The sequence below is a fragment of the Heterocephalus glaber genome, unplaced genomic scaffold (assembly GCF_053883595.1).
Source record: "Heterocephalus glaber isolate CG9 unplaced genomic scaffold, H.glaber_assembly_v1.0 deba00001523, whole genome shotgun sequence".
In the NCBI taxonomy this organism is placed as follows: Eukaryota; Metazoa; Chordata; class Mammalia; order Rodentia; family Bathyergidae; genus Heterocephalus; species Heterocephalus glaber.
Window position 1 is genome coordinate 11,884,959 of NW_028258327.1, and position 72,089 is coordinate 11,957,047.

The 72,089-nt window shown below is 33.3% G+C and overlaps 1 protein-coding gene across 2 annotated transcripts; it reads right to left on the reverse strand.

Annotated features, from left to right (window-relative positions):
* Positions 1 to 12,181: 12,181 nt before the first annotated feature.
* Positions 12,182 to 49,781, reverse strand: Manea (mannosidase endo-alpha). Of its 2 annotated transcripts, none has more exons than XM_004862509.3 (5): positions 49,591 to 49,781; positions 42,385 to 42,966; positions 26,176 to 26,285; positions 16,028 to 16,104; positions 12,182 to 15,256 (listed from the first exon to the last, which is right to left on the reverse strand). In XM_004862509.3, exons 2-5 carry the CDS (start codon positions 42,926 to 42,928, stop codon positions 14,599 to 14,601), a joined length of 1,389 nt encoding a protein of 462 aa, XP_004862566.1. In that variant the 5' UTR covers positions 42,929 to 42,966; positions 49,591 to 49,781; the 3' UTR covers positions 12,182 to 14,598. The 2 variants fall into 2 exon arrangements, with proteins under 2 accessions (XP_004862566.1, XP_021098328.1); XM_021242669.2 differs by lacking the exon at positions 49,591 to 49,781 and adding an exon at positions 49,388 to 49,504.
* Between the last annotated feature and the right edge of the window lie 22,308 nt (positions 49,782 to 72,089).

Genomic DNA, 72,089 nt, shown 5'->3' on the forward strand with positions numbered 1-72,089 from the left:
AATTTCACATTAAATAACAGTACTTCAATCTTAGATCCAGGAAAAACATGAGTTTTGTTCTGGAACCCACATATATTTTAACAAGTACCAATTGAAAGTTGTTCAATAAACAGCAAAATAGGCAGCTCATATTTCTCTCAATGAGTCTTGAGTGTTCCTCTCTCCAGAGCCTGCAGCTGACTCTGTTTCAGATGGTCCCAAGTCAAGAGCAGAAATCATGTGAGTGACCTCTCACATGTTCTCTTAACATGTTTTCTTAACACGTTTTCTTTAATGCAAATGATTTCTGAGTCACTTGTGGATAAAGCTAAATGATTTAATAAACAGGGGGAAGTTCTCACAAGACTGTTAGCTAATGTTATTAACCAAAAGAAAAAAAAAGTGTAGTTAAAAAAACCGATTCCCTTTGAAAGGTTTAATCAAATTGGAAAGTCATTTTCTATTTCTTAAGTATACTTAGATTAAATTTACATGCTCATATCCTTAAGCAAGTTCCTTTTACGAAAACAAATTATCAGGCCTAAATTTGTTCCTTCAGTTTCTACAAGCTTCTGGAATATTATCAAAAGCTACCTTGAGGCTCTAATGACTTAATCATATTTTTTATTTGTTTTCACTAATCATACAGATTTTTAGCACTGAACCTCAGCTTGACTTTTACCTAATAATAGTCTATTTGCATGTTTTATGTGTTATTATATCATTATTCTCTTTGCTATAATTAAAGTTAGCACTTCATTAAAAATCCTATTTTGTAAATTGTATAGCATGACAGTAAATGTTCTCTGAAGCTAATATTAACCTATTTGAATTCCTTAATACTTAAGTATATCGTTTATGTGTATGTGTCTGTGTTCCCCAAATACTGAGATAGTAAGTTTAGAAAATTTTGTATTTTTTAATTTCTTAGCATGAAGTTGAAGTTTACTCTAGTTCTATAATTACTGCACATTTTAACAGATGATTTAACTTGGTTAAATGTAGATTGTGACATGTATCTGAAGGAACATTTTTTGCATCAAAACCTGTCATGTTAAATCACCTCTACCATTTGTGATTTGTGTGGGCTCTGACTAATCCAACTAGTAATGAGTCATCTTTCTGCAACAGAAATAGAACTTACTATTACTTTGCTAAATGGTAACACTAAAATTGATTAAGCCAATCATAGTAATTTTGATAGATTCAAGAACTCTAGTATAGAAACCTCATTTTCCAAAACACAAAACTTGTCCTCTCTCAATTCTAAATCTACCTTTCCTACCTTTGAAGGAAATATCCTAACAGTATTTATGACAACATATGATTCATTTGCAAAAGACCTAACTCCTATCTGGCAATCTGATCATGAATAATTCTCTTTTATTCTTTGGCATTGAGTTCATGTTCTGAGTTTTGATGAGATTATACAGAGTCTTGTATTATTTTAAAATTCTGAGATTTCAAGAGTAGAAATTTCAATGTTACAAGGCCTATGTTGAAATTTCAGTTATTCTGAATAACTCTGTCAATGGGCCAATTAATCTTCCTAAGGTTAGATTTCTCATCCATGGAATGGAAGAGAGAGAGAAAGAAAAGAGTATGTGATTTTCAAAACTTTTCTGCATATAAAATTAAAGGATTATATTTAGATTCACATTTAGCCGCAACAAAATAAAGAATAAAATAAAATGATGGCATGTTGCGTATATACATTATAGTCTGCTATTTTCTTAAATCCTACTAATAGACACCAAAAGAATCTTCACAAGACAGAAAACAACAAGAGCAAAAAGAATGGGACAACATACAATAACAACAAAATTTGAAGTTTGAAAACAGAAGCAAAGGAAGCAACTAACAATACATTTACAAAAACTGGACCCTAAGCAGACAGTGACTAAAGCAAAGAAATCATATTTACAGCATGGTCACTTCACAAAGTTCCAGAGTTTACCATATTAGTTATTCTAAGAAATAGGGCTCAAGGTAGGACTGCACTAGTCTGACTGAAAATCTCTCTGAGGTTTAGGTACACTTCCATATCCCCTACTTACTCCTGCAGCTGAGTAAAGGCTGTCGACCTTTTGACAGTGATTAAGGTTCTAAGTTTTGGATTTTGTCAAACTAAGATTTTCTACACTAAGGGAAAGCAAGCCATGCTGAATTTGGAATCCATAAGAAAAAAGAAGTATTGGATGCATACTGATTCCTGAGTCACTAAACTTTTTCTCACTGAACAGAAAGAATGCTAACAACCAGGCAGGAAATTGAATGGATCTTCAATTACTACAAGGATAACCTGATTCTTAAGAAGTGCATTTAAAATGAAAAGCAAAGGCCAAAACAAACACTAAAAACAGAGTAAAACAGAGTATCTTAAAGGAAGCTGCCTTGATACAATGAGAAAAAAACTTACAAACTTACTAGTTTCAATATTTTCAAAGAGATAATAACATATTAAAAAGTAGAGAAAGCTAATAAAAAAGATTTAGAAGGAAAACAAATTCTTAAAAATTAAAAATTACACTGAAGAAAACAAAATCTCAATGGAAGAATAAATTAAATTTCAGAGTACATATGAAAATTTAGGGGAAAGGGCTAAGAGATCACAGAGTTAAGGAATATGAAAAACTAGCAAAATTTCAAGACCTAAATAATATTTTCATAGAGAAAATAAAGAAAACAAAATCAACAGTATAAAGGAAACAAAAATAAAGAGAAAAAATCAAAAATAAATCAAGAAACAATTATAGAATTAAGGATATGTAATTTCCTTTTGAAATGGATCATAGAAAGTGTAGTTCAGTGAATGGAATGACTACATGACATTTGATTGTGAGATTTCAAAACCCTAAATTTAAAGAAACTATTACAAGCTTCTAAAAGAATAAAGCTCAAACAGCAGTAACAACAAAATACACAAAAACAAAATCAAAATAAATTTCACAGAAGAGTTAATATAGAATTGGACATTCCAGTAGTAACATTGGAAGCTAGAAAAAAAACAGTATTTTTGAAGTTCTCTTGAAAAACAAACAAACAAGAAAGATCTCCAATTAAGAAATGCATGTTGAGCCAAAATTTCAATCAATAGGTAGGACACATAAATGAACGAAAGCATGGAGAATGAGAGCTAAAGTAATTTCCATAATAAAAATCAACTAATAATGCCTAGACTGATAAAATTAGCAAATAGCACTACAGAAGTGGAAGTAGATTCAAAGAGAATATGGTAGAAGAGTGAAAAGTGGTTGTTCATAGTATATAGTAAATTGGGTGGGAAGGGAATGAAGATTTTATATGAGAATCTGTGTAGAACTACTTGATTCTTTAAATCATCCCACACTTGCCTTTATATTTAAAAGAGCAAAAGTACAACTAAATTTAAAAAAAAGGAAGATGACAATGTTACCAAAAAAATGTTAGAAAGATGAGCATGAAATGTACAGATAGAGGAATGCAAAAGAAAGGTAAAAGGAAGAGAATAAATGGGAAGGAATGGATAGTAAAAAAAAGAGGAGTAAAAGAGGATAGGGAGGAAGACCAGAGTTCTTCTCTGAGTTATTAATATACTAAACTGGGCCAGCTTTCAATCAACCAATGGCCCAGAACGAAAATTTTTATTCTTGAAAAGTTTCAAAAGTTAGTTCATGTTTTTCTTTAATATGAATAAACCAATAAAATAATTAGGAAAGTAAACTTCAGGCTTAAGGAATATTCAAAGAAATTTCTTGAACTTTTGTTGAAATCCTTTTTCTGTTTCTGTTGTTTGAGTAATAGCTTTAATTTTCTGCTCAATTTTGCTAGCAAAATCCTGTGTGTAGGGATATATATATGCTGAATTGTTTCTTTACTTGATTTGGGATTGATAGGAATGCCTCAGACAACCTTCGTATCTCTCTTGAAGTCCTCTGAAAGATTTGCAGGGGTAATGCCTGATCGACACCTACATTTCTTTTGGAGGAATCCCTGATTTACTCCTTGCCATTTGCAGAACTGTATGGTAAAGTTGAAGTCAGCAAGGACTGTTACAGATCTCTCTGGGACAGCTGCACAGTAATTAGAGAGCAAAGAGAAATGGAGAATGACTCATTCCATGGTCTGGAACGATAGCAGGAAGCATGTTTTTGTGCTCATGAAAAGAATCCATGTCTGCAGGGTGCAAAGCAAATCACTCTCCTTTTCTTTATTCAAACAGCCCTGTGTTTGAGCTTATTCCTTGTGGCATTATTGTGGTATTCATAAGAGGGCAGGACTCAGGTCCAACTTATTACTTTTGATCCTTCCTTCAACACTAGGTCCCTGAGCAAAGTACACATTTCCTCAGGCCAAATTGCTCATATCCCTGCCTGTTTTTTCAATAGTTATTTTCTGTGTGGTTACATCAGGTCTACAAGACCCTAGGTAGAGCAGATGGCTCTGTTTTGTGAAGTCCATTTGAAGGTAGTAGAAGCAGTAGACATTTCTTCTAACATAGTTTGTGGAAAAGGAAATCAATATGCTTTCTGTGTTAGTTTCCCTGACACTGTTTCTTCATTAGTATGCAGGAGAGTAATTATTCTTCCTTAAAACACTGATTTTAATTGATGAAGTTTTTACTACATATTTTTTAGGTGCAGAAATATTTAACCATATAGCTTGGCCCTGATATATCTTCTTGCTCCAACACTTTCTTACTATACAGAGGTGGAAAAGTTTGTCACACTTGAATGGAGAATCCTTCATAAACTGCAAGTGCTAGTTTGTGAAAACTGACATTTGAGAAGACACACTGTGTTTCCATGGCAACCACTTGCAGTTATAAGAACAACTCTGGGCCAGACTTTAATCTCAAGTGCAAGAAATACAGAACTCCACTTTCTAAATGAAGAAGAATGAGGTAATGAAAGAAATGCAAATTGGAAGGTACAGAGTGATTGTCTTCCTCAAATTTAAAGCTTTTTCTAAAGTTATGCATTTTTATGCACCAGTATATAGTTTATAAATAGCATTTTCAATTTTGATTTTGTCACAAGTCCAGGCACACTGAAAAGAAAACATTTTTAATGAAGCTCTCACCTTCATTTTTAAAGAGAATCTGAGAAAGCCACTTAAAAGCAGTAATATTACAAAGAGAATTTTTGTGTTTATAATGGGTTGTGAAAATTTGTACAAGACTCATTGTCATGAAAGAGTAACACCATTTCTAGGCACTAAATAACAAACTGGTTATATGTGAACAAGTTACTATGAAAACAGTAGGTATGTGAGAACAAAGGCACAGGATGAGTGACTAGGATTCTTGTTTAATATAATTCTAAAAATGAAAAGCAATGAAATAAAAAGTAAAAGCTTTGTGGTAGCTCAAAAACATGCATTGGCAAGTTGGCATATTTTTAAAAAGTTGGAAGTCAGAGGTGGTATTACCAGCTAGGACAAAGAAAAATTCTTTTAAAAAGTTTCAAAAGACTTTTAAAATGTTTTCACCATCAGGGCAAAAGCTAACTACAGGATTCCTGATTAAGTAATGAATTTTACAGAAGTTCGTATCCAATTAATTTTCCTCAGCGAAAGTCCAGGAGCACAAAAGGATCAATTGATGTATTTTCTTAAATTGTCTGGATATATACTGCTATGATAGTTTGCTTAGTAAAATGAGGGGTGTTATTTTAAATGAATCATGACAGGAAGAAATAGAATGGAAGGAAAGCTTCTTACTTTCTTGAAGAAAAAAAAATACACAACTATCAGAGATGTGATAAGATCATCCAAACAGTAGTTAGGAATACATTGACACTTAGATGATGGATCTAATACATTATAGCAAATTCTTCATCAAATTAGAAAGATTTAAATGGAAAACTGTTTTCTATGCTGATATCTTGATGTTTCTATTTTGATAATTTGCTTCTCTGCTCATGCTTCACCTAGCTCCCATAAATTTATCACATTGTTATACAACAGTGAGAAATCAAAGGAAGGACCCAGGAGCTAAGTTTCCAAAATGCAAGGTAGACTCCAAAAACTTGGCTATATAACATCGTGTTTTGGTGAAAAAGGCCTTAAAGAAAAGAGAAGCCATGCAAGAAAATAGAATACAAAGTGCTGCTGCTTTACATTGTATATTTGGAGAAGAAACTCTAAGGTTTTTTGGGCGGAGACCTAAAAAAAATGAAGAAGCAGTGAGATTTGCAAATATCTTGGGGAAGGACATTTTGAGAACATAGAAACAGCAAGGACAAAGATCAAATGCACACTTGCACAGAGTGCTCTAAGAATATCAAGGTCTGTGGAGCTGAGGTGGATAAGGAAAAACAGGACAGAAGCATGGGATAAATTTGTGTGGGCCTAATTGTCTACTGTGACTACCTAGGACACTATTCTTAGTGTTGAGTGGAGTCATTAGTCTTAAGAAGTGAAAGACCATGATGTGAGTTAACATTTTATAAAGAAATACACAGCTACTGATAGGCGGATAGATTTTAACTGTCCCCAAAATACCAACAAATTGAAAAGCTTATACTAAGTATCTAGGGGATGTTGGCTAGAACCAAAGTAGTCTTCATTGGTGTAGTCACAAAGGTTTATACTGGGAACACATTTTGAAGGTAAACTAAAAGACTTCGAACAGAGATGGAAATGGGATGTGAAATAAAGAGGAGTATCAAGATTGATTCCAAGGATTTACACATAAGAAACAAAATATACTGATGCCACTTCCTGGGAAAGAAAATGTTTATGGGATGGAGAAATGAACAGTTCAATTTTTAAAATTAAATTTGAGCTACCATTTAAAATTCTAAGTGCAGATTAGATAAATGAACCCAGATTGCAGAAGAAAAGAGCTACTGATATAGTGTTGAAACCTAGATGAATGTACATGATTGTTAAAGCTACAGAATTAAGCAGTCTTCTAAGAATGTGGAGCCAGAACAGGTGTAGAACAGGACCCTAGAGCAATGCAACTTCCAGTAGATAAGAAAGACAAAAGATGCAGCAAGGGAGACTGAAGAGCAGTCTGTGTTGGAAGGAAAACTAAAAGGTGGAGATGTCACTAAACTAAGGAAAATGCTTTAAAGAGGAGGAAATGATCAATTGGGCCCCTGCTGAGAATATGAATATGATGTAGACTGAGAAATACCTTTTGAATTTGGCAATCTGGAGGTCCTAAGAAGGAAAGAAAGTCTAACTGGAGCCAAAAGACAAGAGCAGGAGACTGGTGCAACCACTGTGGAAATCAGTATGGAGATACCTCAAAGAACTAGGACTGGAAGTCCCATTTGACCCAGCTATTCCCCTGCTGGGTATCTTTCCCCAAAGAATTAAAAGAATCATACCACAGTGATATATGTGCACCCATGTTCATAGCAGCACAATTTGGAATAGCTAAAACTTGGAAACAGCCCAAATGCCCATGAACTGGAGACTGGATCAAGAAAATGTGGGGTTTTTTTTAATAAAATGGAGTACTACTTAGCCATCAAAAATGAGAAATTAGAGACATTTATTGCTAAATGGATGCACATTGAGGTAATACTCTTAAGTGAAATAAATAGGACACACATGTGTAAATGCCAAAAAAAAAAGAAAGTTCCAAATTATAATGAATAACATTTTATTTTTTGCAAATCTGGATTTTGAACTAGGTATTGGCAATCATGAACGTTCATATAGAGAAGATTTACTTTTGTTTTGCATTCACAAGGCTTGCTGATAAATGACAAACTGTTCTTTAGTCTCATGACAAACTGTTTCTTATCCTTGTGATAATTTAAAATTATGCTGAAAATTATATTTTATTCTCTATAGAAACAAGGGCAGGAGGATGGGTCTACTGGAGATTATGATGCTGACTTAAGTTCCTGTAATACTATTTCGAAGAGCTTTTCCCCATATAAATATATTGGAGTAAATGTTCAAATACCTAACCATACTTCCCCAAATATCAGTTTATTCTGGTTTTAAACTCCCAAATAGCAATCTTCAGTAGAAAATGTTGATACAGATAGTGGTTTGTAATGTTCATTCTCCCTAGAGGCAATACTTTTTCTTTCCCTTCATTCTTCCCTTCCTCTCTTCTTCCCTATTTTTCTGTCACTGTATTTCTTCATGAGCTCTCATAAATGATGTGGGTTCATCATGATCACAGAGAAGCACACTGATTTAAAAATACAGCACTGTAGTGGGTTGAATAGTAGTCCAATAAGATGTGTTGATGCCAATTCCTTGAACCTGGAGAAAGGGGCTGCAGATGTCCTTAAATTCAAGGTGTTGAGACAAGGATGATTATGTGGGCCCTAAATTCAATGGAAAGCTTTGTTACAAGAGACATACAGACGATATGCACACAGTCAAAAGAGCAGGCAGCAAGGTGACCACAGGGCCAGAGATTGGAAGGATACAGCCAAGAAACACCAAGGAATGCTAAGACCACTACAAGCTGAGAAAGAACTGGCACTCCACTGGAGCTTCTGGGGAATTGTGACCTTTGGGTTTAGACTTACAGCCTGGAGAACTGTGAAAGAATGTATTTCTCCTCCTAAATCTGAAAACATAATTCTGTAATTTGGTGTCTTATCTCTTGGGAATGTTGGAGTCCAACAACCTTAATTCAAGTTCAAGCTTTACTTCTTCCAAGACCTTTCGAAAACTCTCCTCAAAAAAGGTATAACAGTATGTACCTAATAGGGGCTGTTGAAAAGATAACATGAGTTAATGCATATAGATTACTTAGATATTCCAAATAACCTGCCATGTGACATGAGTAAGAGTTTTCCATAATGAGCATTTCTGTACTTGTGAACAGCTCCATACAGCCTGTACAAGTTGCCTTTGTAACAAAACACCACAAAATGAGTGGCTTAAAAACATATTCATTTTTTATCTTATGTTTTTTTTCTTTGCTTCCATTCTTATATCCTTATCAGGCAGAAATAAATGGAATAATATTTAGAAATGGGGAAATTTGAACTGAAAAAAATAGTATATGTTTGTGTGGAAGGAAAATGAGATAATTATATGAAAGAGTTGATAAAATTGGGTCAATAATTGAGCTGAAAAAAAAGACAAGAGCAGGAGAAGTAAATAAGATAGCATAATCAATTCTTTTATTTTTTTTTTTTGAGTGCTAAGACTTCATTCAGTTTATGTTGAACACTGCCCATGTGAGAAGTGAATACCTTTCACCTACACCATGCATAATAACAGAAATTGCAGTGGCACAAGCCAGTAATCCCAGCACGCTGCAAGACTGTGGCAGGAACATCTTCAATTTGAGCCCTGCCATGCAACCTAAAGATGCTGACTCCCTTTTTTTTTGAAGGGTGGAGTTTGAGACAGGACCTATGTAGTCCAGGTTGGCCTCAAACTCATGGCGATCCTCCTGCCTCAGCCTCCTGAGTGCTGGGATTACAGACTATCATGCCTAGCCCTTAAATTTTTAATAAAGGGCTGGGGATGCACCTCAGTGTGAAGGTCCCAATTCTGGTACTGCAAAGGGGAGAAAGAAAAACCACGCAGCCCACTCTCACTGCAGTCTAGTGTAACCTGTGGCCACTCCACTCGAGGCTTGGGAAGGAGCAGGCAAGCTCAGGGCCGTGGGTACCTCAGCCTGAGCAGGGGCTGCTGACGCCCAGCTAGAGGCGAGGGCCGTGTCCTGGTGGGCAGTGATCTCTGAAGGACTGAGGGAGGGCACTGTGGCTGGAGCCCTGCGCAGTAGGCCAAGGCCAGGCCAAGAAAGGCCTTAAAGGTCATGCATACTTTCTAGCCATGAGCTCTACCACTAAATTATACCCCAGGTCATCCTTTATTTTGAGACAGGCTCTCTCTAAATTGCCCAGGCTGCCCGTGAACTTGCAATCTTCCTGCATCAGCCTCTCAAGTTGCTTGGAACACAGCCATGAACCATCACATCTGGCTGCATATGGTATTTTTAAAGTCAGGACATAAGACCTTATATCAAATTAACATGGTAATACAATGGTTTGATAATGATTTTTGGTAAAATTGATTGAAAAATACTTCTAAGCATAGTTACATGGAAAAACAAGTGTAGTTGAGTAGCTGATGGTGCCCACTTTGTATTGTTTACAATGATTTTGCTTAACTTTCTAAACTAGTCTTTTCAAAAGCAAAACACACACACACACACACACACACACACACACACCAAGGCATAGTATACCATTAGTTGTATGCACCATTGCATACCACAACTGCATGCAGTATTATCATTGTTTTATGTTGTAAAATATTTATTTTACTGTCTCAAGTTTGTTAGCATTTATTATGAAATAGATTGTATTAGTGTCTCCAGTTTACAAATAGAGGAAGAAAGCAGTTAAGTAACATGTGCAAGTTTATGCCTGAAAATTAAAACCTTGTCAGCTCTTTCCAGTATACTTTCCAGGAAAAGTAGTGTGAAAAAATGCCAAAAATGCCAATCACACTGAGAAATTCTCCTCCTTTCACTGACAGTTGGAATAGAAGAGCAGTGGCAGCACTCAGTCCCTTGATTTGACAAAGGATGAATGAGTTCTCTATAAAGTAATTAAACCAAAGTAGTACCTGAATTCTTAAGGATAAAAACATTACATTAAGCTCACAAAAACATTTAGTCTCTAAGTGGCTATGTAACAAAGTAGTATTTCATTTACTTTGTAGTACATTTAAAAAACTTGCTTTGAGCCATAAAAATGATTTTGCTTTGGCTAAATCAAGTTTTCATTTTGAAATGGTAAATATTTATATGAATAGGTGAAATTTTGCTGTTGTTAGATATTATTTTTCTATGTGATGCGAGAATGTTTGACTGTAATTCAAAATCTCCCACTTTTCTTACTTGTATTCAGTATTATACAGGAAGCCCCAACTGGAACAGTCAGGGAAGAGAAAGAAATGAAGAGCATCCAGACAGAGAAGAGGAAGTCAAACTGTCATTGTTTGCAGATGACATGGTCTTATATACAGAAAACTCCAAAAAGACTACCAAGAAACTTTTAGAATAAATTCAGCAAAATTTTAAGATAAAATATTGATGTACAAAAATTAGCATTTCTACATGCCAATAGCAAATTATCTAAAAAAAAAATCAAGAAAGGAATCTGATTTACAACAGCTATAAAATTTTGACCCATATTTTTAAGAACCTGTTTTGTAGTTATCATAAAGTTTAGGAGGACTCATGTTAAATTGAATGACTGTGATCAGTTTTTAAAGTGCATGGTTATGAACTTGGTAGGTTCTCTAGTGGCTTGTGACTGTTATTTTCAGAGATTAGTTTTCTAATAGATGTCAGAGCTAATATATGATACCAATAGCAGAAAAAAAGGTGGAAACATCACCCAAATCAGTTTAAAAAACTAAATTTTGTGTGCATCTAATTTATGCATAAAAATTCACAAATTTTAAAAGTATATAAATTAAAGATACCTACTTTGTAAATGAATATTTCCCTACAGAAAATACAGAAAGAATGCTGACTACTGCCTTTCATCAATAAGAAATTAAAATGTTTCATAAAGTGAAGATTTTAATATCTAAGATACAGTATTTTATGTATGCTTTTGTTAGATGAAAATTATTCGATTTAACATGTCATTTTAAGAATTCATCTTAATGTACAACAAAACAAGTTAAGATATAACTCAGACAAGTATAACAGTGGCAGTTCTTGATAACACTGGTCCTTAAAAGGAAAAATATTTGGCTTATATAATAAAAACAATTAGACGGATTAAACAAAAATGAGTAACTTATAAAAGAATCCATTATAATTCTTGTGTTGGATGCTATACCATGTGTGTTTTCAGTTTATTGAATTCACACATAAAGATTTTAAAAATAACTCAATTATTTGTTCTTTATTTACTTTGATCATTACTATCTAAACTATCAGAAATCAAAAGGTAGAGGCAGCTGTTTTGAATACTTGAGATTCTAAAAGCTTTCTTCTTTAAGAACAAAGTTATTTAAAAATTTTCCTAATATAGCCATCCTTTGGTATCTGTGGAAGATTGGTTCCTGGAGTAAGTGGGTAATAAAATCTGCAAATGCTCAAGTTCTTTATATAAATTGGCATAATACCTGCATATAATCTTTGCACATCCTCCTGTATATGTTAAAATCAACTCTGAATTATTTTTAACACCTAATACAATGTAAATACTGTACCAACAGCTGTTTTACTGTACTGTTTAAGGAATAATGACACGAAAACCAGTTTGTATATGTCCACTATAGATTTAATTTTTTCCCCTGAATATTTGCAATTGGCAACTGGTTGAATCTGTAGACTATGGATGTAAACTGGTTACTGTAATTACTTTATTCAAAAAGGCAAAAAATATATAAACTACTAAGCCATTATGAAAAGATATTCCAATCATTTTTGCTTTGAGAATAACTTTTTACAATGAATACAGAATCTGTGTCATTTTATTCTGAAATTTGACTGCTACTAACCGGTTAGGGTAAAGAGTTGGAGAATCAGGACAGAACAGAGGTAAGATATGATATAGTGCATTATCTATGTCTTCGGCAGGAACAAGAAAAAGGTGGCATCCCTTCTGAGAACTTCATCTTTTTATATACTTTCCCTTAATCTCAGTATCATTTCACAAAATTCATTTTGTTATGGCAGTTTGAAATATACAAGATAAGCAATGACGAAAATCCCCTGTAAACATTTCTCCAACAAAACTTAATAAAATATGTTATGTTATAAAATATTAGTAAGTATACATTTAAAATTTATTTTAAAATAACATACAGTGGCTAACTCGATATAAAAAAATTCACAGGTTATAACTGTATATTTGTCCCTATGAAGATGCTCGGTTATTTATCGAAGTATCATTATACTGATTTATCCTTGTAACTTTCTCCAGAAAATTTTCAATGGTCTGATCATTCTCTGAGAAATAGAAAATTCTTAAATTATAAGTAACTTTGTTAAACATGCTTCTTTTTTTTTAAACATGATATTTTACTTCAAAATCACTATTTAAAAATAAATTTTATCACCTGGTAGGCAATTTTATAATAAATCTCAGTGCTAATTTGTTTGTGAATGTCTATACTCAGACGATTTATATATACTGCTTGTTAGCATTACCCTATTGCTTCTCATAATAGAATTAAATATCTAAGAATATTTATGTAAAAGGATGTATTAGATGCTTTTTAGTGTACTTATGGTTACAAACATAACTATAATAATAGAGTTCCTTTTATTTTTAGTTTTGAACATGTTTTCATCAGCTTGAACCACTGGTGGTACATGCATGACTCTTTCATTGGGCAACTGTACCCCTAGTGGTAGATGTGGTACATTCATGCATGGGACGGTCATGTATGTACCACTGGTGGTTCAAACCACTCAGCAGAAAGACAGATGAATTATGGTCCTGTCATTAATGTGTTATTAAAGAGACTAACTTTCAGCACACAAATGATCCATTTGCCACAATATGATAGTTATTTATCACAAATATTTTAACCTGATGGATACCATAAAATGTATTACATTTTAAAATGGAGATATCATTATATAACTGGGAATATGTATCATTACATATAGGAATTTAAACTAGTGTCTTCTCAGAAATTACTTTAAATATAAACAAGTTTTTGTTTCCATGTCGGTAATATCTGAAATGGTAAGCGCACGTTCTTTGATATTTTTGGTAAAATATAAAATGTTAAAAGACAACCTAGTGATAGAATTAATATTCTTATTTCTTAGCTAATAATGTCTGGTGAATATTAAATTTTAAGACATGAATTACAGAAAAGTTAGAGATTGACAAGGTATCCTGAAAATAATAATATCTAGGGCATCATATATTCATGATAATTGTGAAGCACTTTCCTAATAATTGAAATACAATCACTTTCATAAAAGTGCTTTCTATAGTTCTAAAATCTGATATACTGTACAGCATAGTAGAGCAGAAACACTAAACATGCCAAACATTTAGCATGCGATAGTTAACCAAAAATCTTCAAATGATGGTACAGACTGTAGTCTTCCTGACACAGTAAGGCTTAAATGTATATAACTTAAAATACATAAAAGACTATTATTTAAAGTGGTTTTAGATTCATGCAAATCTGAGAAAAAGTGATTATATTTTTGAGAATTTTATCACAATAGGAGTTATCTAGACTCTTTACTAATATAATAAAGGAAATAATCACTGAAAAAATTAGAAACAAAATCTGTACACCATCTTTTTTAGGTCTTATTTGTCTTTGTTAGATGTACCAAATATACATACAGCCCTATATATGTGGGCCTAGGATACAAACAAGAATTAGCTGTGTGATAGCTACTTTATATAACACAGGCATTTATCCACTGTGAACTGAAAATTAAATTTTCACTCTAGCAGATTTTTGATTTCAGTCAGAAAGGTAGCAAATTATGCCATGAAGAATGTTATTTACACAACTTTTCTCTACAATATTTTCTCAGTGCAATATTTACTATCTTTAAAAAAGTTAAATAAAAACCCTTTAATAAAGATAATAATAGTAGATATTGATTTTGACAGTACTGTTCCATAACTCAAAACAAAAGGAATGTATTTCTTGAAATTAGGTGATTTTGATAATTACTAACCTTTAATCAGTCCCTTAAGAAATGGGCATCTGATCATCTAATACATAAGCTGTTCTTTCCTTACTAAATTTTTCAGACCACTTACGAGTAAGTTCTAGATAAAGATTTGGTTTATGAGGCCGATAATCTAAGTACACTGTATTACTTGTTCTTTTGGGAACAGCTTTCTCAATCTGGGTTCCTTCATGCCATTCATTAAAAGAGGTGATAGAGATTAAACCTGGGTGGGTCTGAAGAGCAGCACCCATACCGACTTCATAATACTTTCCATTGATTCGGTTCCGAGTGTTTTGAGTGTTCCAAGGCCGGATGCTGGTGTCTATGTATCCCGGACCCACACTTGGGATAAACATTAGGTTGTACTTATCACAAAAGAGTTTTAGATTAGCCCAGTTCTGATGTGAGGAGCCATAAGTAAAGCCATTTGTGGCAAAATACGTGTAAATACCATCAAAACCACTTTGAAGAATATCATTTTTATGTTTTTCTTCTACTAGAAGTGCAATAAATAAACCATCATAAGGGGAATTTCGAACACTGTGAGACCCTGAAGTAGTTAACAGGTTGGCCCATTTTTCAGGCTTTGTGATATAGGAATCATATACATAAAACATAGGAAGAGATTTCCCAGTTCTTGTCTTGTACCTGTAAAAGGCTGGATGATTTCCGTATCTAGAATATAAACATATGTAAAAGTGAAATGAATATTCACAACTTAACTGTCACAGCAAAAATTTTGCATATTGAAAATTAAACTAATCAGTGCAGTTTAAGAACATCATTCCCCTTCTTCAGGAAGTTAGTCATATAATATAATAATTAAAAATGCACTTTAATTTTCCACATTATAAAATGAGTTACTGGACATATTACCAAATAAGAAATTAATTATCTCATATTCAGTTTTACAAATGTTGATTGTCATAAAAAGCCCATAAATACATGAATACATAAACTTTATTTGTATAACATGTTCCTTTATTGCTGATAAGTATGACATCTGTCAGAGATTATCAGTAAATTCCTTTAACAAAATGAAAATATATTAATAAATTCTTTCTTTTAATCATATTAGATATAAATAGTATAAAAGTCATTCATATTTTATAATGTTTTCTAAAAAAGCAAAATTATTTTCATATTTTAGAAATAACAATTTAAAATATCAATAACTGAAATCATAAATGGCCTTATAAACATGTAAAACTAAAAACACAAATCTTTACTCATGCAGAAAGTGAACTGTAAAGAATTTCAGAAATAGTCCTCAAAATAATTATGATTCATTCCAAAAAAATTTAAACTTATTAAAAATGTCAGCGCATAAGCCATTGAAATTTCTCAAATATAATTTAAATATACTATCTATATTGCATGCATTCTATATAGCAATAATTATCACTAGGTCACATAACAACAATTATAAATACAGAAGAAACTCACCTGTCAATAATGTATTTGACATTCTGATACATGTTTTGATCATCTCGATTACTATAGGGTTCTATGTGAAAAGTGACCTAAATAAAGAAAAAAATCGATGAGAAAAAAAATTATCTCTGAGGTAAAAATAAAAATGAGTATATTCCATATATTTAATAGTGATTGATTTAGTAAGCAATGAACATTTGTTGAACATAGAAATAATAGAAAATTCTTAATAATAACATTTACTGAAGATTTCTTCTGCTAAATAAAATGTGAAAAATTTTAAATTTATTACTTCAGTTAATCTTCACAATTCCATAAGGTAGTTACTGTTACTATCTCCATTTTCTAAAAGAGGCAATTAAAAATTCAGGTAGGTTTAGTAATTTGCTGAGGGGTACCTAGTTTTGCAGGCAATATACACAATGTGACTCTAGAGCTCAAATGTTCAACCATTGTGAAAAGCTTTCTTCTATGAGTTTATTCTTCACAAGGATATATATTGTATACAGTTATACTCTATATAAGATATACAGGGTGTCTTAATTGTGTTCTAGTTCCTGAGACACAATTTCCAAAACATGCAATTTAAAGGAGAGATTTACTTTTGGCTCATGTTTTCAGATGTTTCAGTCCTTAAAGTGGCATGGTGGAGGAAAATTGTTCACCTCATGGCAGAGAGTGAAGGGAGGAGCCAAGGAGAGATATACAACCTTCCAGGCCAGATCACTAGTAACCCATCTTTCCCAGCCAGGCCTCACCTCCTAACATCACATTTAGGTATACTCATCAGTGCACCAATTCACCAATGAGTGTAATGCCTGCATCATCCAATTACCTTTCAAAAGCCCTACTTCTGAGTGTAGGATGCTCTAGGGGACATCTAGATATAAACTATAACATATACATATATATATGTGTGTGTATGTGTGTGTGTGTGTGTGTGTGTGTGTGTATATATATATATATCAGAAATTTTAAAAAACAGGCATAGTCCAAAATAATGAAAATACTTTTTTCAGGTGTGTGAATTTACATTTCAGTGGAATGAATAACATATTTAAGTGATAAATTATTTTATAACAGTAAACAGTACTTTATTAAAAATCTACGTTTAACCTGTATTATCATTCAAACCACTTTTAACAAATTATTCACAAATATCCAACAGTACTAGAAAGAACAACTTACAGGGATGATCCTCCTGGCTTTGCCTCCCAAGTGTTGGGATTATAGGCATGTGCCACCAGGCCCTAATTCTTAAATTATGATATGATTTGTATGTCTCTATCATAACAGTAGAAAGCAGTAACTAAAACTTTTTAAAATACTGTATGTAAGGGCCAGGGATTTAGCTCACCGGCACAGCACCTGCCTGGCAAGCCCAAGGTCCTGAGTTTGATCACCAGTACCAAAATCAATAAAAAAAAAAGAGGAGACAAGTTGCTCAGAAATAAAGATATTTATAAAAAAACACTATGTACAAATTTAATTTTTTTACGTAAAAATAGCTGTTATACATAAATCAAGGCAAACTATGGCTAACAAAACTACTTTATGTACCAACTTTAACTAGTAATGCAGACAGTACAGATGATACCTTTAAGTGACAATCGATTTAAGATTTTTAAAACAAAGAATATAAGAATTTTCACTTTCATTTCTACTTTTGCTCACTTACAAATAGCAATTGAAAATCTTTACATCAAATAAACATATTTGTACTGTTTTAATTTTAGGCATCAGGACTTATAAAGTACTTACGGAACTAGAGACTTCTATCTTATTGCAGTATAAAACTAAATTATCTAATGCATTTTGTATTAATCAGTGGTGTTAGTTTTCACACAATTAATTTTAAAGTCAAAGTATTTGGTAAAAACATTCTTTTTCTTTTTTTGGTAAAATAAGAGCACAGTAACATTGCAAAAAGAGTCGGGCCAGTAAAAAAACTAAGCTCAAATTTAATTTTTTAGTACATAATGATTCCTCAGTATCCAAGGGGAGGTTATTCACAGGACCTCCATGGACACCAAAATCTGCGGACACTCATATCCTTTATATAAATGATATAGCATTTGCATATAAGCTACATACATTTTCCTATATATCCTAAATGATCTCTAGATTACTTACAATAAAAAATATAATGTAAATACTACATCAATACTTGCTGTACTACATTGTTTAGGTAATAATAAAATGAAGAAAGGCTTTGCATGTTCTGTATAGACACAATTTTTCTCCTAAATGTTTTCCATCCACAGTTGAATCTACACATGCAGAATTCATAGATATGGAAATCAAACTATGTTGTTAATATTATTAAAGTAGTCAAATCTTTCAGTAACTTTGCTATTTGCTTAACTTCAATCCAAAGAAAACTGGCAATTGCATAGGTATTTTCAAATTCTTAGTAATGTTATTACTATGATTTGAATGAGCATCTCTCCAAGGCTCATGTCTTAAATGCTTGGTCTGCATAGTGGCACTACTGGGAGGTGACAGGAACCTTCAGGAGGTGAGGGTTAGAAGAAGGTCCTTAGGTCATTGGGAGGCTGCCCTCACAAGGCATTATGGAGCTCAAGCTTCCAATCTATTATTGAGTTGTGGTACAGTTTGTTCTACTATATGCTTCTGTCATGGTGTGCAGCCCTTGCCAAGGCCCAAGACAACAGGGCTACCCAATCTTAGGCTGCAATTTCCAGAATGATGAGGTAAATAATCTCTTCTCTACCCTGCGTCCAAAATGAACTTTCCAAAGTAAAAACCTGGTCATGATTTTCTCCTTCTCCAAAATCACCATTCCTTACTTTCATCCCAGCATATCCTTCATTTCCTACTATAAAAATGTGTTGTCATTTTTTACTCCTATGTAGTGTCATAATACAGTACTTTTTACTTTTTCTGTGATTTGTGTTCATCTCTGACCTCCAGTGGTTTGCAAATTCCCTTAATGACAGTGATAGTATCTTATTCTTCTTAATGTAACCTATATCTGGAGCATCTTAACATTAACCATATCTAAAGCAGTATCTGGCATGCTGAAGGTACTAAATGAATGGATGCATACATAATAAATGGATGAATGATTTCTATGCAAAAATAGACAACAGTGAAATTCTAGGTCTGTAATTTACACTTCTTTTAGGCAATATTCACCAAGGTTTCATTGCAAATTCACACTATTCATTTAAAAATAAGAAAAGAAGAAAAAAATAATAGATAATATGTTTCAAAAAGAGTTGAGAATCATTTTAAAAAGAACCACAGACATATTGTATCAAAGATTCACATTGTTAAAAAAATTGCATAAGGCTGAAAAGGAGATATGATAGCATGAGAATCATACGCAAATAAATACTGGATGCTTATAAACCAATAGTATGTGATACATGACTTATACATAAAATAGAAAAAATGTCTACTTTAAAATATTACATTTATTAAAATACATAATAACCATCAAGTGAGGGTTTTTTTCCCTCTACAATCCTAAATAAAAGGAAAGAATTGAAACTTCAAAATGATTTTCTTTTATTAGATGTTTGATTTAATTTGGTCAGGTTTTGGTGCTATGATGCTGAATAACAAACAAATTCACAATTCCTATGGCTTTCAAAGACAAACATTTTCATGCACATGAAATCTGTGGATTAACTTTGATGGCTCTGCTCTAGGATGTGGCTCAGGTCCAAATCAGTTCCTCACTTCTATCATTTTGAGTTCCGGACATAATGGAGCTTCCTCTTCTCATGTAAGAAATTGGCGCAATCATGCAGGTGCATGATATGCACTAAGTTTCATTAGCCAAAACAGGCCACGGACCAAAAGCCAACATCAATGTAGTGGGTAATATATTCCTTCTTTCCATGAAGAAGAACATTTGCTAAAAACTGAAAGAATCTATCAAATATCTCTATGATGTTACATTCAAAGGACTTGTTTCATTGCTGTGGTCTTAATAGTGTAGGATACTGGATATAATAAGTGGAAAGAATTCAGCTCTGATTTTTATACTCCATACAAAATCAGCCTGCTGCATGACATTTACAATGGCTACAGTCCTTGTACCAACAAATACGCAGACAAAAAAAAGCACAGATAATCAGACTCTGAAAAATCATGATTTATTTTTTTATTTTTATTTTTTTCATTTATACTTTCCAAAATACCCTTAGTACAGTCGCTAAACATAATATAGAACAAGTAACTAAAGCATGACATATTTTGGCTTTTCTTATTTGATCATAATTTAAAAAACACTCACCTAAAATGACTCTTGGTTGAAGTTCATAAATCAAAATTGCAATTATGAAGTGTTTAGTGACTAATGCTATTTAAGACATTATGCAATCAAAACTAATGAGCTATAACAAAAGCTTAATTGTGAAACAAATTCATGGCCTTAAAACTCTCCATTTCTAAACAAAAAAGAATGAAAATAAAACCTTTTCACCTTACAAAAAGAAACATACCCACGTAAAGTATGAGAAACATTCTAATAAAGAAGAAAATGAAAGGACCTGAGTTCAATCCCCAGTACCAAAAAAAAAAAAAAAGAAAATGAAATCACTACAGTACAACTGTCAATTTGTACTGTTAATTTTGACATTATCAACTTTAAAATAAAATACTGAAAGACTATTTTGGGGAAAGTGGGTAAGAAAATAAATATTAATCAAATTGGGGGAAAGACAGAGATTATTTCCTTGCTTTGAAGATTAGCAAGAAAAAAGGAGATGTTACTAATGAAACCATTTATAATTAATGTTTTAGATATATGGTCAGTTATGTGATTGGAGGTCCCAATTTATCAGCACAGAAGTCATTAATCTTTTCTTATCATTTTGCCTTAGCAGCTTAAACAATTCCAGTATGGTATTATATCACTAATTAAACATATTACTACTGTACAGTAATACCTTGGTTCACGAATGCTTTTATGTGCAATTTGGTTCACAAACAAAAGCATTCAGCAAAATTTTGTTTCTGTTCCCATTGGGTGACAAACACAACCCCAGCCATCTTCCCTACACAATCACAAATGGAGCCATCTTCCCCAAAATTGTGACACAGTAAGTTTGCAAATGAGGTACCACTGCATGTTTTAATATTAGTAAGCAGAAGGAAAATTTTCCATTCTTCATAAAAGATGTATTACTCCTTATAGAATTGTTTTCTTAAATTGTTGTTCCACAAAAATAACTCAACAGAAACCACAGCAAAATTCAATACATAAAACCATCACATGGATTGTCATTTTACAAATGAAAGGGCATCCCAATAAGATAAAGAAATAATATCAGATTCCAAAGCTACCCAGGTAGAGACATGCTAAAGTGTGACGGTTCTGGTTTGAATGTGATTTCTTGAAAATGTCTCAATGTGAGAATGGTGAGACCTTTAAAAGTAGAGTTTAGTGGTAGGTCATTAAGTCTTGATGGCAGTACAGCCGTTGAAAAGAACTGAGGTAGTTATGAGAACCTTTGGTTAGCTTCCATATGAGGGCTATCAGAGGAGCCAAGTTTGATTCTTCCTGTCCTGCCTGGCTTCCTGTCTGGCAACTAGATTTCTTTTTCACACAAGCTCCCAACAAAGACTAGGGTCAGGCAGAAGTCAGAGCCATGCCCTTGAACCTCCAGAACTATGACCCAAATCAATCTATTTTCTTCATAAAGTTATCTAGCTTCAAGTATTTCATTATGGTTTAAAAAAAAACTAATAAAGGGTATATTTTTCTTTGGAAGAGACAAGGCCAAGAAATTATTCTAAAAATTGTGGAACACATTATCAAGTTCCAAATTTTTCTGATCACTAGACATAAAATCTAATTGAGGATGTTAGCAAGAGAGATTAAGAAGGCAGTAGCATTTCCATAGACAACTGGTGGCTGAGTTCATTTCCTTACACACAGAAGCTTTAAGTAGGCTAAAAATCAACCCATTTTTCACACATAAGAACATTTTCACTTTACCTTTAAAAATCTCTTCTGCCCTCCCATCTCTCAGGGTTACTATAAAACCTGGACAGAACAGTGGCTATTGGATTTATTTTGTGGAAGATAAACAGATCTCTTATTCAGTTTCAGACCTGGTGCCAGGTACCAGGAGGCTTGGTTATCTGCGGATTTCAAATGTCAATGAAAACTCACTGAATGGCACTGAGGGATATGACAAGTGACAGCTCTTGGCAGGTCAGCTAATTTCAGAGATGCTGCATTAAGAGTTTCGTGATCATAAAAGAAATGAGTCAGCTACACAGAAAGCAATAATATAATAGCCTTGCCTTTTTAACCCTCCTTGGAGTTTCATTTCTATTCCTTAATAACTACTGAATATTCAAGCTGCAAAAAGATTATGTACATACACCAAACTCCCCATGATGAATGTTGTTATTATGTACTGCAAACATATACTAATAAAACAAAAATTTGAAAAAAAGAAAACTAAGATAAATTTTCATTTTTATTTGAAATGAATATTTCAACAGCAATTCACCTCTTACAGAGTTTAATTTCGAGTACTGCAAAAACCAAACTATCCTTCATTAGGAAGTTATATAGCAAATAAGAGTAGTACTAATTGTGAGAACTCAGAGTAAATGGTCTCTAATTAAAAGACACTACAGTTCACATTTTCATTAAGACTTATAAACACATTGCATTGAAAAATAAGAATAAACTTGAAGATACATGAGCAAACTGAAAACAAGAGTGATTAAATATGAAATCTGATTGTCCATCCATAAGAAACAAGAGTAGATAATGCACAAATAAAACAAAATAAAAATCAGTATCATGAGGACAAGATCATGAATACACTTTCATTTTACACTTTTATACCTGATTTTAAATGATTCTTGAATTATCTTTTAGATTTCAATATGAAGTGTCTTGTTTTTGGACTCTATTATGTTTCACTGATTTCTTTCTGCATAGAGGCTAATCCCATACACTAACTTCGGCTATTTTATAGCACATTTCATTGTCTGGAAAAACAAACTTTCCCTTTATTAACAGATTTTAAAAACTTATCCCAATATATTTATAAGCTTCAAGATTAGTTTGCCAAATTTGGTATTTAAAATCTCACTAAAATTTTAAGTGGGATTACATTAAATTTATAAGTTATATTAAATAAAGGAATTATAAATGTTTGAGAGAATGGCCATTTCTGCAATTAAGTTTCTCTATTCATGCAAGTATTTCATTTTCTCAAGTAAAACACAAAGGATTTCTCTGTGCATCTACTGATTTCATTTTCAATGTACTTTTCCTCATTTTTTTCTGTTATTTTAGGCATCTTACTGAATTGTATATATTTTTTTATTCCAGCCACTTTACTGAACTCATAATTCCTAACAGGTTTTATAAAATTTTCATGGTTTTTGTATTTGTCATTTGGAAAGAAAGATCATTTTCTATAAAACATTTTTACATATTTTTAGTCAAATCATTTTGAGTCTCCATAACAATACTAAATAATACTGATGACAGACGGCATTCTTTTATTGTTCTTAGTCAAAAGAATACGATACTGTTGTTTTCTCCAAGAGTATGTTGGATCATACAAGCTATTAAAGTATTTCTTTTATCACATTAAAGTTCATCAAGTTAAAGAACTTTGCTTAAGAGTTTTATTAGTAATTAGTTCTTATTTGCTCAAATTTACAGTACCTATTAAGATAATCATGCTTTATTTTCTATAAACAGTCAACAAAGATTTACCTACTTAGCAATTTCCTAGTGCTTATTCCATGCCAGACACTAATCTTAGTTATTTGCATATAGTACCTTATGTAATCTTTATAACCACCTTATAAGGTAGATTCTGTTACCATTTCCATTTAGGAGAAGCAGGAACTGAAGCAGAAGAATTACATATAAATCCAGAAAGAGGTGAAGCCAGGTTTGAATATAGGCAATTCAGATTTATATTTCTTACTCTTGGAACCATTCTTAGAGCATTACTAATAAACACTTCTTATCCACGTTTCCTTTAAGAATTCTGCGTCTATTTTCATTAGTGAGATGACTCTGTAAGTCTCTTACTTGTGCTATTATTTAGTTCTGAATAAGGATGATCTTGTCATTATAGAACTAATTAGAAAGTTTTCTGTTATTGCATCTCCAAGATATCCATCCTCCCCAAGCCCATCTCCTGGTCTTCTCAATCGATGCATTTCTCTCCCAGATGAACCAACAGATCAGGGCAGAAGTGACAATATGTCACTTCCAAGATTAGGTTAAAAAAGAAAAAGTCTGAAAACTCTATAATGGATTTTCTTTTCCTCAGATCATTCAAATTGCTCTGAGCAAGCCAGCTACGAAGTCTTAAGGAGACTCAGGTATCACTGAGGAGAGGTTCACATGGCGAAGAATTTAAATTCCTAGTCCATCATCTGCTTACTACATAAAAAGCCTTAGAAGTAGATTCTCTAGTCTCAAATGACTGCAGCACCAGCTAGCGGCTCCTCTGATACCTCCTTGAGAGACCTGAAACCAGACTTAGCTATTTAAGACACTTCCAGATCCTTCCTGACCCTTCCAAATTGTGTGCAATAACAAATGTTTTTGTTTGAAGCTGTGAAGTTCTGGGGTGATGTTAGGAATCAATTTCTACTGAATACACTTTCCAACATCAATATTTCAATATCACAAGAATCAACTGTTTTGCTAAAGTTGATGATGCATAAATCTGGTACTTCAGAAAAGAAATTTGTTCAAATATCTTTCAAATTTGTCCAGGAAAATTAGTCAATTCAGATTATTTGAACCTGTTTCTGCACATAAAGAACTTTTTGAGGTATTTTCCTAGAAAACTACCCATTTCTTTTAAATTTTAAAAATACCAATATAAAATTTCAATCTCTTTTCTAGGTATATTCTCTTAATTTTTGACAATATTATTTTTTTCCATTTTTTTATATTTAGTTTTACCAGTGGTTTGCATACTATTTTCTAAAAAAGTAGAAGAAAGCATAGATTTATGCAGGCTAGAGTTAGAAGGTATGTATGTATATATATGTATGTATACACAGTATTTATTTGATACTGGGTCTTACTATCTTGTCCAGGCTGGCTTTCAATTTGTAATTCTCCTCTCTCAGCCTCCAGGGTAAATGGGATTATAGGCATGTGCAATTGAACCTAGTTTCAATTAGTTTTATACTTCATACTTATCAGTTCCTTTATCTTTATGATTCATATCCCGTTGGTATCAATAATACAATAATCTCAGTGCTATTTATTTTTGTATCATTTTTAAGTCTTCTCTAAAAGAAGTGTTATTTCTAATTGTTGTAATTTAAGTTCTGAACAGTTTTATACTTTTTAAATAGTTTTGCCTTTATGACTTTCAGTAATATTGAAAGTAATCATATAACATAAACTCTGAGTATAATTTTGTGCCTTAATATTAAGATTAATGTTGCTACCTATACATAGCCAGTTTCTGAAAAAGTATCCAGGGATTTCAAAAGCAATACTTACTTTCTCATTAGTCAGTATAAAATTTTTCTTTGTTGTACTATTTGTAAAACCCTTTAATCATCAATCCTATTTGTTTCCATGAAGTGCTCAAAAGAAAGAATGAAAATTTTAACACTGTACCTTATTTTTCCTCATTTGTGATATATGCTAATGGCTGAGTAGAATAGACTTGACCTTGAAACTGTCTTCAGATTCACCTGTTTTCTAACTACACAGATACATGTGAATACACTGTACAGAAGTTTGAAATGAAAACTGATTTTGAAAAATATCTAAGCAGAGGTTTAGTTTCTAACTACTTTATAAAGATGTAAATCGTAAGGCTAACAATTTTTAAGTAGATTTTTGACATCTAAGCCATTTAGACATAAATCTTCATTAATTTTTATATTATATTTACAAAAGAAACTTTCAACAAACTTTCTGCTGAAATAAATAAATAGATTAATATAACACATAGTTAGAAAAAATTATAAGAGCTCCCTAAAATACAATTTGGATAAGGTTTAAAGCACAGATTAAATTATAGAAATTTTCTCCATGAAATATATTTTAATAGATTCTAAGTCATTATTTTCCCATAATTAAATCATTCCAAAAATTGTTATTACTATACTCTTGTCCCAAAGAATTAAATTATATATAGGTAGCTTGAAAATAAATTTAATACCTTTAGATTGTATTTATGGGCCTTATCCAAAATAGTTGGTACTAAGTTATCAGTAGCTTCTCCATTCTCATCTTTTGAATCAGGTGGGTACCAAGATAGTGCAAGTACACCTAAGTGGAAAAAAAAATTTAAAAAGACACAAGAATGAGAATGACTGCCAGTATTCTAAAAAGGTAGAAAAGTATTAAATCATTAACAATAAAAAAGAAATATACCATTTGAAACAGTTTATTACATTCTATCAGACTGTGTAAGGTTATTTGCTTAGTTTAGCTAATATTTATGAACATTTTATCAGAAATCAATTTTGTTTTAATTAATAGACTTTTCTTTAAAAAAGTAAGTTTCAGGCTTACATAAGAAAAGCAAAGAAAGAATTCTCATATACCTCCTGCCAGCCCCTAATACTCTTGTCCAGTTTCCCCTATTGACATCTCACATCTAACATCTTGTATTACACTTTTTATAAATGATGAACCAATATTGATTATTATTAAAGACCATAGTTTACATTAGGGTTCACCATTTGTGTTGTAGAGTTCTGTGTATTTTGACAAATATATAATACCACATGCTCACCATTACAATATCAGATAGATTAGTTTTACTGTAAACCTCAGTGCTCCACCAATTTATTCCTCCTCCCTCTCCCATCAGCTCTGGCAATAACTGATCTTCTTATGGTCTTTATAATTTTGTGTTTTCCATAATGTCAAATAGTTGGGATCATAATATTGATGGTTTTCCTCACTGGCTTCATTCACTTAGCAATTTGCCTTTCAGGTTTCTTCATATATGTCTCTTTATGGCTTAATAGTTCATTTCTTTTTACTGCTTCCTAATATCCATTGTATGATATGTATCCATTAACCGACCGAGAACATCTTGGCTGCTGCCAATTTTTGGCAATTATGAGTAAAGCTTTAATAAACATTCATGTGCTAGTTTTTGTGTTGCCCATAATATCTTTTAACAGAATACTTATTAGATTTAAAATAATTATAGTTTTCCCCTATAATATTTAATTACTTCTGCACTGAAAAATTATGAGCATAAGAAATATCAGTATTCACAGAAATCACTAACTGGAGAGGAGATACTTAAGAGCAACTAATTCAAAACTTTATATAGAGAGATATGAGGTGCCATTAGAAAGATGGCACTAATTTATGTATCAATCAACAGACTTTTTAAACACAGAGAGAAAAATAATGGCACTAAAAAAAGATTATGGAAATTGGGATATATCAGGAAGTTTAGAAACTACCAGAGACATGAATATTAAGACTTAAATTGTGTGGTAGCCATGCTATGTATAGAAGTTCTGTCTAGAGGAACAAGACAGAAGTTTATCAAAGTTAATAGGAATAAATGTCTATGTCCTCTATCCACTCTGAAACTAAAAATAGCAAGAACATGAAAGATTAAAAAAAAACCAACTTAGGATATATGCGGCTACAGGGAAGCTCCGGCTGGCAAAGGATGCCATAATACAGTGAAGTGGATGAGTAGTTTCAGGAGAAACTTACTCTCCTATAAGCTGAAATTTGAGGTACCCACTAACCCAGCTTATAATAACATCAATGAAGAGTGATGGTAAAATTTTTATCAACATGTAGCCTATGAAAGAAATTTATTTTCTGCAAAAAATAAACAGAAAGAATACAAAATAAAAAAATGAAGAACACCTAACAGAGAGATTATGCCATGATATATATGAAAATTATGAGCAAATCACTCTATGAAATTAGAAATGAGATTCCTGTTTATAAATACAGTGGAAACATTTTCAGAAACAATTGGTCTTATAATAAACCAACACTCACTATGAAATCAATGAAAATTATTAAATCACAAGATATAAGAATTTCTTAAAGCCAAAGAAAGTAAGAAACTACCCAGCCAAATTGAACAGGGCATGTGAACTAAGAGAAGTGAATGAGCAAGGAAGTCAGTTTGTCATACTGGCAAAAGTAGGCTAGCTCTGGCTCTTAAAACCAGTGGAATATAACCCAACTTCACAATTTTTATGTAGTCCTTTTAAACTCAAGTTAATGTTAGAGGTAACTGGTATTTTCAATAGCTACCGGGCAAAAGCAAAAGCAAATTTTCTTGGAGGAAGGCAACTTCTTCCTGACCTTCAAGTGATTTGCAAAAAGTATCTGAAAGAACAATGAATAATATACAAACAAAGATAATCACGAACATAAGAAAATAAAACAAAATGAACAACAATAAGCCAATTATAAAAGACAACTGAGGGCTGGGGATTTAGCTCAGTGGTTCTGCCGCTTGCCTTGCAAGCGGCAAGGTCCAGAGTTCAATCCCCAGTAACAAAAAAATAAAAATAAAAAATAAAAATAAAATAAAACAACTAAAATAAACACGCAGTGTGTATTAACATCACACACTTTAAGGCAACACCTTTATTGTCTAAAAGATAAAAAGATAAGCATTTACTTAAAATATTTTTGAAAATTGTCATATTGGCCCTTTTCCAAATTCATCTAATACTCTTTCATCTCATCCATTCATTCATTTAAAGACAGGTTCCCACTAAGTTGCTAAATTGCCCAGTCTGTGTTTGAAATTGCAATCTTCCTGCCTCAGCTTCCCAGATGTGCTAGGATTACAGGTGTGCACCACTATGTCTGTTCTCTCTCTCTCTCTGTCAGAAGCATTGTAGTATACATAATGGAACACGCATGGGCTTTGAGCTTGTATTTAAGTATCTCATCAGTCCTTGCTTCTGTTCCTTCATCAACAAAATATATGTAATTCTTACCCTGCAGAATATATTCTAACTATGAACAAAAGAATTCCATTTCTTCACACTTTGCCCTCTTCCTCCACTTATACACCTACTACACACATAATGACTTTCTGTATCTTAACTCTATAGTCCCCATTTTACCTCAGTACACTTTTTTATCAGCTGCAGTACAATCTAGTCCTGTCCCATCCAACATAATACCTACTTGTCATATAAATTTTTAAAACTTTCAGGCTCACTCCACTAACCCCATTTCCATTACTTAAAAGCTACATATCGCTGTTAATATCTCCACCAATCCAAACCTGCATGTATCAGAAACATGAGCTTGTGCAACTTGGCAAGTAAAATGCAGAGATTACTGATAAGAGTAATTCAATCTACTTGTGTGTGAGAGAGTCCATGGAGATAGCTATTTATTACTAACTAGTTACGTATTGTTATTAAGTATGAAAGTTTTCTTATTTATTACATTTGGGCTTATTTCATAAAAAAATTTAATAAGTTAAAATATTAAAAAAACTTTTTCCATATATGTGCATCACAAAACTTCATACACACACACAGACACACACACACATACACACACACACACACACATATTATAATTTTATATGCAGCCCAAGACAATTCCTCTTCATTTGAAGTGGTACAGGCAAGCCAAAAGGTTAGGGCTTATGATACAGTCTCTGCTATACAAGAAATGTAGGGTTTCTTTTAAATATCTCAAATATGTGTCAAACTAAAGATTTAACAAAAAGAAGGCAAGCTCATTTCTAAATATAAATATTATGATCATTGTACTACTCAGGTGATATGCTTTCAACAAAAAAAAGTCAAACTAGTTAAAAAAAAAAGCAAATAATAAACATAATTCAATAAAACTATTTATATATGAAACAGGTTCTAGAATCATCAGAAAATTTTGTTATAATTACTATGGAAAAGATAGCCATCATGAAAGACATAATGGGAAATCTCATCAAAGAGATAAAAATTATAAGAAAAAATGATACAGAAATGCAAGAAATAAGAATCTTATTAAAAGAGATGAATAATATCTTCTACGAGTTCATCAAAAGATTCAACAGAGAGCTGGGGATTTAGCTCAGTGGTTTCGCCGCCTGCTGCGCAAGCACAAGGACCCGAGTTCCAACTTCGATCCGGGTACCAAAAAAAAAAAAGATTCAACAGAACTGAGGGAAGGATCAGAGTACTTCTTGACAATTCAAAAGGAATTACCGTAACTGAAACATAAGGAGAAGAAAGATTGGAGAAAAAAACAGAAGAACATATTCAAACAGTTGTGGGATAAATATGAAAGTTCCAGCACACATGTAATTGGAAACCCAGAAAAGGCAAAAAGTACATTTGAACAAATAATTACTAAGAATTCTGCACAATCAATGACAGACATAAAGTAAGAGACCCAGGAACATACCAGAAAGATAATTTAAAAAATAATAACAGTATGGCATTTTCAAACTGGTGAAAAACAAAGCAATGAAAAAATTTAATATAGCCTGAAAAGAGACAGATACACCCAGTAAAATGAGGATATAAAAAGGTTTCTTAAAATTAGAGCAGATTTTTAATTAAAAAAAAATGAAAAACAAAAAAACAAAAGAAAATGGGGTTATATTTTTACTGTTCCAAAAACAAAAACAAAAATATTTTAAACTCTCAAGTTTGTCAATTGAGAATTATATAGTAGATGAAGTAATCACTCAAAATACAGAACAAAAACAAAATTAAAAGATTTCATTGCAAGCTGAACAGTAATTCAAGAAATTTTAAAGGAAATTTTTGAGATATGATAAAGATGATACCAGATATATATATACACCTGGATCTACACTAAAAAATGGGGCAAACTAGAAATAAATCAATATTTTTTTTAAAGTTTAAGCTTAAATATAACAAAATAAGTACCGAATATGTATGGTGAAAATTATCCAGAAAGATTTCAAGAAAATATAGCCAGGCAGGCCTCTCCAAGTGACTCGGCTCATAGTGGCTCAGGGAAGCAACCAGGAAGCCCTGAATATCTTCCTGTGGCCCCATGAAGCAGGAGAGCAGCCTAGCCTCAGAAGCTCAGGCCTTGAGAAATAATACATGCCCAGCCCCACCCATCTAACCACACAGGCCCCAAGAAGCAGCAGGGAAAATATATTTAAGTCAGTGCCTGCAAGGCCATGCTTCCATATGTCACTGACAACGTTGAGCTCACTTTTGTGAAGCCTGGCTCCTGTGTGGGCCAAGACACTGACTCTCACTCTACTACTAGACCAACTATGCAGCACTCATCTGGGCCCACTGGAGACCCACGCTTAAATGACAATGGAAAACAATGAGCACCTCACACTCACACACAGGCACACTACCCTCACCCTCAGAGGTGCCAGCAAACCTGCCATGCTTAAGAAAGTTGTATTCAGGCTGGCAATGTAATCCCACAACCCCTGCAGTTTAGGCCACTGAGACACCTACAGGTAGTACCAATGTTGATTATAGCTAAAAAGGCCACAGGGCCATTACACTAACTTAACTACCAGGAATGAAAGACAAAACCACATATCCAACCAACACCACACCAGGACACATTGCAAGCAGAAAGTCTTTTATTACAAAAGCTACCCTACAAATTTGAGAGAAGCTTCAGGCCCGCCAGATGCAGAAATACCAGTACAGGCACATAAGAAGTATGAATAACAAAGTCGTATAATGTTTCCAAGGTCATGAAACAATTCTCTAGCAATGGACCACAAAGAAAAGGAAATCAACAAATTGCCAAATAGAGAACAGAAAAGAAGGATTTTAAGGAAATTTAACAAGATACAAGAGAACACAAAGAAATTAGCAAAATGGCCCATGATAATAAGAAATTCAGCAGAGACAGAGATCTTTTAAAAAACTAGAAATAACGCGTCTAAGAACTAAGTAAATGAAATTTAAAATAGTTGAAAGCCTCAACAGCAGAACTGATCAAATATTAAGAAAGAATTTCTGAGGTTAAAGACAGATCTTGTGAAGTAACAAGTTAAAAGGAAAAAGGAAAACAAGAGAAAAGAACAAAGAAAGCTTTATGATTTATAGGACATCATTAAGTGAACAAACCTTCACATTAGCAGTATTCCAAAAGTAGAAAATAAGAAAAAAGGCACAGAAAACCTACTTAGCAAAATAGGGCCAGAAAGCTCAAAGGACTAATAGATTTTAAAAAAGAAAATCTTTTCTCAGGAATAATACAGTCAAACTCTTCAAAAGTAAAAGACAAAAAGAATTTTTAAAAGTGCATGAGAAAATCATCAAGTATTCTACAATGGAATTACTATTACAGTAACAGTAGACTTTTCAACAGAAACCTTATAGGCCAATAGCAAATGCGATGATACATTTAAAGTCTTGAAAGAAAAAAGCAAATTGGGAAACAATACTAGTAAATAATACGCAGTAAAGCTATCCTTCAGAAATAAATAAGAAATAAAGACTTTCCAATACAAGAAAGACTGAGAGTTTATCACTACCAGCCTGGTTCTACAAAGAATGCTTAAGGGATTCCTACACTAGAAGCAAAAGAACTGTTACTATCATAAGAAAACACACAAAAGCACAAAATTCAACAGGAGAGTAGACATGCAGAAGATAGAGAAGAAAAATCAATACTGAAAATACAAAGCTTGAAAGATGAACAAGGAAGAAAAAACAAAGTATACACAAAATAATCAAAAAATTAACAAAAGGACAGGAGTATGTCTTTACTATTCACTAACTTTGAGTGCATGTGAATTAAAGTCCCAAATTAAAAGATAAAAACTGAATAAATTTTTTTAAAAACCTAATAATGTGTTTACTATAAGGAACTCACTTTAACAGTAAAGACACATATAATTTAAAAATGAAAATATACAATGCAAGTGAAAACCACAAATTAGCAGGAGTAGCTTGCTATATCTTCACCAGATAAAATAATTTTACATTAAAACTGTAAAATAAAATTTACTATATAATGATAAAAGGATCTGTCGGGAGCAATGCCACATAATTTTAGGGAAAAATCATTTGATTAGGCCTAGTTCTCCTGCCTACAGGCCAGCTATGGCATTTTGAGACATAATTCCATTTTGGGCCCCAGTCACAACTGAGACCTCAAAGATCCAGTGATGCTGTGATGCTTCAGGACAAGATTCACCAGCTGAAGACATCCTGGGAGGAACAAAATCTTAATCTACTCAGTTCCTCGTTGTTCTTGGATTTCCACTGCACCCCCAGTCATTTGTTACACTTTGTTTATCTTGATGTACCGAACTCTCTGCAAGTCATTTGTTATAGCTTGTTTATCCCAATGTACTGAACTCTCTACAAGTCATTTGTTACATCTGTTTCTCCTGATGTACTGAATAAAAGGTGCAGTAAACTGGGTGCTTTAGTCTTTGTCACCCACAGCAGCGTTAATCAGACCCAAAGCTCAGCTTCTTCTCAAAGTCTCATTTTTTTCTACCTTTCCTGTATAATAAGTTAATTCGCCTTGTGCTGCTGTGGCTTGCAGGACACTGGGACTTACTGCAGAGGTTCTAGTAATGTCCCCTTTCCCTGTTCCCTACAAGGATCAATTCAACAAGAGGAAACAACAGTTGTAAATATATATGCACTCAAAACTGAGGGATCCCATTATATAAAGCAAATATTGGATCTAAACAGATAGACTTTAATTATAATAATAATAGCTGGGACTTCAGCATTCACTTTTGTCAGTGGACAGATAATTCATACAAAAAAACAAAATCTGAGTATTCAGAGGTAAACTATACTACAGACTAAGTGAACCTAACATTTATTTTTGTAGGATATTTCAACCCAATAGGCACATAATACACTTTTGACTCATGGAATGTTCTCCAGGATACACCATATGTTAGACAATAAATAAATACATAAATAAAGCCACAATGATCACAATGAAATAAAATCAGAAATCAACAATAAAGAGAACTTCAGCAATTGTATAAATACATACTAAACAACATTCTCTTGACGCAATCAAAGCAATGAAGAAATCAGATGTGAAATTTTTTTAAATTCCTGAAATAAATGAAACTGAAAACAATTTACCCAAACATATGAGAGCAACAAAAGCAATAATGACAGGAAAAATTATAGCAACAAATGCCTATATCCAAAAACAAATAGATTTCAACTAATCTAATGACAGAACTGAAGAAAATAGAAAAGCAAGAAAAAAACCAAATCCAAAATTAGTGGAAAGAAGAAATAACAAAAAATCAGAATGAAAACAAAGTAGAGAAACTAGACTTTTATCTCTCACCATATATAAACATCAACTCAAAATGAATCCAAGAATCAAACATAACATTCGTTACCATGACACTACTCAAAAAAATATAGAGGAAGTGCTTTAGGGTATTTATCTTGGTAAAGATTTCTTGGATATAACCACAATACCACAGACAACAGAAGGAAAAACTGACAAATGGGATTACATCAAACTAAAAGCCTTCTTCTATACAGCAAAATAAACAACCCACAAAATATGATAAAGTATTTGCAAACTATTCACCTGAGAATTTAAATTCCAGAATATGTAAGGAATTCAAGTAACTCAAAACCAAAATGTAATAATAGTAATAAAAGCTTAATAATAAATGGACAAATTACCTGCGCCAGTTAACTGATTGTGTCAACTTGAGTAAGAAAGGCCCAACTAAATTGCATCAGCATAGTTCTGGGTATGGCTGGAGGGATTTACTGAAGATAGAAGACCAAGTGTGGGTGTGAGTGGCACCAGGGAAACAATGAAGGAAGGCTTGCTTCTGTTTCTTTAGAGGAGCTCCAGTCTTCACCTTCACCTTCGATGTCTTCTCCTGGCTTACAGTTCAGTCTTCAGCCTCCAGCACAGACCCTGCAGCCTTCCAGTGCAGACCCTGATACAGCTTTCCCACACATACACTTCAGCCTCCTAACATGGACTTGCACCGAACACTACAGTGAGCGCCAGGCCTTTGACTGGACCCTTCGGCTCTCCAATACACAGACAGCTGTTTCTGCACTTTTCTACACCTGACAGTGCAGGTGGCCGCTGTAAACCAATCTTGTAAATTCTTATATATGTGTGTATCTTGCATTAAATCTGTTTCTCTAGTAAGCACTGATTGATACATAATCTCAATAGATATTTCCCCAAACAGGCTATACAAATGGCCAATAAATGTATGAAAAAACATGTTAGATATCAGCAATCAGTAGGGAACTGCATAATCAAGGCCAGAGTGAGGTATTATCTCAACCAGGTATAATGATTATTATTAAAAAGACAGAAAATAACAAATGGTTGTGTAGATGCAGAAAAAGGAGGATTCTCATATACTGCTGGGGGAAATGTAAACATAGCCATTAGAGAAAATGGTAAGGTTCCTCAAAACAACAAATAGAAATACCATATAATCCAACCATCCCATTACTCAGTGTATACCCAAAGGAACTGAAGTATGTTGACACATTAAAATGAAGAATACTGATCAGATATCTGTGCTTATATGTTTATTTCAGTAGTGATCACAAAACCTAAGATACAGAATTGCCTAGGTGTCCATCAATGAATGACTATATAAGAAAATTATGGTATACATACAAAATGAAATGTAATTCTGTCATAAAAAGAATGAAATTTTGTCAACTGCAGCAACAAAGATGGAATTGGAGGATATTATGCTAAGTCAAATAAATTAGGTGCAGAAAGACAAATACCATTTAAACATGTGGAAGCTAAAAAACTGATTCCAAGTGCTTGCTTTGGCAGCACATATACTAAAACTGATTTCAAAAAAAGGAAAGACTAGTGGTAACCAGAACCTGAAAGGGGGCAAAGATGGTGAGAATGATGGTTAGTAGCTACAAGGGTGCAAATAGGAAGAATTTCTTAAGCTTTATAGCAAAGTAGGATAACTGGTTGACAATTACTTATAGAATATTTCAAAACAGCCAGCAGAGCGAATTCTAAATGTTTCTGGCAAAAACATTATTTATGTATGAGGTGAATAAGCAATTACCCTGATCTAATCATTATATACGCTCTATCCCATAAATATGCACAAATACTATGTCAAAAGTAAGACTATTTGAAAAATCTAAGCAAAAAAATTTTTAAGTCCTTTAGAAATGCAGGTGTACATTATATCCACACTTGATCTTAGCCAAAAGGCTGAGAAGCAATGTTTTTTTGTTTGTTTTTTTTTTGGTACCAGGCATCAAACTCGGGACCTTGTGCTTGCGAGGCAGGCACCAGAACCACTGAGCTAAATCCCTGGCCCGATTATATTCAAAGAATGGAAGATTTGTTATTCTTTAATATTTTGATTTCAATTCAATACTGCTAATTTATCAGCCTTTCTGAAAAATGAACTATACGTTCAGTGCAATTCCAATCAAAATTCCAGCAGGATAGTTTGTAGATATGGGCCAGTTGATTCTAAAATTTATATAAAAAATATATATGGATAGATAAAGGAACTATAATATCCAGAACAATTGAAATCACCTTTTTGAGTTTCAAAGCCTAGAATAAAGCTATAGCACTCAAGAAATGGTACTGGATAAAGAACAGACAAATATAATCAATAGATCAGAACAGAGAATTCAGAAGTAACTCCAAACAAATACAGCCATTTGATTTTTTTTGGTACCGGGGATAGAACTCAGGTTCTTGCGTTTGCGAGGCAGGCAGCAGAACCACTGAGCTAAATCCCTGGCCCAGCCATTTGATTTTTTTATGAAAACAGAAGATCAGTTTAATGGAGATAGGACAGAATTCTCAACAAATGAACTGTCCTACAATAAGATGATAAGCTTTCAATAAAATATCTACAACTGACCTACACAAGATGACATGCTTTCAATAAACTTGAGACAGGAAAAAGCAGGGGGAAAAAACATACTGCCAAGAGACAAAACAATCAGTATAACTACATTCAAGCATTTATAGCATTATAAAAGGTATATGAGATATATCTCCACTTTAAAATGATACAAAATTTAAACTTAAGACAGTTATTCTAAAAAAATTCATGACATCTTGTTAGATGCTATAAGTACACTTAAACTTCAAAAACCTAATTCATCTTCTATAACTTCTATTTCTCCTAGTTTTTATGTGCAGATTTTAAAGGCAGGAGAAGCAGAAATAAGAACTGCTACCTTACAAAAACAGAATATTTTCTACTTACAGAAAATATTCTATTGTTCATTTCCCTCTAGAATTTTTGAAGTACTAATGATTAAAACAGTATGAACAGGGAATGTGACTTGCTCATCTGTATGTCCCCAGAATCTAATACAAAGTAAGGACATGTTGAAAACTCAATAAATATTTAGTGTAAAACTAGAGGAAAGGAAAGAAAATTTTAAAGACATACAGTAAATTACTTTCTAGGTGTAGTACTTTTCTATTGTTGCCATAAATAATTATCGTATTTAGTTACTTTAAATATAAAATTTATTGTTTTGCAGTTTTATAGGTCAGATATGTGATATCTGTCTCTTAATAGGCTAAGGTCAAAGTATTGGATGGGACTGAATTCTTTCTGGAGGGTCTAAGGAAGAATACACCTCCTTGACACTGAACTTTACAGAGGTCAAATCATACTGTGGGCTTATGGATTCCTTAATCCATCTTCAAAGATAACAACAAAGGATTGAGTCCTTTGTACATGGCATCCTTCTGACTCTCTCTTTTCCATCTTTTATTTATAAGAACCCACCTGATTAGATTAGCCTATACCACATAATCTAAACTGCCACTTTAAGGTCAGCTGATTAGCAATTTTTGCAACTGAAACTTTAATTCCCTTTTGTCATTTAAAATATCACATCTACATACAAAGTCAGCACTCAAAAATCAGTAGCATTTCTGCACACAAAACCAAACTCACTGAGTGAGAAATCAGGGAAACAATAAGTTTCATAATAGCATCCAAAAAAATGAAATACCTAGGAATCATCTAACAAAGAAAGTAAAAGATCTTTACATGGAAAACTACAGTTCTCTGAAAAAGGAGATCAAAGAAGATAACAGAAAATGGGAAGATATCCTTTGTTCTTTGGTAAGAAGAACCAATATAGTGAAAATGGCCATATTTCCAAAATTGTTACACAGATTTACTGCAATCCTGATCAAAATACTAATAGCATATCTCACAGTATTAGAGAAAAAAATCATAAACTTCATTTGGAACCAGAAGAGACCTAGAATAGCAAAAGCAATTCTGGGCAACAAAGGCAAGGCATGGAGCATCACAATTTCTCACTTGCTATTATACTACAAAGCTATCATGATAAAACAGTGTGATACTGGCAAAAAAAAAAAAAAAATGACCTGAGAATCAATGGAACAGACTGAAAGATCCAGAAACAACTCCAAATACACTCAGCCACCTTATCCTTGACAAAGGAGCCAAACACTTAAACTGGAAGAAAAATAGCCTCCTTAATAAGTGGCCCCTGAAAAACTGGCTTTCCACATGCCAAAGATTAAACCTAGATCGTATCTTTTACCATGCATTAAACTAAAATCAAAATGGATCAAAGATCTAAATATTAAAAGAGAAACACTAAACCTGCTGGAAGATAGAATAGGTAGAACTCTTAAAGACATTGGTATAGGCAAAGACTTTATGAACAAAACTTAATTGGACAGGAAATATCACAAAGAATCAGTAAGTGGGATCTCATCTTACTAAAAAGTTTTTCCACAGCAAAAGAAATCACCAATAGCATGAAGATTACCCAGTGTGGAAAAGAATTTTTGTCAGTGGTTCCTCAAAGGACTAATATCTAGAATATATAAAAAAACTCAAAAAAATCAGACTCCCAAAATTTAAAGACCCACTCCAAAAATGGGTATCTGAAATGAATGAGCACTTCTCAGATGAGGAAGCAGAAATGGCAGATATATGAAAAATGTTCAATATCAATAGTCATTCGAGATGCAAATTAAAACAATGCTGAGATTCCATCTTTCTCTAGAAAGAATGGCTGTTATCAAGTAATCAATCAATAATTAACGCTGGTGAGGCTTTGCTGGTGGGAGTGAAGACTGGTTCAACCACTGTAGAAATAAGTGTGGAGGTTCCTCAAAAAACTAAAACTGGAGGTTCCATTTGACCTAGCTATTCCCCTTCTTGGTATCTTCCCAGAAAGAATTAAAAGCACCACACCACAGCATTATATGCACACCCATAATTTCAGTGGCATAGTTTGTAAGAGCTGAATCTTGGAAACAGTCCAAATGCCCATCAACCGATAAGATTTTTTTTAATACAACGTAGTACTCTCCCATAAAGAAGAATGAGCTTAAGACATTTCTAGCTAAATGGATGTGCCTTGAAGCCATACTCTAAGTGAGATAAATCGGACATACCACATGTTTAAATAGCACATTGTTTCTCTGGTATGAGAAACTAAAAGTGGAAATAAGGACCAAAATGTGTAACAGATATTTGGAAATGGGAAGTAAAAGTTCAAATGAGAAAGAGAAGGGGTGGATAAGAAAAAGAATAGAAGGAAAAAATAGAAACAAAGCTTTTGTAAATAAGGAAGGGTGGAGGGAGAGGAGGGGAACGGGGAAAAAGAAAGCAAGATATATTATGTACAGGTACAAACTCCCTATAATGAATGTTATCATTATGCTTATCTAAAATGTACCAATAAATGTTTAGGTTCAAAAAAAAAATCACATTCACAGATTCTAGGGATCAGGATGTATACCTCCTGGGAGCCATTATTCTGGCTCTCAAACTGGATTTTCTGAAAACTGTATTTAAAAATAAAAAGTTATCTATTGGGTACTTTTCAAATTGTAAAGATATCAATACAAGAGACAGACTATGTTCTGATATGTAATCCTTTACCTGAAAGACCTAAAAGGGATACAGATATGCTATTATGATACACTGTAATATACTACATATTAATTGGATTGGTAAACATAAAAATATTTCACATTAATTTTATCATTTTTTCAACAACAAAAAATTCTGGACTTATAAGCACAGTGCTTCTAACTGGAAATGCAGAAAATCAAAAAACTTGTATTCTGTCATATATTAAGTGTGATTACTTCACATGACAATTTAAAATCAAAAAGCCATTTATATCAAAGAAAAAAATGAATAGTAAGCATGAAGTCAAAGCACATTTAATTAAACAGTTATAAAATAGTCTTCATTTACCGTTTCCTCAATTGAAAAAAATGTCAGTTAGTACAACTCCATAGACTAAAAAATTTTGTTCAGTATTTTTACAGTGAAATTATTTTTTCCCTATGCTAATGAGTACAATTTAAAATTTAACGGTTTTAAGATACAAATTCTTTATTTTCAAATTATTTTATTACTATCAGTTTTTCTTTTTGTTCAGCAGAAAACCCAGATAAAATAATAATGCATCGATAAGATCAGCATTTAAAGCAAAAATAACTGTAGTATATCAATGCTCAGAAATAACTCATGTTCATAAGTACAATGTAGTTGTGAAATAGTATATGAAGGAAAAGTTTTTATAAGCATTAGACAGTCACAAAACTAAATGTGAACTAAAAGATCTTTAATCAAAATTAAACCATGGCAAACATGGTATGACATATATATTTATATATAACACTCCACAGATTATATGCATATATATTATATATTATAAATATAAAATATATATTTTATATAAAATATAAAAGTTATATTCAAAATGAGGAAAACCTCACTGTACACAGTTCAACATGTAAAAAGAAAATTAACATTTTCAAAAATAACCATTTTCTTGGTTAATCAAGCACTTGTTTTACAGCCACACCAAAGTAGTCTCTCAAGTAACAGGAGACTGAATGTGATATAAATTTTTTGTGAAAAATAGAAAAAAATCATTTCAACAGGTTATCCTCTCTAAGTTAAATTAGTAAATAAAGACAGATACACACACCCTCACCACACAGAAGTCAATGGTATGTACATAGCCTTTACAAAATCTATTTTATGACATAATATGAAAAGAACATACAAACTAGAGCTGAAAGTACATACTAGAAAATAAGATGACATAAATAACTGACACAGTTACCCCACAGAAGAAAATCAGGTCAGTTTATACATATTAATATAGCCTCAGTTTTATTCATTAAAGAGCCTTGAATTTCTCACTGTATAAATATTAACTCCACAATGAGTAGTACATTAGTTTATGAAGAGTTAGAAAAACCTGAGAATTTCCTCTTGGACCCACTTTCTTCTAACAGTCCTACTGCTAAGAGCACTAACAAGACAAAATTGATACAACAAATTTCTACAAAAGGTTATACTAAAAAAAAAAAAAGGCTTTTCTGGTATCAAATTATATTTTTCATATAATTTACCAATAGGACAATGTGACTATCTAAATATATGTAACTAAAATGAAAGGGAAGACAAAGCTGAGGGGGAATATTAACAATAATACTCAATGATGTCTCATCAATGAAGGCAAAGGTGTATAATGTAAACTTTACAGTAATTACAAAACAAATAAAAATGAATGAATATATGTACTAGGCCAAAGCAGAATACAAAATGGAAAAACACATATGTTCAATGTTAAAAGAAGGCATGAAAGAGGAGGAAAAAGAACAAACAGGGGATGTGCAAATGAAATAGCAAAATGCTACATTTAAAACCTTATCATTACATTACACATAAAAATTATAAAAAAGGAGACTCTCCGTGTAATTTAAACAAAGTGAGAAGCAAAACAAAATCATATGCAGCATTTCTAAAATTTGAAACAGCCCAATTGTCTATCAACAGTAGAATACAGAGTCAAATTTCCTATAATCATATAATGGAAGACTACTCATCAACAAAAACTGCTCACTATTGAGTGCTTAACAACATAGGTACATTTTAAAATATTGCATTAATAAGACCAAGTGATAGATGATTCAGTTTTCATAAAGTAATAAGTGAGAATTACTTTACAGTGATAGAAATCAGATCATACCAAGCGGTGGTGAATAAGGAAACCATGATGCGACTTTTTGGATTACAGAAATATTTTACTTCTTAATTCGAGTGGCAAACGGTACATACCTTTGAGAAACACTGTTGAGCTTTTAACTTACAGTAGGGAAATTCACTGAATTCTAGGTAAATCATAAATAACTGAGAAATAGATTTATATTAGAAATCAATAAAAATACTCAAAATTTTAGAAATTAAACAACATACATTAAAGACAGTAAGAAAAAGGCAGTTACCTGAATTTTTAAAAACACATAGAATTTTAAATTTGGAGATGAGTTCAAAAATGTAATCATAATGTGAAGACTAAATAATAACTTAATGTTTCACCAATTATTTCTATACAGTACATATACACATGCACATAAATAAAATAATTACCAATAGAAGCTGAACGCATTTGTCTCATGTGAGTTTCTATGACAGAAGGATCCCGAGAGCTGTAACTTCCCAACTCAGGATAAAAGCTGGAGCCAATGTCATCTGGGGGGTTGTGTCTTCCTTGTGGATAATTCTTGGCTATTCTAGGATCCCAGTGTTCTAAGACTGGATGGTTCCAATGTATATATTTACCATCAAATTGTGGATTTCCATACCAACTATAATAAAATACATGCAAGAAGTAATTCAGAGGAGGCAGTTCTTCAAGGTTAAGTTCAGAGGCTTTGGAAGGTTTCATAGTGATTTCGACACTTTTTAAATTCTTGGTATTGGTTTCACTCTTGATTCTGTCACTCTTTTGTAAATCAAGTTTTTTCCCCAAATGAACAGTGTGTTGATGAAGTTCTGGAAGAAGGTCAAGTCCAAAAGGAGCTCCAAAAGTAGCTGTATTTGGTCTCAGCATTTTTAAACTCATCATCACAGAGAAAATAAATAGAACAAAAAGTGACAAAATGATGCAAGTCCTTCTCCGAAATTTTGCCATGATGACATCCTTTCAATTCCAAAACAGTAAATGTTTTGCTGTAATTTATTGAAAAAGATAATTAGTAAGCAGTATCAACAATATTTTCTAATGTCTTCAAAATGGAAAGTAAAATCCTTAGTTATCACATTTAAAATTAGTAAAATACATTATATTAATTATGTCATCAAATATTGATGTCTGCAAAAGAATCTACAAGTAGCTACACTAAATGAAAGTACTGATTTGGACATACTATCATTTGCATGCCAATTACATTTAGTCAGATAAACCTTTTACGACTTTTACTTAAAATGAAATATATTTTTCCTTCCTTGAATTTATGTATCCTGAATATACAAGGGGAATAGTCTATCTATATAAATGAAAATTTTCTAAACCTAAGTGTAAAATTAAAAATCAGAGTTAATAGAAGGAAATAGTTAAAAATACGTTTAAGTCTAATAGTAATACAATGGATTTCCATAAATCCTTTTTTGACTAAAACTTTACCAGAGGGGAAGAAACATTTTAAATGATACTTAGAAATGGAATAGAATCAGACAATATTTTTAAATAACAGCAGATAAAAAAATAATCAAACATTAAATACTCTGACAAATATACAAAATAGAAAAAATGCTATGATTTGAATGTGTCCTCCAAAATTCATGTGTTGGAAACTTAATTCCTAATTTAGTATTATTATTATTATTTTTTGATACCGGGGATTGAACTCAGGTCCTTACGCTTGCGCAGCAGGAGGCGAAACCACTGAGCTAAATCCCCGGCCCATAATTCAGTATTATTGAGCGATTGAGCCTAATGGAAAATGTTCAGGCCATGAAAAGTCCATCCTTTAAGAAAAAGTTAATGCTACTATCAAAAGAGCTTGAGGGAGTTCTATTTGCCCCTTTCTGCTCTTCCACCATGAACAGGTCCTCCTCTCCAGATAACGCAGCATCAAGATACCAGATTAAAAGTAAAAAACAGATCTCACCAGATAGCTGGTCCTTAAATTTGTTTTTTATGAATTACCTAGTTTTAGGTATAACAGCAAGACAAACTGGACCAAATCACAAAAAAATAACCATAAAAGCAAAAATCATTAATAGATTGCAAACAAAGGAGTAAAAGTCTAATGAGAAAAAGGATAACCACATACTGGCAATATACTTCTCCAAAAGATATCTAATTAGTTACAAAGGGAAGCATAATTGAACAGTTGGAGAATCTACCAAATACCAGCTTAAACAAGTAATCAAAATTAATTTCTGATAAATATGTACGATAGAATCTGAGAGGCTGCACTGACATAGACTCATTACTGTGGTGTTCTGTTCAAAAATTAATCTTGCCTATTTATGAAGACCCATGAGATGATATGTTAAAAATATAATACATGTATACATGTGTATACTTTTATGTAAACATATATATACTTATGGACACATACACAGCCTACTGTAATGTATATAATCAGCCCTCCTATACCTGAGTTCTGAATCTATGGATTCAACCAGTAACAGATGGAAAATATTTTGGCAAAAATAGCTTATATCTGTACTGAACACATAGACATGTTGTTGTCATTAATTTTCTACAAAATACAACTATTTACATAGCATTTATATTGCATTAGATAAGTAAACCAAAGATGATTTAAAACATATAGGAAGAAATATGTAGGTTATATGCAAATACTATACCATTTTATATAAGAAACTTAAGCATTTATGGTTTTTGGTATCCACAGGAGTTTGTGGAATTAATCCTCTTGCAGATACACAGGGACAACTTTACATAGAATACAATGTAACATGTAAGTAAATGTGAGTACAGTGGTGCCTCGGTTTATGAATTTAATTTGTTCTACGATTTTGTGTTTGTGTGGGAAAGATGGCTGTGGCCATGTTTGTCACTCAATGAAGAGTTTCTAAACAAAAACGAAATTCTGTCAAATGCTTCTGTTTGTGAACCAAATTGTTTACAAACAAAAGCATTCATGAACTGAGGTATCACTGTATATGCATGTACATATTTAATGATAGGCAAACATGATAAAATATTTATAAATAATAAACAGAAATTATTGGATTGTTTATATTTACAACTCTCCTAAAGTCTTATTTAAAAATTAAAAACAAAAAAATCCCACCAGCAAATTGGAAAGCAAGAATTATCATAAAATCTGCTTATTTCTGAAGGGCCAACTTAGTACTTTCAAATTTAGCACTGCACAACTCCAAGAAGTAAAATTTCTGTGTGGAATGTGGCAGGCAAATTTGTTGGACAGAAAAAAATGAAACAATACAGTACGGCCATTTGGTTCTGTCCCTATGATTTGCTGTCCTGAAATTTCCAAATTATATAACAATGATAAATCCTCTTTGCTTAAAGAAAGTAAACTTTTGATAAGACATGAAGCAGAAAAAATATGTAGATATAATTTGATCTCTACATTAACTATATACACAGAGGAAAGAAATACACTTAAACATGTGAGATCTATAGTTATCTACAGGTGAGAAAACTGTATTTTCTATCTTCTAAAATTGGAACATAATATTTCATAATGAAGAAAAGTTTGGGGCAAGTATTTTATAAGGCAACAATTAATGGTAATGAATGAAGATTCACAGGTAACAGAAGCAATACTACTAGATTTAGAAATTAAGAGACTGAGTTTGAGATGTTGACTTCAGTTGAGTGGTGAAATACATGAAAGACTCAATATATAAAAAAGAATATTGACTTTGAAATCTGAAAATGCAAGTTAAAATCAGCCATGATGACCTAGCGGTATAATCCTAACTCAATCTCTTCTTTTTTTTTTTCTTTTTTTTTAAGAGTAGGAAAAATTTATTAAGAAAGCTTCTAAGAGAGATAGAAGGGAGACTGGAAAGTGGGTTGTCCACCCACCCCACTTTTCAAAGATGTTTTATATAGCAAAGCCACGTGGTGAGACAGGTATAAAGTTGGACAAAACTATAAGACCCAATGGAAATTTACAAGGTGAGCATGAGATGGGGCAAACCATGACCAACCAATAAGATTACAAGTACAGTCACCCAGGTAATATTGATTAAATGGGGGTCAAATGGGGGAGCAAGTCACGTAGCAAGCTAACTCAATCTCTTCTTTAGAAAGAGCCTATCAAAGAAGAGCCTATCTTTAAAAAAGCCTATCAGTTTTGTCTTCTGACACAGTTATTCCGTGAATCACCCAAGAACATGTTTGTGAAAGAAAATATGAAAGGGTAATTTTTTTTTTTTTTTTTAGTACTGGGGATCAAACTCAGGTCCTTGAGCTTGCAAGGCAGGTGGTGAAACCACTGAGCTAAATCCCTGGCCCTGAAAGGGTAATGCTTAATCAAATAGTAAATACTACTTCGGACTTAAGCAACAAAATATTGACAGAACACTGAAATTTTCGTACAGTATTTTCAGATTCATTCTCTGCATCTATCCATGAAAAAAACCAAACTGTGCATTTATGAAGGCTACCTTCTGGGTTTTTTTGCCTGTCAATGTAACCTTTTAAGCTCGTCCCTGTCCCTTTCTCTTCTTTTTACATTACATTTATCCACAGATGATCCACTGGCTCTACCCATAACTCTGTATCTCATTTAACAAATATTAAGTCATTTCTACCAAAAGGAACCTGATCATTGTGATTAAGTTATTTCTTCAGTTAAAATTTTCTGAGTTTCAATTGTAGTAGTACCATTTTTTAGTTATCTGATCTACACAAGTGACCTGATTGAATTGTACTTCTTTTGTCCACTGTAAAATGAGTCAACTCACTAACAGGATTTTAATGTAATAGTGTAAAACTAGAATAATGTCTGGTATAAAATGAAATAAATATTGATGGTGATGACAATACTAAAGATAGGTGTTTGCTAAATAATCATAAACAGGTATGGTTTATTCTAATAGTCTATTCTCTATATGGTTAATTCTAAAAATATCACTCATAGGGCCAGGGATTTAGCTCTGTGGTTCTGACGCCTACTTCGCAAGTGCAAGGACCCAAGTTCGATCGCTGGTACCAAAAAAAAAAAAAAAAAAAAAAAAAAAAATCACTCGTACTTCAAGTCAAAACTGAAATGCCGTCTCCTTTTTTTTGATACTTGTAATGATTCTTGAGCAAAATAGTCTATGAAATGGTGGCAAACCTACGGCACACATGTTTATTGTGTTTTTCTTTTAAGTCAAAACATGTTAATATTTGAGTGATTTTTTTCTAAAGTAAAATCTCAGTATTCAGGCTTAATTGCAGTGTTGACACTTTGCGATTAAGTGGGTTTTGGGTTGCAGTTTGGGCACTTGTCTCTGAAAGGTTTGCCATTACTGGTACTGGGTATTAATCACTTTTCAAATTGGTATTTCTTACATTATATATTACATCAGACTATTTATTTACATGTTTTATATGCCCTAGAAATGAAGTCGTTATCTTTACAATTCAGTAGAGGCCAACATATTTCACACATAATTAGTGACAATTAACTATTCAGCTCAATTTAGTTTCTGGATCTTGTTTTTGACTTTGGTATATTCGAACAGTACGTACATAAACAGATTCTACTGACTGCATACACACCTAGTATGTTTAGGACCGATACTGAATATAATATATAAAAAGAACCATAAAGATTCTATAATTTTTAAAGCCATTTAAACAAAAATAATCATTTAAAAAAGTGCAAAATCACAATGACCCTTAAGATGCCTACAACATGATTTTGCATGTTAAGAGTTGAAAGAACTACTTAGTTTCAACAAAAGAAATTAGTTTCAGAAGTTACATGAAAGAAGACAAAAAAGAAAAGTTAACTGCAAAATATAGAGGTTCTCAAAGCAGATCTGTATTCAGAAGTTATAAATAGGTTCTTTTGAAACTATGGTGCCTATTTCTGTGTTTTCTTTTAAATCTTTTTTAAAAGCTACTTAATTTGAATGTCTAATGAGGGCCAATGAAAAATTATTAGATATACTCAGCTAAAAGACCCAGGAGATCTCAAGGCAGTGTGACACCAGCTATTACTTTAAAAGTATTTTCTGCTATCATATAACCAAGAAAAGCCAAAAAGTTTCCATCTTTCAACTATTATCACTTAAATTATACAGACACCTCATGCGTTTCTTATTTTCTTCTGTATGAAGTCACTGGAGATAATACAATTAATACAAGAAGACACATTTGGAACTTTGAGCATCAGTTTTGGTACTAAAGATTCCTTTCCTGGGGCAGTTTTACAGTAATACATGTTCCCTTTGGTTCACAGTAAATCAATTAGGCAAACCTTTATAAATACATTTAATCTTCCTAACAATCTCTGAAGCATTTTAACACCAGCTTACAAACGATAAAAACTGCACAACTGATTAACTTCTACAAAGTCTCTCCAATCCAGCAAATGGGTAAATAACCCTAAGTTAAGCAACCAGCAAGGGGCAAAATCTGGCTTTAAAACTTCAGCTGCAGCTCTAATTCTTTGTCTTCCTAGAAAGTATTAGCAGAATCAAGTTTAGAGAACATACCACAGTAATTGTGTGACATGGACAAAGAGTGATGATGTAGCCACGTTTTCATTTGACTGTGCACTTATAAAAAAAATGATTAACTGTTACATAACCCATGAACCGTGACCCAAACTTAATCTGAAGTCCGTAGAGTTTCTGATCATACACTCACTACATCCTATGAACACAAGCAGCATCTCTGGCCATGTTAGGCAGAACCTGAAAACTTACCAACCTCACAGCATGGCACTGTTTTTCTGAGTATTTACACACAGCTCAATGAAAGGAAGTAACGGATTGTGAAAACAATTTGCAAATGTATTTTCAATATGTAGATTTCATTTTGTATTTTTCTTTCACTCTGCCCACACACTTTAACGCGAGCAAACTATCATCCCAATTTCATTTGTTTTTTAAACTCATATAATATTTACACTTCAAAAAAAAAAAAAAAACTTCAATATTTTCCCTTAAGTTTATCAGTAGGGCTTTGCAACAATAAAATGAAACGGACTGTTCTGCCTGTAGTTTGTTTTGTTTTGCGAAAAGAAAAATACTCGTCTTGTGTAGTTGGACCTTGAGACTTGGCATAGGATCAAGTCCAAAATGTCAGAGCCAGATACGCTCTCGGTAAAGGCAGAAGCCGTCTGCACGGTGTCCTCGCCGCCCTGTTATTCTCTCCCCAGGCCCAAAAGGACGAGGAACAGACGACACAGCCTGGGCCGGTAGGCCTGGCTCCTTGGGGCCTCAGCCGCCTCCAGGCCAAGCGCAGCCGCGCACACCAGGGGAAAGCGTGGTGAAGGCTGCGGTTTGTCCCGAAAGAACAAACTGCTGCCCCGGGGGACGCCCCAGAAGGACAACCGAGGCGACAGGAGGTTCCGCTCCAAAGAGGCAGTGCAGAGGAACCGGGTGGGGCCGGAGTGGAGCGGAATAAGACTGTAAAACTAACCTAAAGGAAATTCTGACCCGACAGCCTGCAACCCGGCGTACCCGAACTCCGCGCCCCCCGCCGCCGACCCGGGCGCGGGGTCAAAGGGCGCCAGTGGAAAGCAGCGAGTCGATTGGCTGGCGGGAGAGGGCGCAGGCGCCGGCGTGGACAGCGGGCCCGCCGCCGCCGCCGAGGCTTTGGGACCGGGTCCTGTGGCTACTCACCAGACTCGGGGAGTCGGACGTCACCAGGGACTCGGCTGGCCGAGCGGCTGCGACCCGGGAAGCGGAGAAATCCAAGAGCTGCCCGTCCGAGCCCAAACGGCCCCGCCTGTCAAACACTTGCTCCAGCCTTTTCGAGAGACTGGTGGAGAGCGGGCAGCGGGGCCCGACAAGCCGGCGGGGCGGGGCGGGGCGGGGCGGGGCCCGAGGGTGGGCGGGGCTGTCCAGGTCTTGGTGCGGGGGGCGGGGCGTAGAGGCGGAAGATGGTGGAGTTGACTTGTTTCTCTGTTAGTAGTTATCTTTGCAGGCTCAACTGGGAAGCTCTGTTATAGAGGACAAATGTTTGATTTTGATTTCTAATATTAGGCATTCAAAGTACACTAGTTATTTTCAGAGCTGAGAAACTACAGTATTTTGCCTCTTTAAATGATCCTTTACCTGGAAGGCCAAAGTAGACAGATAAAGGTGACATTTTAAATTTGCAAATTGTTAAAAATCACATTTGTAGTGAACTCACTTAGTAGAAATAATTGAGAAAAGGCAGAAGAAGAAGAACTTTTGAAATAGAAGTTACAACTGAGCGTTTCCATCTTACATCAGCTTTTGAAGCCAAGATAATTATATTTTGTTTGGATTACCTAGTAACAACGACATATTGACTCAGGCCAGACGTTGTTGATGTGAACAAATTTATCAAGGCTTTTTAAAAGCTCACTAGATGCTTTAAAACCAGTTTTAATTGTAAAACTTGCATAAATGATTACAATCTCATTTGCACATTTTAAAGAATAATAACGCCCTACTATCCACCACAGAGTTTAAGAAATAGAGAAATAACTATATTGTCTTCTCCAGAGCACATCTTTCCCATTATCGTTATGCTGAATTTTGTATTGCTCATTTCTTTGCTTTTCTAAGATGTTATATATGTACAGTTCCTTAAAAATACAGTTTTCATGGTTTTGCCTTTTATGTGAGTGTACATCTTCCATTCCTTCCCTTCCAAACTAATTTTTTTCACTACATATTCAGATTTTGAAATTCATCACTATACAAACCCATTTTACATCAACTAATTTGGAACATCATGATCTATAACATCTGCTGATGTCATACTTTGAAAGTTTTGCCTGGAAATTGTTTTTCTTTTAATTTGCATTTTCCCCCTTGCTAAGTGAGATTTGCATTTTTATGTACTTATGGCTGTTAGAGTTTCTGTGAAAAGTCTCGACTCAATTTGCCCCATTTTTTATTGGATTGCTTTTGAAATTTAATTTGTAAATGATTTTATTTTTATAGTTTACCTATTTACTTACTAATTATTGTTGTTACAAATATCTCCTCTGAATTTGTGGATTGTCTTTTCACTTTTTATGGTATCTTTTAATGATCAAAACCTTTATATTTTAGGGTACTTATGGTTGAATTTAACATCTTAGATTGCAATTGCATGCTCTGTGCTTTATTGTTTAGAAGAGTTTTCCCACCCTGAGATTTTGAACCATTTTTAGTTTCTTCTAAAATCGTAATATGAAATATTTTAAACACAGAAAAGTATAGGATAGTGGGTGGTACAGGCCTAATCCCAGAACTCTGGGTAACTGAGGAAAGAGGACGGAAGGTTTGAAGGCAGCCTGGACAAGTAAGTGACTTGGAGAGACCCTGTCTCAAAAAGTAAAAGAAAGATTGGGGATGTAGCTCAGTAAGAAAGCCCTGGGTTCAATCCCCAGTGCCATCCCCTATAATTTGGTTTGGATTTTGTCTGGGATTTTGTTTAAACTATGTTTTTATTTATATTCAGGTTTTTTAGTCTTTTATACTTTTTAGTGCTTTGTAATTCCTTTCATTACAAGTTAAAACATTTTCCTGTTTCATTGCTAAAATTGGAGATTTTTCTTTAACTTAATAGTTCAGTGATAAAGTGCTTTCTCAACATGAATGAGGCCCTGGGTTTGATCTCCAGCACCACAAAAACTTACATCTTTTTAAATTGGTTATTAATGTTGTATACAAGAAACATTGATTTTTATATATTGGTCTCATATCCGGAAGCCATACTGAACTTTTTGTTCCTTAATTTTATTTTCGGTTACACCTCTTGGTGATTATATAGACAGTACTAACATTTGTAATTATTTTTCTCATGCATTATTTTGACCTCCAGCACAATGTTTAATGAAAGTAATGATAGCATTCTTATCTTATTCCTGACTTTTCTGCATTACTGTTAAAATTTTATCATGAAGTACAATGTTTGCTGTGGGATTTCAGTTGCTACTTTTATCAAGATTATTGAGTGTTCTATTTCTGGTTACTAAATGTTTTATTTTATTATTTTATTTTTTTATTTATTCATTCATACCAAGAGTGACTGTTTAATTAATCTAATGCTTTTTCTTCACCTGTTGGAGTAATTATTATTTCCTATTCTAATGTGATTTTGGGGAGTATTAATAGGTTTTCTGATGTTGAATGAGAGAAAAGGCATTTCTTTTTATAGTATATTAATTCATGCCAACTTGCATAAAAACATGGTATTTATTACTGCCAGAGTAAATAAGCTAGGGTAAGTAGATTTTTATTGCATCTCCCTCTGTGTGTCAGACTCATTGCACAGAAGTGTTTTTAAGCTAAATCGGGGTTATGGAAAATTCTCAATTTGTAATTCTGTCTGCTCTGTACATACTCTGCTACTGGACAAGAATATTGAATTGGCATTGATATGTTGTCAGTACTCTTTTTTTTCACTCATTTCACATAACTTTTTTTCAACATGTTTTGTATACTTTTTTTTTTTTTCTATTTCTCTGGTAGGGAGTGAAACACTATTTTGTTCTTATTATCACATATGTGATATTCTTACATGCTAAATCTTGACATTTTCAAATCTGTGTCAGCAATAGTTACTGCCAAGTCTAATCTATTTCTCATAGGTTTTAAAGTTATATTAATAAATGGAACTAGTATTAAATTTGGTACATTCATAAATTCTGATTAGAAAAGTGTCCAAGATAAATAGGTAATTAGTGCAATAATATAGGGGTCCATTTTTATAAATTTTAAATATATATATATTTCTAATACCATATAAAAACCTAAAACAATATATGCATTGTGATCTGTACTAATCTGAGAAAAAGACAATAAATAAGGAATTTCTTTTTTACTCTCAACTTTCTTTCTCTCTTGCTCTGTCCTGTCAATACATATTTATGTTTTTTTGTTTTAATTAAAAATATAGTACTACAAGAATATGCCTTTGTTCTAACAGATGAATTCTTAGAAGGAAATAGAGTTGCTCATAAATTGTATTTTAAATGTGTTGTATCCAGGATGATCGGTCATGAGTGCAAAGAAAAAAATAATCAAAAGAGGATGGAATGCATGGGGGAATATCAACAGAAGTTTCTCTTCATTTTCAGGAATACTCTTAAGACAATAAACTACCATAGCCTTTAGTTTTTCTGAAATATCATTGATTGCTATAATATCTCCCACCCTACAGAATTTTTTATCTTACCTTGCTACTAAAAAGAGCAGTATCTGTTAGCATCATCATCATCACTATCATTATTTTTGGCCTTAGTAATGAAGATGCTTCTCCTTTTTTTCCTAGACCTAGGGAAATGATTATATTTTCAGTCATCATTTTCTTCCCTCAATTTCAATGGGTCTTACTATCTGTGTCCTGAATATTTCATGTCTCTTCTTTTTCCTCCAGCCCTAGAAGTTTCATTAGGACTTCCTAGACATAGCATGCCCATCTTATATCTTTGTTCAAGACTCACCTAAGAAGTGGATTCTTTTCCAAATATCTTCTTTACCAGAATTTTTGTTATAAGGTATAGAAACTGAATCTGGCAAACTTAGACACAAATAGACCACATGAAAAATTACAAAGTACAACATGAAGTATGTTAGGTAATGACAATGTCTAGGAACCAAAAGAGGCTAGGAAATTGAGTACACAGCCTCACACAACTGTGCAGATTAGGACACTGCTGTTTATGGGATGCACTGAGCTCTCAATACTGTTTATATTGGCATGAGTAGCTTCTTAACTCTGCCTACATTACCTACCTCCTTTTCACAAAATTCAAATTTTTGCATGAGATAGTCTGATTACTTAACCTATACTACAGGCTCCTTAGTGTCTTCAAGTGTAAGCCAGCCCCTTTGGCTTGTTTAATGGTCAATAGAACACAAAACCTACAATATAGCATTCTTCCAAAATCAGAATTTTTTTTAGATCCTAAATAGCAATAAAACATAGCACAAACAAAAACAAAATAAATGAAAATAAATCTAAACAAAAGCATGTTTTTACAATGTGCCTCAATGTCTATACAAAGTCTGCCTTCTCCATGGCTATTCTATTAAATATTTTTAATCTCAACTACATTTATAATTTCATTAATTAAATTGTCCTGTTCTTTATATCACATCTTGCTTTATCCAAGTATAAGTAGGATATCCCATGACACAGTTTGACATTCAAATATGACTCTAAATCCCCTGTGTAGAACGCAAAAGCTTCCACCTGTTGTTAGCAGCTCTCTTCTCCCTAATGCCCTAATCCTTTTAACATATGCCCCCAGAGATCCAGAATATCATTAGCATTCTGACAGCAAAGAATCCAGTCTAACTCCATACATGTAAATTTATGAACTGTGCCACAGATAAAAGAAGCCAGCCTTGCAAGGTGATGACTAAAACGTAGGAGTCCTGTAAATTCATGTGGTCTTACAGTGACCACAAGTCGTTAGGTGACTTCTTGACCAGTGGGTTAGGTGCAGCTCAGCCTTGACCCACACTCTAGGATTAAATTCAATGTAGGTAATTCCCAGTTAAACAGATCAAGCTCCACCTCCAGTGAAAATTCACATTCACTGATTCAAGTATTTTCCCAGGTCATGGCACTCCAAGACCTGGAGATAGGAGAGGGTTCCAGGGTCATTTCCTTTCCATAGATGAGTGGCAGAAAGTTCACAGATGGCTAATGCTGTTAGACTGTAATACTCCAGGCTCTAGTTATGGCCTGTCTCTCCTGAGGGACACACTGTTTCACTCAAACATGATGGTAGTTGAGGCAGGGTCATTTCTGTAGTGGAAAATTGGGCTAGCAGAAAGATGTAGCACTTCCTGAGAGGGGAAAACACTATAAAGAGTGATACAGAGCCTTTCAGCCTTTTGAAGGAAGGAAACTTCATGCATTGTGACAGAACATTAATGTTATGCCATAATCAGTTGTGCCCCAGATGTTAAGAAGTCTAGATTTCACATAGTCATTTTCACAGGTAAAAGAGTTTGGGCTTTTTTTTTTTTTTCCTTTCCAAGATGCCATAGATTCTTTGACCAAATTGATCTAACTCCTGCTATAACATCACCTTTTCTTGCCATGAACATGGAACAGTTTCCAAAGTCAATAAAAGCCTTGTTATTTCTCAAAATAGATGACCCCACTTGCACTTAAGAGAGACCACAGTAATTTTCTGTGCCTACTTATTCTAAGAAATAGCTGACAACTACTTTTGTAAGAGAAAAAGAAAAACATTTATTCATGGGTAAAATATTCCTCTGTTAGAGCACTCAGTGAAAATCAGATAGATCTGTGTTATATATGAGACAATATCAAATACCATGAATGCAGATATGGATACTGTCTGATTCATAACTATGTCTCTTAACAGCTAACACAACAGGTATCATTGCTTATAGTTGAATAAATAATGAAACCTAATGAGGTCCTAATCCTCTGAACCTGTGATATTGCATTATTTTGCAAAAGGAACTTGACCAATGTGATTAAGGATCTTGAGAATATCTAAGTGAGCCCCTAATGTAATCATAAGTATTTTTATAACAGGGAACCAAAGAGAGCTTTGAAAGATAAGGTGGAAATGTCACCACTGAAGCAAAACATCAGCTCTTGGCTTTGTGGATTGGAGAGGGAACAGTGAGGAAAGGAATGTAAGGAATACATTCCAAGTCTAGAATCTTGAATGAGCTAGGAAATAAGAGTCACCTCTGACTTCTGAGCAAAGACGGACTATGAAAACATTTCAATTCTATTCCAGTAAAACTGATTCAAACTTCTCACCTCCAGAACTGCAAATGAATGAATGAATGAATGAATGTATATGTTTAAACCATCAAATTTGTGGTAATTAGTTACAGTAGACATCGAAAATCTATATAGTATTCAATAAATATATGTTGAATGAATGAAGCAAAGAACAGTAATGATTCAGTAAATATTACATTAATCATAATAGTCCCAGGTTGGTCTAAAATACGGGGTGAAAAGAAAGACTGCACATGTACTTTATATTTGTCTTTTTGTTACAAAGCTGAAAAAGTTATTTCAATATGAAAGAAACATTGTCCTTTAAATTTATCTAGAGTATGATTAGGACTGATTATACTAATATAATCTGGGTTTTTATTTACCTAATTTATTCTAGTAGTTTTGGTTAGTTTTAGTTTGTTGAGATAAATGAATATGTTAGTTTCATGATAATTGATTTTATTTGATTGTACATGTATTCACAATTTTGGGGAGAATCTACTGTCCAAATACATGAGTTGAAAAGAAATTTCTGCCATGTAGCTTGCCTTCTACCAAGATATACAGAGATATACATTGTATTTTTTACATTAATTTTTCACTTACCCTATTTTTATTATTTCAGATATACTTGCATATATTTATATTTCAAAAAAATTTCCTTTCTATTGTCACCAGACTGGTTCTGAGGTCACTGAAGCTGAAATCACCTAAACCATACTTCACATAGAATAAATTTGCAAGTTTGCTGATTCCCATCACAGAAAATGAATTTTCAAAACTATTCAGTAAAAGGCATAGAAAGGGTTTTATTAGGCAGAAATTAAAAGGTACACACTCAGAGAGAAACAGAGTGCAGGCCCTCAAGAGAGATGGGTGCATATTTCCTGGAACAGGAAACATTTATGCTCCTCTTAAGGTGGGGGAAGCCCCAGAAAAAGGTGGCCCTGTGCCAGCATGAGCTCAATTTTTTTTTAAATAGATAATTTAAACATTCTTTGAGTTTTCTCAACCTTCTCCTTTACCTTAGGATCAGGTTCCTCCTCTTTACTTTCTCAACTAAACCACATTTTGAACTTTCAGTACTCCTAGGAATTTTAGGTGTGATGGGTTCTGTGGAGGATATGAGAAGTTTGTCCTGATACCTGTGGCAGGCCCAGATACCTGTGGCAGGCCCAGATACAGAAGTTAAAGATAACTTCAGAAGGCTGTTCGTCGATCCCACAGTGTTCATTCCTCTGTAGTCCCTTGAGACTCTCAAATATTTGCTTGGTATAAGACTAGATAAGGATAGCTAACATTTATTTTTTTCCCCATTAAATTTATTGGTACATTTTAGGTATAAAATACAATTACATTCATCATTGGGATCTTATACCTTTACATGAGTATTTTGGTTCTTATTTTTTCCCCTTCCCTTGCCCTCCCTTCACTGCCTCTACCCTTCCCTATTTGCAAAGACTTTGTTTCCATTTTTTCCTTTTCTCATATTTTTTCTTTTCCCTTCTTTCCTTTCCCCTACCCCTCCCACTTCCCCTACTCCTTTAGACCTTTTCTTCCTATTATACAGTATCATTTATACATTTTTAAAATTACAATATCAAGATCTAGGAGACATTACCACAGATTTTACAAAATTTAAAAGGATATAGAAAGCATATTACAAAAATCTTTTTTGAAATAAATTTGACAACTTTTAAGAAGTACCTTGGAAGACAAATTAATGAAACTAACTCTGGAGGAAATATAAAATTTGAATAGTACCTATTAAAGAAAGTATATTCCTGACTTGAAAACCTACCTATATGACAGCAGGCTCATATACATTTTAACTGATAAATTATATCAAACAAAGCAGAAAAAAGAAGGAACAATTCTTCCCTCATTTTAGGAACTCTACATTGTGCTAATCCTAAAACTAGATAAAGATAACAGAAGAAAAAAGTATGAACATAGATAGAAATTTGTTTAACAAAACTATTAGAAGTCATATCTGGCAGTATATAGAAAGTGGTTTTGTTATAGGGATGGCAGTGTTGTTTCACCATTGGAAGATCCACCCCAAAAGTCACCATTTTAACAGAGAACACGAAAAAGCCATATGATCCTGTCACTAGTTGGAGAAAAAGTATTAGACTAAATTCTACAGCTGTTCATGGTAAAAGCTATCAGGAGACTAGAAGTAGAACAGAACCTTCTCAACAGATTAAAGACATGTACTCCATACTTCCAGTGAGAACGCCTTATATGAATGGAGAAGATACAATGCTTTCTCCTTAAGGTGGGGAACCAGGGCAGATATGCTTACTCTTTTTCTGTCCATTAAACTTTGAAACCTAGTCCCCACCAAAATAGTCTGGCAACAAAATGACACAATTAGGATAGGATTGGCAAGGTAGAAGCAAAATATATGTAAATGAAATGATCATCTACAGAGAAAATACTAAGAAATCTCTAGGAGCCCATAGAACTTGTATTTGAATTTAGCAGGATTAGAATACACAAGGTATATATAAAAATTCAGGTCTATGTATTCTTGCTATAAATGAAGAATTGGATATTGAAATTTAAAAGTTATGTAGGAGTACAAAGGACCTAGAAAAGTTAAAAAAAAAAAAAACAGAAACAGTGTTGGAAGATGTTTAGCACTTAATTTTAAGACTTCTTCTAAAGCTACAGTAATCAAGGCAGTGTTGGTGTAAGGAAAGACATATAGATCATTTGAATAAAACAGACAATCTAGAAATAGAGCCACACATATATGGTCCACTGAGTTTTGAAAGATTATTTAACATTAGCATTTTATAGAATATAAACTCAATTCAAGAGCTGAGGAAGAGAGTGTTTTCAGCAAACGGCACCAGAACACCTGGTATCCATATATAAAAAATTAACCTCAACCCTTTATTTCCATACATGAAAATAACTTGAAGGAATCTATGAACCTAAATATGAAAGCCTAAAAGTATAAAACTTTAAGAAGAAATTATAAGGGAAAATGTTTATGAATTCAGGATAGACGAGAACTACCTAGGATACAAGAGACATGATGTATAAAAGAAAAAAATTGATAAATGAGATTCCATCAAAATTTAGAACTTTAAATGACATCATTAAAATGAAAAGTAGTCCTTAAACAGACCGTATGTACAATACATATAACCTATGACCAGAATATATAAAGAATTCCTAGAGCTCATTAATAAACAACCCAATTAAAAAGTAGACATAAGATGATAAATAGCCAGTATAGCACAAAGAAAGGTGTGCAATCTAGAATCAGAAAAATTCTAATCAGTACAATAACAAGATTGAATTATATACTCACTAGGGTGATGAAGTTAAAAGTTTTAAAAGCCTTGTCATGACTTTTTCTTTTTGTTGGCTTCTCTCCCTTTGAATTTAATTTGTCACGCCCAATGGATTCATTCTGTTGGGTTTCCTAGGGTTGTGATTCTCATTGTCTTTTCCTAGGGTATTGTCTAAAATTTTTTGGAGTGCTGGTTTGATATTCATGAAGTCCCTGGGGTGCTCTTTATCATGAAAGTATCTTATTTCTCCATCAATTTTGAAAGATAGTTTTGCAGGGTACATCAATCTCGGTTGAAGGCTGTTTTCCTTTAGGGCTTGAGATACATCACTCCAAGCTCTTCTTGCCTTGAGGATTTGCATTGAAAAGTCTGCTGTGATTTCCTTTGTATGTGATTTGTTTCTTTTCTCTCACTGCTTGTAGAATTTTGTTCTTCTGTTGGATTTCTGGAATCCTAACTCTTATATGCCTATGTGTAGATTTTTGATCAAGGCTAGCTGGCATCCTATATGCCTCACTTATCTGTAGGTCAAGTTCTTTTCCCCTCCTTGGGAAGTTTTCTGCCATTACTTCTGTGAACAGTTTTTTTATGTCATCTGCTCTCTCTCATCTTTCTTCATTGACTCCAATCAGTCTTATGTTATTCTTCTTTGCTTCATCTAACAGTTGCTGGATTGATTTCTCATGTTCCTTTATAATTTTAAAACAATTTTTCTTTTCCTGGTCACTAATTGCAATCTTTTCTTCTATATCTGAAATTCTATCCTCACATTGGTTCATTCTGCTGTGCAGACTTTCGATGGAGTTTTTAATCTCCTAGAAATCTGTTTGCCTCTGTTTTATGGATTCCATTTGTTTCCTATGTTGGGATTCCATCATGTGCCTCAGACCCTCTATTTTTTTATCTGTGTCCTCTCTAGGTTTATTAATCATGTCTTGCACCATGAGCACAATCTTTGCTGTTATCTGAGTAATTATTTCTGATTTCATTTTTCTCAGATCCTCTTTTGTTGCCAGTTCAGGGAGTCCAGGTAGTTGAGTATCAGATTGTTCCATCTCATTTCCCTTTGGGGTTACTGTAGGTGATCCAGAAGTCTGTTTTTGAGGCTTGTTTATGAGTCTTTTCATTTCCACGGTGTGTGTGGGGGCAGTCCTTCTGGTGCCTATGTGGCTCACCGTCTCTGACCTAGGAGCGTGAGATAGTGGCGGGGGTGCTTCCTTCTGGGTGCTGGCACCAGCTCACCTTCTCTGCCCTAGGCAGATAGCTAACTTTTTAGAAGCTTTAAATAGCTAGGATGATTTAGATAAGATGCACTAAGATTAAAGGAGCATAGTTAAAGGAGATGGTTCTTTAGATGCTTTATGTACTCCGATATCACTGGTGGTTAGTTGACTAGCATTGTAAACTGTTATTGAGTTATGTATCCTACAGAAAAATGTATAAAAGAAGAATATTACCAATAAACCTGGCCTTAACTCCAAGAGTTCTTGTCCGCCATCCCCTTCTTTTAATAGGTTTCATCAGATACTGTCTTCATGTTCCAGTCTCCCACCAAGGAGACCCCAACAGGTTCAAAAGGAAAGGAGTCCCTTTCACCCAGGGACTGCTGATATGGATCACACTGGATAACTTCAACTGAGGCCCAAAAGTTGCAGTTTTCTTTTTCTTTTCTTTCTTTCTTTCTTTTTGGTACCTGGGATCAAACTCAGGACCTTGTGCTTATAAGACAGGGGTGGTGCCACTGAGCTAAATCCCCAGCCCCTGCAGTTTTCTTGAACTATAATTTTTAGTTGTGATTTTCTTGTCCCTTTCTTACCTTTTATTTATTCTACCATCCTCACTGTAATGTAAGTTTTTCTTCATTTACCTACATAGTTTTGCCTCACCTACTAAATTTTTGTAGCATGCTTTTAGAAATGTTTGATTAATTACATATGTATAGTGTCCATAAATTAATTTCATTTTTTATTGCCCACAGAAGGAATGAAACACTCTGAGTGTGTGTGTGTGTGTGTGTGTGTGTGTGTGTCAGAAAGAGTGATAATATTATAGATAGCTGAGTTCAATAATATTATAGACAGTCAAATAGGGCTAGGTCCTCAAAAGAGTCAGGGCAAAGGTGAAATATTCCACAGCTGTGGTCTGAGGCATATCAGTTGGAAATCACAGTCAAGATAAAGACAAGATGATCAAACCTGCATACACTGTGCTTAATGAAGTCTAGATAGACATCAACCACCACTCTTTTTAAGTGACTTTTTTCCCATTTGCACCACTATTACCTATGGGACTATACTTGTAACCTTATTGGATGATCATGGCTCTAGCCCACATTGTACCTTCACGGGTTCCATTCTTTGATACTCCTCTATAATGTAGAGTCCCCAGGACTACCTTCTTGGGACCCCTTCCTGCCTCTCAGGAGCTTTCCTATCAATAAATATTTGCCTACTCTTAACCTCTGTTGTTCCTAGAATTATTCTTTGAATTTTAGAGAACAAGAGCTCAGCATATCCTACAACTAACATGTTGGGAGATATAATATTTCATATTTTATCTCCAGTATCATTTCCTGTATCAATAACTTGGTCTAAACAATAGCTTCCTGTTTCTGCTTCTTTGAAAGTGAATTCTGTGAGGATGATGTGTACTCATCCTTTGAAATGAAAAAAAAAATTAAAGGAGAACTTATCATGTTACCATTTAAGACTTCACAGGAGAAATGTGGTCTTAAAAATATTTTATGATTCATTAGAAATCTATAATGCTTCCAAAGATTTAGTAAAAATAGTTTCAAAAATACATTTTCAACTGCTTCTGTGGGTATAGAAGTTGCAAGATGCAAAATATTTTTATTCCACATTATTAAATGGGGAGGGGTAGAGGGGTTGAAGGGAGGTTGAGGGAATGGGAAAAAATAAGAACTAAGATATATCATGTACAGGTACAAATTCCCAAAGATAAATGTGATCATGTTGTATACCTAAAATGTACCCATAAGTTTAATGAAAAAAAATTTAACAACTTATTTAAGAAAAGTGTAGGGAGAATATCAAAATAATGAGAAAATATGGACTTCAAATTTTTTCAAGTTAATATCAGTGTTATTTATAGCATTAAAAAGATTATTAAAATACTTTACACTAGGTTTATCAATAATATTTGGTTTCCCTTAAATTTTTTCAGTTTTGTTTTTTTTTCTTAAATCTGCACAAACTCCACAGACAATTTTTGTCTTCCTAGTTGTATTTGTGGTACTTTTGCCTCCAGATCTGAGATTCCTTTACCCCTAAGCTTTCACTATGGGCAGCTCAGTGGTATTCCTTACCTATTATAACCTGCAGGTCTAAAAACTTTGACCTAAGATACCAACTGAAAGCTCAACAGCTCTCCCTTTAATTACCTTTGGTTTACATCTTCTGCGACTTCATTGAGTTTTGGCAGCTATAGAAATTTAGAATATTATGGACTTTAAATTTGAGTTAGGGTTCGATTCTCGGTACCAAAAAATTTTTTTTTGAGCTAGATAATTTTTTTCTCAGTAGAACAATCTCTTCTACAACCCTCCAAATAGGCTGTTGTTATTTTGTCCTACAAACCTAATAACAACTGGTTCTCACAAGGCAGGACAAATTTCTGGTTTTTTCCAAAGAAGCCTAAATGAGTTTTCCTCTCCCTTCTATAATTTGGCCCTAGCTGTCTTTATGTAGCTACATAAAAGTACTGTAACACTTCCTCTCAAAAAAAAAAAAACCCCTACAAATAAGTCAATGTGCTTTCAAATTCTTTCCAACTATTTAGAAAGGAGAACTTTTACCTTTTAAAAAACTTTCTGGATAATCTTTAAAAACATTTTGATATCTTTAAGTGTGACAGCAGCCATGGAAGAGATACAGAGTAAGTTCCTAGTGCAGAATATACCCTATTTTGTAGTGATTTTTAAATCCTTTCATGTTAAAATGTGGACTTGAGTGTAAACCTAAAAATTAAAAAAAAACACTACTAATAGTGACAACAAAAGAAATTAATGAAATGGTAAATGAAAACATAATCTTTTAAAATATAGACTATTAATGGATAAACCTCAGGACTGTAATGTTAAGTGAATTAAATCAGACACACAAGCTTAAGTATCACATGGTTTCTCTTATATGAGAAACCCAAAGTAAAATAGTTACGAGGAAGTTGGAAGATAGATCTTTCTCAAAAGGGAAGGGGATCATGAGATGGAGGAGATGAGGAGGAGGGAGGAAAGAGGATGACAATGGGAATTAAAATGTGATGTGTATGTATCTCAATTCCCCACAAAGATTGTAAATGTTATGTACTACAACCATGCTAATGAAAAATAATCTGAAAAAAATAGGCATTTGGCAAGGATGAGAGAGCAGGAGTAGAACAAATAAATGATAAAAAATAGAGGAGTTATAACTAGTTCCCTATTATCCATTGTTTTCTATTTTTTGTTTTCAATTACCCATGCTAACTATGGTCTGAAAATATTAATATTTTTGACTCAAGGAGAATACATTATCATAACTTTTATTATAGCATACTATTATAACATTCTGTTTTCTTAGTTATTGTTTATATCTTGCTGTGTTAATTTATAAATTAAACTTTATTATAGGTATGTTATGTTTAAGAAGAAAGAGCATGGATAGGGTTTGGTCATGTTTTCAGTTTTATACTTTCACTGAGCATCTTGGAAAGTGTGATAAAGGGGGAGTACTATACAAGTACTATGACCCTTAAAATGTCATGAGAGAATTCTAAGAATAACTTTATGTTAGCACATTTGAAAATTTATATAAGATGTTCAATTTTAAGTATATATAAAAATGATCAAAATATGCTTCAATATGGGTAACATGAACAGAAAAGTAACTCTTAAAGATTTGAGTCACTAAGCAAAAATATATTTACACTAATCAAAACAGTAGTAATAATATTGTCTAAAAAGGCAATGCTACAAATAATAATAGCAGTAATACATTGGGCATACAGAGTTTTAAAAGAGGTATTAAAATGTTCAAGGAAACAAACTACATCTCAGCAATTAATGCTAAATATTAACAGGGTGGCTGGTACAAGCATTTTATGATTTTTAGTATATTTAAATATATATATGTGTGTAACTATTTTCATTTACACTATTTAGGAACTGATGTTCGGAGCATGAGCTGGGAAGGGTGGTGCTGGTAGGAAGAAACTGACAATTGAGATACATCTCTGAATAAGTGTACTTAACATCTCCAGCTGTGATAGAGGAAGTGTCAAACTGATCATGTAAGTTAGCATTCCAGTCATTTGAGTCCAGGCACAAAGCTATGAGGGCTCAGGAGTTTGGACTTTCTAGTTAAAATTCTATTCAAATATTTCCTCAATTAATAATTATTATTCTCAACCGTAAACACTAAGAAAGTCTAGGCATAATCCCAGTATTATGGGCTGAGGCAGGAAGATCATTAGTTCAAGCCCAGCCTGGGCATCTTAGTTACTAATTTAGACCCTGTCTCAAAATAAAATAAATGGTGGGGGATGTAGCTCAGTGCAACAGCCCTGGGTTCAACCCCCTAGTACTCCAAAAGAGAATAGTGCAACAGAACACTTATAAAATTATGTATGATCTTTTATGTTACACTGGAATATGTGTGAGATTCAAGGAAAGAACAAATGATGGCATTCAATAATTATGAAAGCAATTTTAACTTCTGGAAAAGGCAAAGCCAATGAAACTGAAATTATGAAAGTATCCAGTTTGGACAAGGATGTGGAACATGGCACCCTTCATATTATTAGTGGGAGTATTAATTGTAGAATCTTCTTGAAAGATAATTTGTTGGCATCTGATAAAGTGTGTCTGTTTTTTGAGCAAGCTATTCCAGTTGTAGCAATTTTTTCCTATGAAACTATACCCACAATGTGAAAATGTTTGATAAAATGTGGAGCTCCCCTTGTAAATGTGATAAATAAACAAGTATCCCTGTATATTTATGAAAAATTTCCAAAACTATATAGACAGTTATACAAAGATATTTATATCTGTATTTGTTTTCTATTACTGGTCTAATAAATTACCACAACAAGTTCAGTGGCTTAAGCAACACAATCCTATTTTTCCACAATTGTGTATTTTATAAGTCAATTATGTGTTTCCCAAGTATAAAATCAGGGCCTGAGCAGGGCTACCTTGCTTACTGAAGGCTCTATGGGAGATTCTATTTACTTGCTTGTTCACATTGTTGGAAAAATTCAACCTTGCAGTTTTATACCTGAAGTCTATGTTTTTTGGTGCCTGTGAACTGAGAACACTTCCCAATTTCTGGAGGCCTTGACATTAGCTATCTGATTGGCTCCTTTCTCCACTGTCAAACAATGGAAGTCACTTACTCCTTATATCTCATTGACTGACCCAGTTTTCTGTTTGCTTTTCCATTTTTATGGATATGAGATTATGTTAGACCCTCCTGAAAAATACAAGATAATCACCTCATCTCAAAACCCTTAATCTTAATTGCAAATACAAAATCTTTTGTCTTGTAAGATAATATAGTCACAGGTTATGTTAATAGGGTGTGAACATCTTTGAGGCCCATTATTTTCCAAAGAATATAATCTATATGTACATCTAAGTATCTAAATTAAATGATGTGAATATGTGTGAAAGAGAGGGAGAGAGAGAGAGAGAGAGAGAGAGAAAGACAGAGAGAGAGAGGAGCATCAGCAACAACATAAAACAAGTGTGTGAGTGGAATAAAAATGTAGAAAGAAATCTGCCAAATACTCTGTAACTGTTTTGGGGAATTGGGATTTCATTATTCATACATATATTTTAAAAGTTTGTATTCATACAATAAGCAAACATTAATTTTTTACATAAAAAAGGAAAAGCTGTAAATTAGTCAATTAGGCTGAGATACTTGATCTAGTTCACTTACCATGTTTTCTAGTATAAACACATAGAGAAAGAAGGCCTGAGTAAATTTTATGTTCTTTGAATTATTCATCAAAATAAATTGCCAGACATTTCACCACAGGAGTTATATGCACCAAATTGAACAAATTAACATTTAAACTACTGATTGCCTGAATTGCTGTATGTTGAAGAACAGTGGCAATTCTCAGAACATTCTTACTACACAACATCTCCTGCAATTGTACTAAGAAAATATAAATACTAGTCTGTCTTATATTTTAGTTATTTATATTTATAATTTTCAAAGCATTTTCAAATCTATTATTTTTTAAATTCAATATGTCACCTTGGATGTTAACAATCATTTAATGATATTAATTAATGTTGTCACTTTTTAGAGGAAAATATATTTCAAAGACCTTGGTAAGATTTGACCAAGATAGGGTAGCTTAAAATTATACAGAATTGGGCCAGGGATTTAGCTCAGTTGGCACCACACCTGCTTCACAACCACAAGGTCCTGAGTTCAATCCCCAGTACCAAAAAAAGAAAAAAAAAATATATATGTGTGTATATATATATATATATATATATACACAGAATTAAAGTACTTATTTATATGTTTTGTTTCAGATAATATATACAATATAAAAATAAACAGGATTTTTGCTCTCATGAAGTTGATAGTATAGAAAGAGTGACCAGATATGCATATGGCAAAGGCGAGCGGTCTTAAGAATTATTTTAAAAAGTATAAATAAGGTGTTAGGAAAGTTCAGAAAAATAGATTGCTTGAGCAAGAGGTTATTAGGGAAGTTTACTCAAGTGAGCAGAATTTGAATTGGATCTTAAGATATAATAATTGCATAATTTTTCTTGGAGTAGTAGAGGAAAATAAGCGAAGATTGAGTAAGGTAACTTTCTTAGAGGCGGCAATAAAAAGAAGCCAGAGAGAAGCAAGGGATATTGTGCAATTAGACTTAACATCAGAGGACAAATGAGAGAAAATAATCAAAAGTGACACCATGTTTTCTCTTCTAGATATGTAGAAAAGTTGAATTGCTAGCATTAGGTGTGGTAAATATTTCCGCACTTTCCATTACTTCCTAAACTTATTGTAACTCATTAACTGCTCTCCAAAATGCTTCAGAAATCACTTTTCTCCAGGTCTCCAGTGATTTCTGTATACTAAGTATAAGCACATTTTATTTACACTACATTCAGCTCTCTAGTTGGCTGCATACCTCCTGAGCACTTTTTCCTTTGGTTTTCTTGATCCCACACTCTCTGATTTGACATTAGGCAATCCATACAGAATGTTTACTTGATTTTTGATGAACACATATACTCAAAAAAGGCTAGAATTAGTTCCTCCATTGATCATGCTACTTTTCTGATGATCCTAAGATTTATTTTATAGGTTCTATTTCTTAGGCTAGCATATAAGTAAAAACTTTTCCATCTAGGTCCTCTCTCTTCCCATATTATGTAACTGCTGGCAGTCTATTTAGTTTCATTGATTCAATACCATCAGTGTCCTAAGGACTGACACATCAAATTTTGCTGTTCAGGTTTTTCTCCTGTCATTCAGACCATTAACATCCTTTTACCCCTTTGTGCTTTTAAATACAATAGGGCGGGGAAAGAGGACCACTATGTTGAAATTAAACTCAAGTTTTCCTCTCTAAGTTGTACTTCTGTTCAAAAGCTCAAAGGAAAATATCATTATATATTCCATTTCCAGAGACAAAAGTCTTTGTCTTTTCTTCTCACAGGCTGCATCAAGAAACACATCAAATCTTTCAAAATAACTTTCTTCACTTTAAAAAAAATCTCTAACACAACACTTCTTATGGTTTGGATATGGGTTTTAGTGTGTCCTCCAAAAAGTCTGTGTACTGAAAGCTTTGTTTTAGCAGAAATATTGAGAAGTGATAGGAATCTTAAGAGGTAGGACCTAGTGCAATGTAATTAGGTAATAGAGGCACCATCCTTCAAAGGAACTGATGCTTATCTTCAAGCATGAATTAATTCTGGAAAGAATCACTTGTTATAGAGTGACCATGCCCCCACTAACTTAGCACACAGCTGGTTTCCTTTTTGCTTCTAAACTTTCTTGTCATATAGCCAGAGTGAGTGTGTCATCTGATGATGAAAATACAGAACCACACAATTTTAGGATTTTCAGCTTCCAAAACTGTAAGCCAAATAAATCCCTTGATAAAGTATGCTGCCTCCGGTATTTTGTTATAGCAACAAAAATGGACTAAAACCCCATTCCAATTAAAGACTTTACCATTTCTCATTTGACTCTAATTGATTTTTACATGCCTTTGTTCTTTCAATCCATCTCATACATTGCAGGCAAACGATCTTTCTAAAATTCAAATTTGCATGTAATTTCTATCATTATGACCCTCTGATACTTTCTGTGTCCCTCAAGATAAAACCTAAACTCTTTAATATAACTTAAATTGTTCATAAGAATTTGGCTACTGATTAGCCTTTCAGTCTCAAAACTTGCTGCTGCATACTCACTTCACTGTAGATGTGAATATTCTATTCTTAGGCTTGCTTATGTGACATCTTCTTTCTTACTTCTACACCAAAGTTCTCTCTACCTAGAATATTCTCCCATTCTCTCTTTACAAGCCTAATTATTCTTCACACTTGAGCACTCAGATTAAATACTACGTATTTTAAGAAGTTTTCCTGACATCTAAATTGAAATTAAGTTCTCCACATTGTTCTTACATTCATTCCAAAACTCACTATTCCTTGGCGCTTGTCACAGTATATATTTGTTTGCCTACTATGTGTCATTTAATTCTGTGCAAAGTTCCTCAGGGGAATGACTTTATCTCCCATATTCATTGATTATTCTCAGCAACAGGCACTAATAAAAGAAATTTATTGATTCAATAAATACAACAATAAATGAATGAACAAATGAACATAAGAATGAATAAGTAGATATGTTTGAGAAGATATAAAATGACAAACGCAGTTTTTGGACAGATTGTTTTGACTTAAAATATCATCAGAATATTCAGGGCAGTAGCAGACACTCATGTGAATGGTTGATCCAACACTTACAGGAAATAGAAAAGTAGAGAATTATATCTGGGAATCATGCATAATGTAGAAATAATTTATTCCACAGGATTAGATGAAATCCAATATAGGTAATATAGATTTTTTTAAAAAATAGAACTTTAGTGAATGCCTGCATCTATTTTTAGTAAAAGTACAGTGTACCAGAAATCATGATAGTTAAACCTGTATTAAGGACTTCAGATCAAAAAAAAAAAATTGATGAAGGTTTATGTTTGTGAGTGAGAAGTTGTTGATGCTTATTTCCAGAAAGGTAAATAACTTTGGCATTGGTGTAATCAATACCTTTGCTGACTCAACACACTAAATTACCTAGTAATTAATGACTACAATGTACAAAGAAATATAAAAATTTCAAAAAGCTTGCAAAGTATTAGGGGCCATGGCTAAATAGTCTGTTCTGACTATGCAGTAACTTACCTGGAAGAAACCAAGGAACAATTCATTGCTTTTTCCTAAGAGTTGAGTAACATTAAAAGAATAAATAGGAAATTCTAGCACTGGGTAATTTCCAGTAAAGAAGAATAAAAAAGAATCACACACATAGTACAGAGGCAGCAAGGGACATCTCTTTTAAAATCCTTTACTTTCTCTGGAAAGCAGCATTTAGAATTATCTACATTGGTGCATATCTTACACTGTCAAAAAAAATTCAGAAGGACTCTGGAAGCAAGAGATATAAGATAAAATGCTTAGCTTGAATCCTATAAAACTCTGTTAATAGCTCATAGTTTTCTGGGTACTCAGCAGAAAATGTGTACTATGATGCAGGCTTTGCTCACTGCCACGTAAGTGTTGGAAAGTACCCTTGATTATGCTTCTCTGATCTGGCAGTTGGCTAAGAGAAGACAGTTTTATTAGATAAGAGAATGTGCAGATCTTGGGTACAACAGGACACGCAAATTGCTTAGGCCAGAATTCATAAATAAGCATCTATAAGTGAAAAGGTAGAGGTGGAGAGAAAATAGCCCCCCTTGCACCAAAGAGAAACTGTTACTTTCAGCAAAGTGTTACCATTATTTTTAGCTGCCCAGAAGTTTTATGAATGTCGGAAACTTACCTAAATGGAAGAACAATCCATGTAACATCTTATTTCAACATGTTACAGATGCAGTACATTAGGAAGTAATTTTAATAATAAAACTCCTTTTGCTCTGGTGGTTTGAAATAATAGGTCTCACTCTTCTTGCATTAGGCAGCTAAGCAACTACAGATAAAACAAAACAAAACAAAACTGATACTGTGTCAGACCTTCAATTTACGTTCCAAGTGAATGAGCAAACAGGTCCCTGGTTAACAAAAGTTTTAAGGAGAATCTAACTGAATTATTTTAGTGCATAGTAATTTTTACTGTAAATTCAAAATGATGCCTCCCATGGGCTGACACAGTACTAAAAAATATCCTTTGCTCCAGGCCAATCCATACTTTTACCCGACCTAGCTCTCCTATGTCCAATTTTGCGTTGATGTCTTCTATTAGCAAAATCCAGCCAGAAGTCAGAACACAAGGAAATCTATGGATCGAGGCCACAAAACACCTATTCCCTAGGCACAGAGCTGAGCCGAATGAGGAAAGAAAAAAAGTGGATCTTAAGAAGAGAATAGATGGTAACCAATAACAAAATTGTTATGCAAATGTAACAGCTATTTTTTTGTCTTTCAAAAAATCAAAATTAAAAAGTAGAATAAATATAAAAAATGTGCAGGATTTAGATGAACAAAGCTATTTCTATTGAGGGACATAAAAAGACAGATAAATGGAGGTTCACACTTTGTTTTTCAGTGTAAAAAATTAACGTGTAAAGACATCAATTTACTTAGCCAAATCAATATATTCATTAATTTTGCAATCAAAACACACAGGATTCCAGGGATCATTTGATGAACCAATTAAAATTACAGATTGGAAAGTTAACTAGTAAGGAAATAAAAAAGAAAAATTCTGAAGGAAGAAGCATGAGTATAATTCATAGAGTTACAGTAGCAAAATAGTATGGTTTCAGGGGAAAAGATCAGTCATTTAGGTCAATGAACCTAAAAAGAGAATCTAGAAAGAGATTTCTACATTCCTATGAGCTCATATGAAAAATGTGGTATTTCTAATCACTGGAGAAAAATATAGATTACAAAATAAATAATGTTAGTTCAATTGAATAACCAGTTTGAAAAAAGAACACAGTTAATATCTGACCTCAAGGAAAACATAATAAGTAGATTAAATGAGATTTAAGAAGTAGATTAAATATCTAAATGTACTTTAAATGTAAACCAAAAACCTTCATCGATATGCAATAAAAATTAGACAAAGTTTTTCTATAATTTGTGTGAGGCTATATAAAGATGCTTTCACAAATTAATAAAAAGAGATATAGAATTTTTAAATGGTGAAAATCACTCATGAAAAATAGCCAGAAATCAAATTCAAAGGGCAAATATGCATGAAAAATGCTAAAGTCAGGACAAGCTTCCATGAGTGTGCAACCTATAGAGTCACATAGGGCTCTCAGTTGATAAATACCTGTTTTAGTTTTAATGCTCTGATGTGAAAGTCTTAAAGCTCTTAATAGTATTTGAACAAAATCCATAGAATTTCATTTTGCATTTGAACTCAAATGATGTAGTCAGTCTTCCTAAATCTTTGCATATACTCAATGAAATACAATCTAAAATCTGACTTTAAGAAAACTGTTAGGAGATAATATTCCAGAATCACGGGAAGAAATGCACAGAGATGCAGAAGTTGGGTAAAAAAACAAAGGCTTTACTAACAAGCAGGCAGGGCTGCCAGAAACTGGTCTGGTCACAGTCCGCACCCTGCGTTCTTTGTCCATCACCTTTTATACTTTTGTCAGTCATTATCTCATCCCTAGTGGTCTTTGTTAAGTAAATAAAGTTCCATTTCCTGTTTAATGGTTAGACATAGGTGGTTTCTGTCACTGATTACAGTCCTGAACACTTGACAGTTAAGGTACATACATCACAAGTTGGCTCAAGGATTCCCACTTTGTTCTTCAGAGCTAGGATGTTATCTATAGTGGAGCTACAGATCAAAGGAGCTATATAACCTTCACTTTACACAGCAGAAGTAATT

Coding starts and splice junctions, on each gene's coding strand:
- Manea (XM_004862509.3), bottom strand. CDS start 42,928: ATGGCAAAATTTCGGAGAAGGACTTGCATCATTTTGTCACTTTTTGTT. Junction 26,286..42,384: donor AATGCGTTCAGCTTCTATTG/GTAATTATTTTA, acceptor TTTTCCACTTAG/GTGTACTTGCACTATCTTGG. Junction 16,105..26,175: donor CCCATAAATACAATCTAAAG/GTATTAAATTTA, acceptor TTCTTTATTTAG/GTCACTTTTCACATAGAACC.